This window comes from Anoplopoma fimbria, chromosome 22 (genome assembly GCF_027596085.1).
Source record: "Anoplopoma fimbria isolate UVic2021 breed Golden Eagle Sablefish chromosome 22, Afim_UVic_2022, whole genome shotgun sequence".
NCBI classification, from domain to species: domain Eukaryota; kingdom Metazoa; phylum Chordata; class Actinopteri; order Perciformes; family Anoplopomatidae; genus Anoplopoma; species Anoplopoma fimbria.
Genome location: NC_072470.1, coordinates 13342761 through 13414849, shown reverse-complemented (window position 1 = coordinate 13414849; position 72089 = coordinate 13342761). Strand labels below are relative to the sequence as shown.

General features: G+C 40.6%; 1 protein-coding gene across 1 annotated transcript; it reads left to right on the top strand.

Moving 5' to 3' along the window:
- The first annotated feature begins 23938 nt into the window (after positions 1–23938).
- On the top strand, positions 23939–56313 carry pudp (pseudouridine 5'-phosphatase). Its single transcript, XM_054623926.1, has 4 exons — positions 23939–24040; positions 28074–28292; positions 30520–30749; positions 55336–56313. Exons 1-4 carry the CDS (start codon positions 23971–23973, stop codon positions 55510–55512), a joined length of 696 nt encoding a protein of 231 aa, XP_054479901.1. The 5' UTR covers positions 23939–23970; the 3' UTR covers positions 55513–56313.
- Positions 56314–72089: the final 15776 nt, after the last annotated feature.

The window sequence follows — 72089 nt, the reverse complement described above, 5'->3', positions numbered from 1 at the left end:
ACAGCTGGATGTGCGTCACATTCTTTCCTTTAGGATTATGAAATACCTGCAGCATCACAGCAGCTGAAACAAGACGTTTATCTTTGCATACCTTAGTTTTAAAACCATCTCTGTCTTTTTTTGTGGGTTGGGTGAGAGGCGTGATTGTTCCTCTCATTCAGGTCAGTTTCACTCAGTGCTGATGATGTCAGGTTTTAGCAAAGAGGAATAATTAACGTTTATTTAATGAAAGAAAAAGTGTCCAAAACAAATCTTACATGCAGGAACAAAGCAGGGGCATAGCAAACATGACCGGAACAAGGTATGTTTATATAAGAAAATATTCTGCCTCAATAGGAATTTGTTGCCGTTGTCTTTCTACATCTGCAGTCAAAAACAGCTCTCCCTCCTGCTGCAAGAAACCTTAATATGTAAAAATATGACATTCGGCACATACCTAGTTTCAACTGATTTCATCATTACACTGCAATTCTGAAAAAAAGAATTTTATTCAGGGTATAGATGTAAAATGAACAATTAATACAGAAAACAACCACACTTTGCTCCTTTGTTGCTCGGTGAGTAAATCCTCAGCCTCTCCATGAGTTTTAGAGTTAGGAGAAACTTTAAACACTTTGTGTAAGGCTGATTAAGACAAATTCTTAGGTTTTAGTGCCTTGTTAAAAATTCAGCAAACTTAGGCTACATTAAGTTATTTCAGTTTGTCCCTGCCTGTGACTGTACACTGCTGATAAAACAGTTATTTCTGTGTGTGTTGCACTCTATATTATGTATTTCCATACCGTTAGGTTTTCATTTTCATGGCTTCTTCTGTCTGATAACAGTCGGCATGAATGGGTGACGAGGGGCGTGTCTCCTTCAGCCTTCTCGCTGTTTAATGCACAAAAACAACATCTATATTGATTTTTTTTTACAGATCTCTTCAGCATATTGACCTGGCCTGATCATCACCACATGATCACGATATGAAAGCTATCATTAAAAAGTATAATCTGTGAGGGAGGCACACTCATACACATTTACACATTACATTACATTACATTACATTACAGTCATGTAGCAGACGCTTTTATCCAAAGCGACTTACAGGAAGTGTATTCAACATAGGTATTCAAGAGAACTACTAGTCACCAGAAGTCATAAGTGCATCTCCTTTCTTAAACAAGCATCTCAAAGCATAAGCCAGAGCAAAAGTATAGTGCAGAGGCAAATTACTACGAGAACAATAATTGCAACAGACTAATACGAATATAATAAGTGCTACAAACTACTACGAATAGGATAAGTGCAGTAAACAAATACAAATTCAATAAGTGCAGCGAACTGATACGAATACAGTAAGTGCAACAACTAATACGAATGCAATAAGTGCTACGAGGAAGGCTCAGGGTAGTACTTCCTGAAGAGGTGAGTTTTCAGCCTGCGCCTAAAGATGGGCAGCGACTCTGCTGTCCTGAGGTCAGTGGGGAGTTCATTCCTCCACTGAGGGGCCAGGACAGAAAAAGCTGTGACCGGGTGGATCGGCTGCAGGGACCTCTGAGCGACGGGGCAACCAGTCGCCCCGAGGCAGCAGAGAGGAGTGGTCGGGGGGTGTAGGGCTTGACCAAGGCCTGGAGATAGGAAGGAGCTGTTCCTCTCACTGCCCTGTAGGCTAGCACCAGAGTCTGTAACTGGATACGAGCTCTTACAGGGAGCCAGTGTAGAGAACGGAGGAGCCAATCATCTGTTCTCATCAAATATGATGAGAACAGATGATTTCAGGATGCAGTTAGCCACTTCAGCTTCCATATTTACTTCTCCTGGTGGTGGATAGATTAACCACGGCAACTTATTCACACGTATGGCGACATAGAGGCCGGGAGCTCCTTTCAGCCAAGGTCCTGTCAAGGTCTTATAGTTAGGGCTGGTTCAGGTCTATCTTCTCTACTTCCCTGGTAGACCTCTTTAGACGGGTTCCTCGATGTTCTCGCTGTGAACACTCTGAGCAGCGCTGCCTTGAGGCCTCGTTAGGTCCCTAATTAGGCTCACATTATTTTCTGCTTTGCACAGGGTTCAGTTTACACAAATGATGGTAGTTTATCCAAAACCCTGAGGCTGTGCTGAGTACAAACCAGACTAGTCTGTGGAACGGGACGCTGCCGTATTTATCTTCTGAGCAGTAGAGAAGGCAGTGTTTTTTGTAGCAGCTTGTTCCGCACAGATATGAATATTTTAATGGACCGCTCAGGGGTCACTGCACGTCAGCCATGACAGCCACATAAATCAAGGGCGTATCAAACAGGAAGATGTTCCTGAGGTGCAGGAGACTGTTGATGCAGGGCAACAGTGACCTTTTCTGCTGGTGACACAAACACACAACAGGAATGCAGATAATGGGCCTCATTTATCCAACACAGTTGTGTGTTGTTTTCTGCATAAAACGAATGAACTAAAACACATAACACGTAACACATCTCCATGTGCGAGCCGTGACATGATTCTCGGTTTCAACCATGTGGAGAAGCTGAATTCTTATACAGTACGTGTTCTCTTTGAAAGCAATATTAGTTTTTTCATAAGCTGATTCTTGTTTCACAGTTTGGACCACCATTCCAGGACCGGCCCTGACCAACTTGTTACTGTTTGAAAGATTTTAGATGGTGCCGCTTGCATCGCAGCCAATTCCTCCACCAATCATTGTTTCATGTTTAAATGTTTACTGAAGAGAAAAAAAGAGTTTCTCAAAATAATGTTGTAGTTTCTTCCAATTTATTGAGTTATACATTTTCCTTTTTTCTCTTCCCTCCTTTGGGCGCCCCTATGGATGGATGGCAACCTTGGCGATTCTCTGCCACCACCTATATACGTAGAGCTGGCTCTGCATCATCCTATCAGTCCTGATTTTATTCAGCAGGTTAAGAGGTAGAGCTTTGAGGACAATCTCTAGTTTCAAGTCTTCTTCAATACAGCAGGATGTTCATTTAGTAAATGATGCTCCATTTAGAGTCAAACAGACCATAAAGCAGGGTATGCTTTAGGGCGGGGCTACACACTGATTGACAGGTCGACACCACTACCAGAGTATACGGTGTCTCTACGTCACTCATCAGCAATCTAAATATGGTCATATCCGTTCACTGGTTGCAAACAGTAAAGACTGACTGCCATAACTCTGAACTTTAGGCTTCAAAACGGCAGAAAGCAACCCAATGGCTTATGTGACGGCTTCTTCTATACAGTCTATGGAGTTTAAGGCCTCCCTCGCAGACATTTCTAACCCTTTATGCTTACTTTCTGTAAATCTGCAATTCTGCTGACTTTGGCTGCGTTTTCATAGCTTAGTGACGATAAACACAGGTTTACCTTGGAAGCCCTATAAGCTGTAAAACGACTTTTAAACGGGTAGACAGACATGGAAGAAGCAACTACAGGGAAAAAACAAGTTTACATGTAAGTATAAACTCCTAGCTCACTGGTGATTCATAACCAGAACTATGTGCAGTGTGTTCTATGATGGCAAAATGATGATTTCCATATATGCTTCAATCAGTTATTGTTTTGTTTACAAACAAACCAGACAAACCACAGTAATCAGTGCCTCCTAATATTCATTCTGCAGCAGAATTGCAGTGTAATCATAAATCCTCTGCTCTTGAGTTTCATCGTGTTTGGTGTTGCAGGCGGACTCATAACATGTGAGGATTGTTCCTGGTTTAGAGAGAGATGATGTGCAGATTACGTTTAGGTAATGCTCGCAAAAGAGGCTCGGTAGTGAACAGTTTTATAGTCCACTAGTTCTAGAATCAGATTCCAATGGTTTCTGACTGTTGTGATCCAATCTCTTGTCTAAAAGTCAAAAGTTACTGAATAAATAATAGATAAATGTAATGATTTCCAAAAGTAAAAAAAAAAAAAGTCTATTCCAATCACAGACTTTACTTTCATTGTTTATGCATAATGAATAATGTGGGATTACTTTTCCTTATGTCATGGCCTCCATCCAGCCTCTCAATAACCTTGTCTCAGCAGTTGACTCCTCACTGGATGAGGTCCCAGTACCTCTGCTCAGGGCCATCCACTACAGCCCAAACCTTTAAAATAGAAGGAAGGAAAGGAGGTTGTAGTGTGCCTTCAGGAGGCCACAGGAGAGGAAGAGACAGGAAACCAAGCAGCTGGACAAGTCACATTTTCTTTTTTGTTTGTTTGAATTTTTATGTGGTTAACCCTGTAGATTTGTTTAATGCATTTGCGTTTGAAACAACTACCAGAAATGACCTAGATTAATCTAGGCATCCTCCTCGACAGTCCCATGCACAGCTCTTAAGATGTGTTTGTTGCTTGAGCCCCCCCCCTCTCTATGCAGACTCACTCACTCTTCTACCTCATCAGTTCCTCTCTCTGTATAATAATGGATGAACGCCTGGTGTCTCATAGTTACGGCCTCTTTATCAGACGCCAAGGTTTGATATTTGACAAGCTGGGAGTTCTCCTGAGTCTGATTTGGTCAGACCTGTTGCTGCTCCCTGGCTGACCCTCAGCTGGAAGACTTTTTACATCCATTTCATTCCACCCATTTTATTAATGCTTCCATACAATGGGGTGCCACTTGAACAAAATCTTCCCTATTCGTAAAATGTAACAACTTATAATTGTTTCACTGAAAACCCTCCAAACATTTTGAGGGTGTTGTGGGGAGCAGACAGAAAGACATGCCGGAGTTCATTTAAGATGAACTGTGCAGTAATGTGGAAGCACCTCAAGGGACGCCAGCAAGGATCACTTGATGAGTGTGATGATGATACTTTTGGTTTCTTAGGATATGACAATGTAGCAACCAGCATCTATAACTACGGACACATGACACATACGGACACACACTGCAAATAGTATACACTTGAAATCATTGAAGACGAGGATTTATTGGCATTTTAATCTGGAAAAAAACTGATTGCACAATTGAAAGCATGCATATTGCAGCTTTTAAGCAGGGCATCACCCATAAAAAGACACAGGTCATGTAGAAGGGAGATGAAGTAAGGCAACAGCACGGTTATATTTTTCCTTTTAACTTCTCAACGGTGGAACAACAAACCTGTCAAGGCTCAGCTTCAAAGCGCCCTCAGTAAACACGGCAGCCTTTGTGCATACTGTATGTCTCTAAATGGATCTCTGCTCAAAACTGGGTCTCCTCAGGTTACATCTGCTGAGCACCGGAACAGAATAGCAATGTAACTAAAGCCAACTAAAGAGAACATTTCATAGATAAACACAATTCTATGTACAGGGAGTGTGTACATTTGATAATAATAATAAAATAAGTTAATTTGATAATAAAATAATAAAATAAGTTAATTTCATTTTAAATTAAAAAAGTTCAAATGAAAATAAGATGATGAATGAACCCATAAATACAGCAGTGGGCTATTAATGATTGAGTGAGAACAGCTCTATACCAGGTAATGCAGTGAACGGTATCTTGGAGATGGTTAACTTGTGGAACACAGGAGAACACAAAGTAGATAAAAACTCAACCATCAAGCAGTCAGATGGGTAGAAGGCCCCATTTAGCAGCTAAGAGAGATTGTTGGTAAGAAAATGAAATACCTGAAACTAATCAACATGGTTTCTTTATTGATTAGAGACCTTACTTCTACCCTAACAATTCCTATAAATCTTCAATCCATCAACTCCAAAATCAAAGTAAAAATAAATCACTTTACAAGTGGTGGCTCAGAGGGCCAGGGAAAAGTAGTGATGGAGGGTAGATGGAGGTGGGGATCCCTGCCTACTTTGAAACAGACTTTTATCTAAATCTCCCACCAGGGGTGAGGCAGTCGTTGTATTGGGTTCAATGGGGGGGGGACCTCAATGTGTCATAATATTAAACATACAACATACCATTTGAGGTGATGAATGCCATCATTTCTACATTTTCTTCACCACCATATGTAAATAGTCTTGAGTTCAAAGTGTTTTTCCAACACTAGGCCCTCACCCTAAATGTCTAGTGACACAAAACACACGTTATTAATAAAATATAAAGGATAAAACTGTTCTCTATTTTTCTTATTTCTCCCATGATAGTCCACAGGATGAAACCTGAACAAGGTCAGAAAATAGAACTCTTAAGAGTAATACATCTCAGGACCGCCAACTTTTCCATTTTAACGTTGGGATTTTTCATGGTTATGGTCTGGGAAATCTTCAACAGGATGACATTGTCCATTTTAGAAAACTTCTAAATAATTAGTTTGTGAGTTTAAACATGAGCACATTTGACATGTATGTATTTGTTTTTTTCCCCTTTTAATAAAAAAAAAAAAAAGCTGTTCAGTAAAATAACATCAGGGTTGAGGGTTCTTTCTGAACAGGACTTTCAGCTAACCTTTGAAGGATTTGTCATGATTATGACAGCTTACCTTCACACAGGGACAAAAGGTTTTTATGAAGGGCCTGTGTGGTTACTAAAGCATGCATGGGACTTATGCCTCCCAACAAAGACAATTACTAAAGTCTGACACCCTCGAACACCTTTTTACAAAGATTTTGCAAAGACTTGGCATCTTTCAGGGTTACGATTTGTGAGAAGAAGAAAAGGAACAGCCTCAGCACACTTAGAGTCTGGAGATGAAACACTGGAAATCGTAGAAGAGAATACAGAACTTGCATCCGGCCAAATCAGTTCTTCCTCTGTTCCTTGGATTTGAGACTGGGCGTTCTTTACAACCATCTTGGTGACTGATATACAATTGTTCAGCTTGCAGCACATTTCGTGAGCTGGGCTGTGAGTCCCATAAATAAGTAGTAGCTCTTTAGTTTCTTCTCCTCCTTTGTCTGCTAATGAGCGGTCTCTTTCTCTTCGTCGAGGCTCTTCAGACTCTCCTGCTCGTTGTACAACACTAGACTCATCCGTCTGCGCCTCTTCTTCTATGAGTGCTCCTACATACCGACTCTTGACTTGTTTGTGACATTTTAAATATTTGAAAGACCTGTACACAATCAGGTTGTCTTAAATAAACCATGGATAGAGAACTTCCCTTCAAATGCCAGCTTCCTTAATGCACACAAACAAGAAATAGTCTTTCCTCTTTTCAATGAAATAATGAATGATCAATATCATTCGTAACACTAAATCTCTCAGTAAAGCCCCTTCAGACTTTGTGAAACACCGTTACGTGGTTAGGCTACACACAGACCCTTGTAGTCTTTTCTACTTTTTAAAGCCTTGTGTCACCTTTCAGAACACAAACTTAAGTGTCTGACTGATGGACGTCTTCATGAAAAAACAGATTCTCTTGAGTCCTTTAACACTAAACAGTGGCTCATCTGTGATTCCGTCCTGACGGGCTGTCAGGTACCAGCAGGTCAGGGAACGTTCACGTAGGACCGAGTTGGACTATCACTCCCTCCAGGAAATACACGACACCTTTGTTCTTCTGTTTCTGACGGACTTATTCCTCTTACCAGCCAACACCACCATCATAATACCTAATCAAACTGATTTAACAACCAAAACAGAATAACTCACGGTCCCAATGCAAACATATCTAAATCACAGACCCTAATGTAGCGACTCCAATCTATTAAAGAACTCTCCAATTATACAGTCACATTCATACGACTGACAGCGTGGTGGAAAGCTCACTAGAATCACAACTGACACCCTGAAGATCAGCCCCAACGCATGCCGGGCATAACCCTGACTTCCAGAACGGCAAAGGATTTACGCACCCTCATCACCTACAAGAAAAGAATCAATTTTACCAGAACACACTTGGTTATATATATTGGACTCAAAACTTACATGCAGGTGATAACAAGGGTACTGATGGAAAATCTAACATCAACTGGAACAGACACAACAGAAGAACCAACAACCAGCAGACAAGACAGGACACAAATAAACCTAATCAGACAACCAGACACAGGTGGGCAGACATGAGGGCTGACAGCTGATTGGTGGAGAAACACAACAAGGCTGGTGAGACTTAATAAACCACAGGTGGATCCAATCAGGGGCGGAGCAGACAATTACAAAGGCGGGAAAACATACAAAGGCAGGAAGTGAAGTGAACACAAGACACAAGAGGCAGGGAACTTCAAAATAAAACAGGAAACATACTAAACTACAATTTGTGACAGAAAACTACAATTTATGGATGACTTATGAGTCCTACCATGGTTTTAGATTATCCAGCTATGTCCCACCTCTTTTATGTTTTGGGTGTATCCCCCAGATCCTCAGCGTACTAGGAACAAGGAAGAAGGACACAAGGAAACATAAATTAATAAATCAGCATATTGAAAAAATACGATATATATCTATATATACACTAAATATCCTGCATTAGTATGTACTTTCTTGTCTTTTTATGTAACATTTTGTCAAGCCTAACATATTAAGTCTTGTTTCACAAATTCATTAAATTGTGTGTATATATATATATATATATATATATATATATATATATATATATATATATATATATATATATATATATAATATATATAAGGGATAAGCTGTCATTCTTCTGTGAGGAAGGTGGAATAAGGAGAAAAATATACGACTTAAAACTCATGTGGAAAAGATAAATATAGACTCACAGGTCTCCAAGTTTTAATCTTACCGTGACCCGGCATCATAGCGTTCACTTTACCACGGAGATCTCATACACCGGCCAGTAACAGAATCCAGGTGTAGGTTTTAATGACCAACAGTTGTGATACGATACAGCTTCGATAGATAAGTAACCGTTACCTTAACTGGTTCACTGCAGCAGCTGTGGCAGCCAACAGCAAACTGTCTCTGTCACGCATGAAGGTCCACTAGGGCCATTATTCATAAATGTACTTCCACTGTTCCTGTTCAATACACATGTTTAACCAAACTCATGTCTGTCTGTCTGTCTGTCTGTCTGTCTGTCTGTCTGTGTATATGTGTATGTGTGTATGTGTGTATGTGTATGTGTATGTGTGTGTGTACAGACAGAGAGATGTGTATGTGTGTATGTGTGTGTGTATGTGTGTATGTGTGTATGTGTGTATGTGTATATGTGTGTATGTGTGTATGTGTATGTGTGTGTGTGTGTATATGTGTCCTGGCATATATGTTTCATCAGTGTGTATTGCTGGTCACCCACAACATGATCAAACTTTGAATAACCATGTTGTTTACACTATGACATAAAAGTTTACATATCTCAGTGAAATGTGGCGCAAAAGTGATTTGTGTGCATGCAGGGACTTCTGTCTATATATATATATTTATATATATATATATATATATATATATATATATATATATATATATATATATTATTTACATGCACACACACACCATCATGTTCCCCCTGCATATTCTGAGACTCTGTGGATGTAAGGAAAATATAGCAACAGCAATCAGAATCAGATTTAATATTTAATATATTAAAGTGTACTCATACAAGGAGTTTGACCACGTTTTTTTCCTTTCTTTCTTTTCATGTACATGCACAAACAAATGCTCTTCAAGGTTTAAAAAAAACATTTGACTATTTATATATTCATTAATTATCCGTAACAGCTTATCCTGTTCAGGGTTCTGTGTGGAGTTTGCATGTTCTCCCTGTGTCAGCGTGGGTTCTCTCCGGGTTCTCCGGCTTCCTCCCACAGTCCAAAGACATGCAGCTTAGGTTAATTGAAGACTCTAAATTGCCCGTAGGTGTGGATGTGAGTGTGAATGGTTGTCTGTCTATATATGACAGCCCTGTGACAGACTGGTGACCTGTCCAGGTGAACCCTGTCCAGGTGAACCCTGTCCAGGTGAACCCTGCCTTCAACCATTGACAGCTGGGATCGGCTCCAGCACCCCCGCGATGGAAGATGAATGAATGAATATACATATACATATACACAGATATAGGAGGCTGGATATGACATTATATACAGATACAGCGGTGCTCACATTTGCAGCAATGCTTGTGAGAAATGCTCTCACTGGGTAAAAATGTGACTATTATTAACAGCCAATCAAAGCCAACGTCCAATCAAAGAGAAAATGGACGCTTGTTATTAGGGTTCATGCAGGAATCCTGAAGTTGAATGGAATACCTTTTAAGAACACATCACCACAACATCTCATTGAAAGTGTTTCATGACACAAGGTGTCTGCACATTTCTGAGGACAGATTTAATGACACTGAAAACCTTTTTACTACCAATAAAAAGAAAAAACTGCTGGAAAATAAATGTAGAAACTAGTAGAGTCAGTAGAAGTGAAATACAACTCCTTGGAGGTAGACTCAGTCCAATGGAAACATCTCGTATTCACTCCCTTCATTTATCATCACATAAACATAAAGGGACTGGAGAGACAATTTGAGCATCTAGGACAACCGTTTGACCTATAATCACAAAAATGTGTCCATTGGATAATCTCAACTGGTTCTACCAGTGAAAAGAACCCTTAAAGTCTTTCTGGTTATTTCCTTTTTTCATCCCTCGCTCCATAGACACCAGACTTGTGTATTTCCCTTTCAGAACTTCTGGCAGAAACTATTTATACAGATGTTTGACCCTGTTTGTCCATGGAGACCATGTCTCGCTGCTCAGCAGCCTTCTTAACAATTTCACTATTTTGGGACTAGCTCTGCTCTCTCTCTTTTCTCCTCAGTGTGTTCGATTTGTTCTCGGTGTTTCCATTCTGGTCCCTGAAGTATTCGCTGCTTGTTCTGCAAAGTTGTCTGCATCCTTTTAGAGACTCTCACATACATATTGTATGGATTTCCTCCTCTGCTTTAGCTCCTCCAGGTTTTCTTCAGCATTCTCTCTCTTCAGCTCATCTGTTTCTCTTCTGCCTTTTTTCTCTTCCAGGTAAACTCTGTACTTGGTACGTACCTTTTGATCACTGTGCCATTTACTCTGATGGTCACAGACAAATCTGTGTGTGATAACTGTGTCCTCTGCTTTACCATGTCGCATGTCTCCACGCCGTTGTTGACAGAGAACCCTCTTCAGCTTCTGCTTGACTACGGGACAAGAGCAGCAACTTCTTGCATAAACTCCAGAGCTCCGGGTAAAATGTGCTAATGTGTTGCTACTTATAACCCATGGTCCTATGGACAGAAGGACGGGAAGTTTACAGTCCATAAAACTGTTGGGAAATCACATCACCTGCGATTAGATGCAAAAATAAATAAATGTGTAGATATTCACACAATATCAATAACAAAATAAGACATTAAACATGTATGTTTAAGTCAGGGCAAAGTAAGGGCAATCTCACAATATATCTTCAACTGCAAGACTCCACGCTCTCTTCCACTGCTTCTGAACCCTGACACAAGCTCGTTGGAAAAGCTTCACATAGTCTGCAGTTTAACATAAACTCAGATATGCATATTTAACTACAGCTAAAACATTAGTCACACATCTTCACTTAAAATCATATTGCCAAGACATTCTTCAATGCATTTGAATGCCGAATTGCTCTAATAAGGCCTAAATCTCTTGACAATCAGGGTGTCTCAAGTGTCAATCAAGAGTACTATACAGTCACATCACATTTAATATTGCATCCCCACACACACAGAATGACTGCCGGGTGATTTTGCAGCTCCACTCAATATACAGAACTTCACAAATTCAGCTCCATATTCTTTGAAATTGTTCCTCTTCGACATTGTCCTTTCAATACTCAAGTAACATTTCACCACAGTGATGCTTTCTATCTTTGAAGTGTAGGTGCTTCCTTATTTTTTCCAGTTTTGCATTATGAGCTTCTTGTCCACTGATGATGAATAAAGAATTTGCCATCCAGTTGTTATTTTCCCAACATTTTTAAAGAGACAAATCATTGGTGTTGGTGCTAGTTCTTGAAATCCATCCAAGTCTTCCTGTTCTTTATCAGAATACCAAAAGGTTTGTATCAGGGGTCACTATGTTCCACATTTCAACATTTATCTGTCTCTCTAATATAATATTCTACGTACATTTTCACAATTGGTCATTTATATTTCAGTTGTAAACATTCCTTTCAATGAGAAGGGAGAATGTATGAGCTTGTGCGATTATGTGTGCTGCTGCTGCTTGCGGGCAAGTATAACTGGAAAGATTAAACAGGAGGGAAATAAAAGAGTTTTCTGGAAGAGATGGGACTCGTTGATGTTGAGTAGAAGATGTAATGATGTATGCAGAGTATGCACGCAAGTTGGGGAAAGAGTGTGGGGAATAATTAAAGTAACGTTTTGTATTTGGTTTTGTTTAAGATTTATTGTCAATGAGTGTATTTCCCAATACATTGAAAGAAAAAAAGAAACCTTAAATCTTAAAGTGTTTGTAGCAGCCGAAACAGGAATCCAACAGAGTGAGATTACAACACTAGAAAGATATTGAATAATTACCCTGAATTACCCTTCAGGTCTTACAAGAGGAAGGCCAGTATTTGAGCATCTGTCTGGATTTCTTTTTCAGAAAAGATGGAAGACTCTTAAAATGGCCATGAAGACATGGAATTTAGCCAGAAGATGGAAGGCAAAGAAAACCAGGGAGGTGATGAAGTGGAAGAAGAGACGTTGAGATAAACGAGGGAGGGTTAAGAGAGAGAGCACGAGAAAGTGAAGACTTAGCTGAGACAGAGAACGGGAAACAAGAGACCTCACACATCTAGAGTCCAGCTGGTCCACATGATACCAACGGTGAGGGTTTGACACTTTGAAATGAAGACAGTCAGACGAACCCACAAATGATGATTATATAAAAGAAATGAAATAATAAAAACCAACAAATCAACTAGGCAAATAGCCAGTAGTAATGAAAAAACTAAACTAGCACAGTAAAAACAAATAGACCACAACTCAGTTCAGTTTTATATAGATTTATTTTATCCAAAAGCAGAGCGTTGAGTGTGTGAGGTGCGTTTGAAACCCTCACCAGTCTCTGAGTCCAGCTGGTAGAGAGTCGGCTTTGTTCTCCCAACAACCCCAAACCAGTCAAATCAAGTTCACATCCACAAAAAGATAAACATTGTTACCACATAGTATTTACATCTGTTCAAGACGCAGAAATCAAATGGATATTTACCAAAACGATGCATTTAAGAGAAATGGCTTTGCCTCAATCTCAATAATTTCAATATTTCAATTCATTAAATAATTGTTTTCAACAAATATCTAGTAAATGTCTGTTCCAAAAGTGTATTCTAAGGAGTTAATACAGCTTGTAATCAGCTTATAAAGAAGAAATCAGTCAGGAGGTTTAATAGAGCGCACAGATTCCAGTGATCGTAGATAAAGAACACGTTTCTATTGTTCCACCTACAACATGTGGTTCATGAGAGCTCTCTGGATGTTTGCAGAGGCAGAAAGCCTGAATGCTGCGGCGTTAACTGAAATCATTGGATGTAGCTATTATAATAAGGTTAAGGAACAGGGCCACACTCTCTCTCCAGACTAATGGAATCCCCTGCACCTCGTTAATTATGACACCTGTGCCTCACTAACACAAACACCTGTGCTGACATATTAATGTGTCTCACCCTTTCCTCTCACGTTTGTCTCAGTTCAATCAGGAGCGGCAGGTAAAATGAAAAAAAACCATAATAGTTTATTATAAACAGATGATGTGTGATGATAAAGTCTTGACAGTCTTTGGCGTTGGACTCTACAGGGAGATCTGCTATAGAGAGGCGTCTGCTCTGGACAGCAGCAAGAGGAATCCCAGACACTGGTGGAGGAGGAGGAGGAGGAGGAGGAGGCTGATGAAGATGAAGACTGGCTGGTGATGGAGAGCTGGAGGGGGCATCAACAGCAACAGGAGCATACCAAAGTCAGAGAGACGATCTGAACAGAGACAGTAGTGAGATGATGGTTATGGATGTGATTGTGACGTCGTTCTTTTGGCTGGAGAATCCAGCTGATGTCATGATTGACAGCCCCGAACAATGACAGCAGCCACAGCTGTCCTAGAGCTCAACTCCTCGACCCAAAAGAGTGGTCTGCTAACAGAACAGGGTTTAGTGAGAACTGAAAGAGCTAGTTTATCTGATGTGAGGGAAACTGACCCTGAGTTTCTCCTCCTCTTTGGCCGACGTGGTTTGTCTCTTTCTTGAAGATCCGGTTGATATTGGAGCACAAACACTGATGGATGTTTGATCATTCCCTGATGGTTATCAGTCTGAGCTCTTCAGTTCTTCAGCTAATCGATCCTTTATCCCTCTCAGCCCTCATATTGTTCATACCACTCATCGTGGACACGTCTCGGTTCAGCAGAATTCTTTACTTTGCACTTACGACTGGAGTTTTCTGTATAAAAGCGCTGACACTGACTATATTTCCACGGCCCACAGGACTCACCAAAGAATTCCACAGGATTGCAGGTATCAGTCAAAGCAATAATTAATGTGTGAGGCTGTGAGGCTTGAAGCACTAATCAGTTGATTTTAATTATTTTAGGGTTTCCAGCTGTGATTAGCTGTGCAGATGGCACATAGTCCTGCCACAGCTCCTTCAGTAAAGGAAGGAGATGATGTGAACAGGAAGTGTTTCCAGGGATGTCTAAACAGTAGCTGTTCCAGATGAAAGATATGTCACAGAACAGCTACTGCAGCTAATGATGGTTAATAACTCATTACTGCACATTGGGTTAGGGTGAAGATCACATGTGATGCAGCCCTCATCAGCAGTAACGTGATACGAGGTCATATATACAGTTATATCCAACTAGATGTTCTGTTCCATCCTATTGCACATGACAATGAAAACTGTGTCCTTGTATTAGCATAGAGTTTGATGGTGACTTGTGGATGCTCACAGCCTGGTAGCAGTGCCTTAATGGGCTCAGGGCGAATCCAGAAATCACTGTGACATCACTGTGACATCACTGTGACATCACTGTGACATCACTGTGGCATCACTGTGACATCACTGTGACATGTGTGATGCTCCACAACAATGGTAAGATTTACCAGGTCTGGTTAGCGTTCAGGACCAACAGAGGCAGAGACAGACTCAGGGGTCTTTCTTAAATATTTAATGAGAACAAGTTTAACACAAATGGGCGAAAAAGGGGGAAAAACCAGAAAGCACAGGTGGAGACGGCAGGAAGATAGCTGACACGAGGAATGGAAGGTATCTGGAGAGCAGTGAGGAACCGAGGGACAAAAACAAAAAGGAGGAAAAAAAGGCAGAAATGAGAATATTTTAATAAAAACAAGGAAGTAGAGCAAGAAAGAAAATAATTCACTAGAAAACCACAAACAGACACTACCGAATGAGAAGGAATGATCTCATATTATAACAGGAGAGGAGTCATGACCGGACTCATGTGGAGAAGGTGAGTGAGGATGATTGACAGCAGGTGAGCCTCGTTACCTCTCTGGAGGAAAACAAGCCACGCCTCCTGCTGCACACACACACTGCAGGGAAAGAGGAAACACAAAGAGAGAGAGAGAGAGAGAGAGAGAGAGAGAGAGAGAGAGAGAGAGAGAGAGAGAGAGAGAGAGAGAGAGCAAACACTAACAGGAGGTCTGTCATGGCAGAAGGCTCCAACAGACAGATTACTCCAACATTAACCGGTCGAAGATGAAGATTGTCAGGTGGAACACTTAAGATAAACTTTATTTTTAATAATACTCTTTAGCTGCTCTTTAGCTGGACTATGAGCTTCTTTTCTTAAAAATACACTCATATTCTGCTTAGGCATTAATTCACATTTCTCACTTTAATGGGGAAAAGGAGGAGAATTGAGCCATTTTCTTCTTCTTTTGCATGATCCTTTCTGCATTCCATTGATGATGGCTTTTTATTGTCGACTTACAGTTAATGCTTCTTCTACCCATCTATTTGTTTCATTGTGTGAGGCACTGCAAATAAAGAGTGACATATATATGATTGGTGGATATATATTACATACACACAAACACACTCCTGTGTATCTATATGACAATATGAAATACCCCTCTATGACTATGTCTAAACGGGTCTGATAGCCAACGTCTCTCCTGAATGATGTGACGTCTGTGTGGGTGGAGCCATACCATCAACGACCAGCATAGTGTTCCTAAATGAGGAGCCATTGGTGACTAAAGGGTTAAAGACATAGGATTGCTATGAGGTGTCTTATGAGAAGGGATAATTTAGTGGTTTTAAATTGGCAAAATAAACAAAAAATAAATGAAATGTGCCTTTTTAACAGTGTAGAAAATACAGTTTGTGGTCCTGTACACTTACTTCCTCATAAAGATCAGAAAACTCAACTGCTTCAGATAAACTCACTCTTCCTGTAATCAACCTTCTAATTGAAAATGGAGATGCTTCCAAATAAGCGCCATAATTACCATTATCATTAGTGAGGGAGAGCCACTTCATAAACACTCCAGTCTCAAGTGCTTACAGCCTCCCTCTGAGTAATTTGGTCCAACACAGAAAATAACTTCACGTATCCTCAGCTTTGGAATCTGTTAAAGCAATTTAAAAAAAAAGTCTTTATGAAGCTTCCTGTCTTTGAAGAAAATCGCTTTATGGGTAAAAGAAAGAAGGAGCAGTGCTTTCTCCCACAATCCAAAGGCTAACAGGTTAGGCTAAGTAGTTTGAATGGTTGTCCATCTCTAAGTGTCAGCCCTGTGATTGGCCTGTCCATGGTCTACCCCACCAAGGACTCAAGGATCATTTATTGCACAAAGAAATTCAGTAGTATCCAATTTGGAACACAACAAACACATGAGAAACAAAACAGAACAAAAACAGAAGTCCATTCCTATCATTTGCATAAAGAATGTGAACAGCAGCAACAGAAACAATTCTCTGAGCAGATGATATGGCCGACATCTTCACATTAAAAATTCAACTTTGACTATGTTTGAGCACCAAGCATCATGATGTAAACGCAGAGTCCACCTCCTCTGGTCCCACTGGAGTCCTGCTCTCTGTCCTGCTGTCCTCCTGTAAAGTTCAGCTTGATCCTGGACCACGATGGATCCAGGTCTCTGTGAAGATGTCGTCTCAACAGTCACCCACCTCCCGCTGCTTTCATCCATCTGAATGTTCTGGGACCGGGCATCAGACAGCAGCAGGCTGTGTAGCGGAGTAGCCTTAGGTCATGGCTAGGTTAGCTTAGCTTCTATCTTGGCTCTCCTCCCTCTCCTCTCTGGGCCAGTTCGTTGGCGTTTGGGTAGGGTGCTTGTTCGGCCGTGGGCGGTGATCTGCTCAAAGTCCGCTGCACTTAATCCAATCCCCACGCTTCCTTTCAGATGTTGATGAATGTATTCTGGCATATGCCATTCGTGATAAACATGAAAAAAACAACAAATGCACTGCCGTTGCTACATGTCGGCTGGGATCAGCTCCTGCTCCCCAAATAGCTAAGAAATATGGATGAACCACCATACTTCAAAGGTAAGTAGTTCATTAAATAAAACCTAATGACAGCGATCGCATAGGATATCTAAATAAGGCTACACTGCATTTAAGAAAAATAAAACTTGTCAGTGAGCCTGGCATGTTCAATACCTGGGTCCTGGAACTGGAATGGAATTGAGCCATTGTTTATGTTACATACTTTTCACCTTATGACTGCTGCCCAAAAGGTCAATTTGGAGCACTGGGGGAAAAATAATTACTACTACTATGGCTACTTGCAGCTTAATAAACCGTCACCTACTTCACAAATCAATAATACATATTTGCTTCATACCTGTAGTGCTATGTATCAATCTAGATGGTTTTGATGTGAGTTTCCTAGCTTTGGAGGCATCGGCTGTAGAGATGTCTGCCTTCTCTCCAACATAAAGGAACAATATGGCGGCTGATGCTGCTCAAAGCGCCAAAAGAATACATTGGAAAAACCCGGTTACTCATGATAAGCCACACGCCTAGATAAATATAGGTCAATGGAAAAAAAGTATTTTTTATTTTGGAGTGATGCCGCTTCAAGGTCTCTGGAATACAGTTTTAATTAAACCTGCCATCAGAAAAGCTCTGTTCGTCCAGATGCAATGATTTCTCTCTGTTTGGTAGTGAAATGTCACGTCTTTCCCCGGCGGCTCAAGGACAGCAGTCTGTACCACTCTGCTTGACTTCAGTCCTCTGGGTGAACAGTATTGATCCTAGCTGCTGAATTAGCATTTCATATCACCTTCCCTCATTTAAAATGGTGATTGCTGATATCTCACCCAGGACAAACGGTTGGCTGGGGAATAACAGCTGAGGGTGATGCCAATCAGCCCCGTAGAGTTAACGAGCTTATCATCACAATGTAAATAGTGTGTGTGTGTGTGTGTGTGTGTGTGTGTGTGTGTGTGTGTGTGTGTGTGTGTGTGTGTGTGTGTGTGTGTGTGTGTTGATTGCTTTAGGGCCCGTCCCTCCTGTGGAAGTGTCACGGTTAGTAATCAAAGGATAAACTGGAGGAGAATTACAAATAACTATCGTCTGTGGATGTCACCGCCTCGACTCTAAATGATGATCTTCTTTGGCTGTTTGTCACACTGTGAGAACACTGGATTTATCTGCTAGTGAAGTAATAAGTCAGAATGCAGTTATTGATCCCTGTCCACCAAATCAAAGTGAATTCATTTACCAAGCACATGGGCTGGTCGATGAGTCCATCTACATCCTGACTGAGCACTGATGACAGGAGCTTCATGAATGGATATGACGAGTAACGTTTTACCAATAAAGGCTTTGGAGGGCTGAAGGCTAATATTTATTATCACTGCTATTCCATTCCCTAAATATCCCCTGTTGGGCTGTACAGAACCTTAACAGTACCAAGTCCAAGAGTCTGACTGCATTCAGTGTTTGTGTTTGAAGAGCTCAGCCTGTAGTGTGATATTAAATTACACCAACACATCAAAAAGCACTAATAAAATGCAGTTGTAGCCAATTTTCTACCCAAGAAAAACATGATGAAACAAAACAAAAACAGTGGTGCGTTCAGGAGTGGATTCTTTTTCATTTACATGAGGAGGAACCGCATCAACAAAAGAATTCTCTAATAATATGGGCGACATCTTCACATTAAAAAGTCACCATCAGGGGGACATTTTCCATCAACCTTGACTATGTTTAAACATCAAGCATCCTTGATGTGAACAGAGTCCACCTCCTCTTGGCCGACCAGAGTCCTGCCAGCTTGATCCGGGACGCCACGGTGGAGCCGGTCTCTGTAGAGATCCCTGACCTCCCGTTGGTGGGTTTAATAGAAGTGTTATTCCATCCATCTTATTTTCCTGTTACCAGACATGAGCTAGGAGTTGGGCTGGATGGTCTCAAGATGACTTCAGTAATAATTGTCCCTTTGTCCAATCCCCACGCTTTATTCTCCAATCCAGTACATTACATTACATTCCATTGCAGTCATTTAGCAGAGGCTTTTCTCCAAAGCGACTTACAGTCAGTAGTATGTTACATATCATTCACCCATTCACACACTGATGACAGGCTACCATCAAGGTGCCACCATCAGACTCTAACTAACATTCATCATCCAGTCCACACCGATGGCAAGCCTTCGGGAGCATTTTGGGGTTAAGTATCTTGCCCAATCCAGAATAATCCAGTAATCCAGAGCAGTAATACAGCTAAACACCTATTAGCCTTGTAAAGATTTACTCCCTCTGTGAGTTGTAATACCAGCTGTCCTTGCTTTATCGACGTAGCCGCCAGCTGTTCTTGCTTTTAGTGTTTTTTCATGTTAGTGCATGTCAGCGTGCCCCACTGGCTAGCTCACGGTTTCCACTTTCCACGTGGCTACAGCCGATAACGTCATTGAGGAGCATAGCACCGCCCTCGGGTTCTCTCTCAGGTTAACACTGTTAGCTCTGTCAGCACTTTTGTCCTCGTCTGCACTGCCAGCTCAGCTGTCGCCATGTTGAGAGCCGTTGAGAGGGAATAGAAGGTCTCCCGATCCAGAATAGTGCACCTTTAAGGTGGCTCCTGTTTTAGGTTTTGACCCTGTGGCCCATCTTGAAGACAGGCTTTGTGTTAAAGGATATCACCTTCAGTATTCCAACAAATCTAGCTAGTCGGTAGTATTTTAACATCGAAAAAACCTCTACACCTCGCCGAGTGGGAGGAAGAAAGGGCTGGCAAGGAACCAGTCAATCTTTGTTGCAGAATTTTGTAGAGAATTAATAGTTTGCATCAAAAGCTGCATGGAAATACACAGGAGGAATTTAGGGGTTAAGAGGTTAAAACGAGTTGAACCAATCAGTGTCTGGATCAATTCACCATTAACTGTGATTCATCATATCAAAGCAGACTACACTCACCGTAATGAAAAGAACAATGTTCATACACAGATCCCAGTGTAATAATTAGGTAGCAAACAAAGGCTGTGAATGTCTCTGCAGCTCTCCAGAGGGAGACGTGAAGCGAGCTGTGCTTTTAACACCTCACTATTTATATCTACAGACACACTGTTTCAGGCGCTCCGGGCTAGCTTCATAGCAACATCCCGCTACCTCTTCAAGACTGTCATCTTTTTTGTTGTGCTGATTTGTGGGATTGGAAGAATCATCCGGCTTCCACTCAGTTTTAGTGCAGTTTTCTCTGCACTCATGAACAGAACAAGGTTTCCTCAGTGAAGCACAAGGTTCTTGCTCCTACTCAGAGTTCCACGCTCAGTCTGGACAATTCCCTAAACTACGCAGTTTGGCACGGAGCACACTGATCCGGACTCAAAGCCTCCATTTCATTCTCACCGTCCACCAATTAGACCTGAGATCCATAAAGCCATTCGATTGTCCAGGTTACAGGGTTCTCTCATTCCCCCTGACATTTCACACTAACAAGGAGAACTCTGTTAACATGGAGCTTCCAATTATTCAGGGAAATGTGGCAGAGCTGCTAACAATGCAGAGAACAGCCTTTTGTCAGTCATTTGCAGTGGCCCTTCTCTGTGACGCACTGTGGAGAACGGAGGAGTTAGATGTACTCTGAATCTAATTTAATAAAGACATTTGTTATTTTACATGTAGATGAACCACATTATAGATCTGTGCTGAGAACTTGAATGTCTTATGTAAGAGAGAGCGTTCAAAAGATGTAGATGTGAAGTTACACATAAGTCAGTGTATTAGTCACAGTTAGTGTCTATGAATTTATTATAGAAAGGATGGGCTTTTAATAGTGAAACAGAAATATACAATTGAGTTGCATCATGGGAGATTTGTGATCCAGTGTTGCTACTTCACCCAGACAGGATTAAAAGTCAGGATAGCTATCTATCCATTCATCCATCCATCCATCCATCCATCCATCCATCCATCCATCCATCCATCCATCCATCCATCATATATCCATCCATCCATCCATCCATCCATCCATCCATATATCCATCCATCCATCCATCCATCTATATATCTATATATCCATATATCTATATTCATATGTTTGCATGGTGGTGAAACCTGCATTATAACAGATCTAAATATGTTCTCATCAATATTCTCGTCTCTGCTACTGTCCTTAAAGAAAGTATAACTGAGTTTAAATCTTTCCACATTGATTTGTGTATATATTTGTGTGTTGTATATATTTGTGTGTTGTATATATTTGCGTGTTGTTGTATATATTTGTGTGTTGTATATATTTGTGTGTTGTTGTTTCTAAACATGTAAGTAAAGAAATGTAATTCATTAATACACAGACATATTTTACCCTGGCTGTGTAATAATGTCAAACAATAAACAAGCTCATAAATGCATAATAATAAGAATATATAATAAGAATAAATCATCCATAACATGCATAATAATAAGAATATATAATAAGAATAAAACATCCATAAAATGCATAATAATAAGAATATATAATAAGAATAAAACATCCATAAAATGCATAATAATAAGAATATATAATAAGAATAAAACATCCATAAAATGCATAATAATAAGAATATATAATAAGAATAAAACATCCATAACATGCATAATAATAAGATTATATAATAAGAATAAAACATCCATAAAATGCATGATAATAAGGATATATAATAAGAATAAAACATCCATAAATGCATAATAATAAGAATATATAATAAGAATTAAACATCCATAAAATGCATAATAATAAGAATATATAATAAGAATAAAACATCCATAAAATGCATAATAATAAGAATATATAATAAGAATAAAACATCCATAAAATGCATAATAATAAGAATATATAATAAGAATAAAACATCCATAAAATGCATAATAATAAGAATATATAATAAGAATAAAACATCCATAAAATGCATAATAATAAGAATATATAATAAGAATAAAACATCCATAAAATGCATAATAATAAGAATATATAATAAGAATAAAACATCCATAAAATGCATAATAATAAGAATATATAATAAGAATAAAACATCCATAAAATGCATAAATAAGAATAATAATAAGAATATATAATAAATAATAAGAATATAAAAGAATTAAACATCCATAAAATGCATAATAATAAGAATATATAATAAGAATAAAACATCCATAACATGCATAAATAAGAATATATAATAAGAATAAAACATATAATAAATAATAATAAAACATCCATAAAATGCATAATAATAAGAATATATAATAAGAATAAAACATCCATAAAATGCATAATAATAAGAATATATAATAAGAATAAAACATCCATAACATGCATAATAATAAGAATATATAATAAGAATAAAACATCCATAAAATGCATAATAATAAGAATATATAATAAGAATAAAACATCCATAAAATGCATAATAATAAGAATATATAATAAGAATAAAACATCCATAAAATGCATAATAATAAGAATATATAATAAGAATAAAACATCCATAAAATGCATAATAATAAGAATATATAATAAGAATAAAACATCCATAAAATGCATAATAATAAGAATATATAATAAGAATAAAACATCCATAAAATGCATAATAATAAGATTATATAATAAGAATAAAACATCCATAAAATGCATAATAATAAGGATATATAATAAGAATAAAACATCCATAAAATGCATAATAATAAGATATATAATAAGAATAAAACATCCATAAAATGCATAATAATAAGGATATATAATAAGAATAAAACATCCATAAAATGCATAATAATAAGATTATATAATAAGAATAAAACATCCATAAAATGCATAATAATAAGATATATAATAAGAATAAAACATCCATAAAATGCATAATAATAAGAATATATAATAAGAATAAAACATCCATAAAATGCATAATAATAAGAATATAAATAAGAATAAAACATCCATAAAATGCATAATAATAAGAATATATAATAAGAATAAAACATCCATAAAATGCATAATAATAAGAATATATAATAAGAATAAAACATCCATAAAATGCATAATAATAAGAATATATAATAAGAATAAAACATCCATAAAATGCATAATAATAAGAATATATAATAAGAATAAAACATCCATAAAATGCATAATAATAAGAATATATAATAAGAATAAAACATCCATAACAATGCATATATAATAAGAATAAAACATATAATAATAATAAAACATCCATAACATGCATAATAATAAAAATATATAATAAGAATAAAACATCCATAACATATATAATAAGAATAATAATAAAAATATAAAATATAATAAGATTATATAATAAGCTAAAACAAGGACTTGCATAATAACTGCGCTGAAGAATATATAATAAGAATAAAACATGCCTAATAATAAGGACTTCATTACCCAGAGGCCACTGCGCTGAGGAGAGAACGCTGGCCTGCCTCAGGACTTCATTACCCAGAGGCCTTTGCGCTGAGGAGAGGACTCTGGCCTGCGTCAGGACTTCATTACCCAGAGGCCACTGCGCTGAGGACAGAACGCTGTCCTGCGTCAGGACTTCATTACCCAGAGGCCTTTCCGCTGAGGACAGAACGCTGTCCTGCGTCAGGACTTCATTACCCAGAGGCCTTTGCGCGGAGGAGAGAACGCTTCTTCTTCCGCCCTCAACGCGGAACCAGCTCGAGCCAACATGTCTGCTTCTGACAGCGACCACAGACCCGCGAGCCACGTGGTGTTCGACATGGACGGGCTGCTGCTAGGTGTGAACCTGACTCTAGCCTGACTCTAACTAACCTGACTCTAACTAGCCTGACTCTAACTAACCTGACTTCATACAGTGTCTTAACTATACAGTGTCTATAACTAACCTGACTCTAACTAACCTGACTTTATACAGTGTCTATAACTAACCTGACTCTAACTAGCCTGACTCTAACTAGCCTGACTCTAACTAGCCTGACTCTAACTAACCTGACTCTAACTAACCTGACTCTAACTAACCTGACTCTATACAGTGTCTTTATACAGTGTCTATAACTAACCTGACTCTAACTAACCTGACTCTAACTAGCCTGACTCTATAACTAACCTGACTCTAACTAACCTGACTTTATACAGTGTCTATAACTAACCTGACTCTAACTAACCTGACTCTATACAGTGTCTATAACTAACCTGACTTTATACAGTGTCTAACTAACCTGACTCTATACAGTGTCTATAACTAACCTGACTCTAACTAGCCTGACTCTATACAGTGTCTATAACTAACCTGACTCTAACTAGCCTGACTTTATACAGTGTCTATAACTAACCTGACTCTAACTAACCTGACTTTATACAGTGTCTATAACTAACCTGACTCTAACTAACCTGACTTTATCTAGCCTGACTTCATACAGTGTCTTTATACAGTGTCTATAACTAACCTGACTCTAACTAACCTGACTCTAACTAGCCTGACTTTATACAGTGTCTATAACTAACCTGACTCTAACTAACCTGACTTTATACAGTGTCTATAACTAACCTGACTCTAACTAACCTGACTTTAACTAACCTGACTTTACAGTGTATAACTGACTTATACAGTGTCTTAACTAACCTGACTTTAGTGTCTATAACTAACCTGACTCTAACTAACCTGACTTTAACTAACCTGACTCTAACTAGCCTGACTTTAACTAACCTGACTCTATACAGTGTCTATAACTAACCTGACTCTAACTAGCCTGACTCTAACTAGCCTGACTCTAACTATGACTTTAGTGTCTATAACTAACCTGACTTCTAACTAGTGACTTTAACAGTGTCTATAACTAACCTGACTCTAACTAGCCTGACTCTAACTAGCCTGACTTTAACTAGCCTGACTTCATACAGTGTCTTTATACAGTGTCTATAACTAACCTGACTCTAACTAACCTGACTTTAACTAACCTGACTCTAACTAGCCTGACTCTAACTAGCCTGACTTTAACTAGCCTGACTTCATACAGTGTCTTTAACTAACCTGACTCTAACTAACCTGACTATAACTAACCTGACTCTAACTAACCTGACTTTATACAGTGTCTAAACTAACCTGACTCTAACTAACCTGACTTTATACAGTGTCTATAACTAACCTGACTTTAACTAGCCTGACTTTAACTAACCTGACTTTATACAGTGTCTATAACTAACCTGACTTTATACAGTGTCTATAACTAACCTGACTTTATACAGTGTCTATAACTAACCTGACTTTATACAGTGTCTATAACTAACCTGACTTTATACAGTGTCTTTAACTAACCTGACTTTATACAGTGTCTATAACTAACCTGACTTTATACAGTGTCTTTAACTAACCTGACTTTATACAGTGTCTATAACTAACCTGACTTCATACAGTGTCTATAACTAACCTGACTTTATACAGTGTCTATAACTAACCTGACTTTATACAGTGTCTTTAACTAACCTGACTTTAACTAACCTGACTTCATCCAGTGTCTATAACTAACCTGACTTTATACAGTGTCTTTAACTAACCTGACTTTATACAGTGTCTTTAACTAACCTGACTTTATACAGTGTCTATAACTAACCTGACTTTATACAGTGTCTATAACTAACCTGACTTTATACAGTGTCTATAACTAACCTGACTTTATACAGTGTCTATAACTAACCTGACTTTATACAGTGTCTTTAACTAACCTGACTTTATACAGTGTCTTATAACCTGACATACAGTGTCTTTAACTAACCTGACTTTATACAGTGTCTATAACTAACCTGACTTTATACAGTGTCTATAACTAACCTGACTTTATACAGTGTCTATAACTAACCTGACTTTATACAGTGTCTATAACTAACCTGACTTTATACAGTGTCTATAACTAACCTGACTTTATACAGTGTCTATACTAACCTGACTTTATACAGTGTCTATAACTAACCTGACTTTATACAGTGTCTATAACTAACCTGACTTTATACAGTGTCTATAACTAACCTGACTTTATACAGTGTCTATAACTAACCTGACTTTATACAGTGTCTATAACTAACCTGAATACAGTGTCTTTAACTAACCTGACTTTATACAGTGTCTATAACTAACCTGACTTTATACAGTGTCTATAACTAACCTGACTTTATACAGTGTCTATAACTAACCTGACTTTATACAGTGTCTATAACTAACCTGACTTTATACAGTGTCTATAACTAACCTGACTTTATACAGTGTCTATAACTAACCTGACTTTAACTAGCCTGACTTTAACTAACCTGACTCTATACAGTGTCTATAACTAACCTGACTTTATACAGTGTCTATAACTAACCTGACTTTAACTAACCTGACTCTATACAGTGTCTATAACTAACCTGACTTTATACAGTGTCTATAACTAACCTGACTTTATACAGTGTCTATAACTAACCTGACTTTATACAGTGTCTTTAACTAACCTGACTTTATACAGTGTCTATAACTAACCTGACTTTATACAGTGTCTATAACTAACCTGACTTTATACAGTGTCTATAACTAACCTGACTTTATACAGTGTCTATAACTAACCTGACTTTATACAGTGTCTATAACTAACCTGACTTTATACAGTGTCTATAACTAACCTGACTTTATACAGTGTCTATAACTAACCTGACTTTATACAGTGTCTATAACTAACCTGACTTTAACTAGCCTGACTTTAACTAACCTGACTCTATACAGTGTCTATAACTAACCTGACTTTATACAGTGTCTATAACTAACCTGACTTTATACAGTGTCTATAACTAACCTGACTTTATACAGTGTCTATAACTAACCTGACTTTATACAGTGTCTATAACTAACCTGACTTTAACTAACCTGACTCTATACAGTGTCTATAACTAACCTGACTTTATACAGTGTCTATAACTAACCTGACTTTATACAGTGTCTATAACTAACCTGACTTTATACAGTGTCTTTAACTAACCTGACTTTATACAGTGTCTATAACTAACCTGACTTTATACAGTGTCTATAACTAACCTGACTTTATACAGTGTCTATAACTAACCTGACTTTATACAGTGTCTATAACTAACCTGACTTTAACTAGCCTGACTTTAACTAACCTGACTTTATACAGTGTCTATAACTAACCTGACTTTATACAGTGTCTATAACTAACCTGACTTTATACAGTGTCTTTAACTAACCTGACTTTATACAGTGTCTATAACTAACCTGACTTTATACAGTGTCTATAACTAACCTGACTTTATACAGTGTCTATAACTAACCTGACTTTATACAGTGTCTATAACTAACCTGACTTTATACAGTGTCTATAACTAACCTGACTTTATACAGTGTCTATAACTAACCTGACTTTATACAGTGTCTATAACTAACCTGACTTTATACAGTGTCTATAACTAACCTGACTTTATACAGTGTCTATAACTAACCTGACTTCATACAGTGTCTATAACTAACCTGACTTTATACAGTGTCTATAACTAACCTGACTTTATACAGTGTCTATAACTAACCTGACTTTATACAGTGTCTTTAACTAACCTTACACTGTTAGAAGTCTCTTCAGACAGAACCCTACCCCTTAATACAGCGTCTTTAAAAGCCTACATTTGTTTTTTTAATAGACTAGTTTGATGTTATAGTCTCTGTTCATTTTCAAAAATAGACACAAATGAATTGTGTTATGCTCCATTCATATCTTAGATGTCATGTGACTGAAAGGCATTCATTTTCCTTTTTGTATTTTCTCACTCCAGACACGGAGCGTCTGTACACGGTGTCCTTCCAGGAGATCTGTGAGCGCTTTGGGAAGCAGTACACCTGGGCCCTGAAGGCCACGGTGATGGGGAAAAAGGCTCTGGATGGAGCCCGGATGATCCGGGACGCTCTGGAGCTTCCCATGACAGCCGAGGAACTCCTGGCTGAGAGCAGACTGATACAGGACAGGATCTTCCCCTCAGCCAAACTCATGCCAGGTATTCCTCATGTACCACATGTATCTGGCCCTCACTGATGATACTGACACATAGACAGTGAAAGGCTGGTGCCATATGTTGAAGTAGTACATGATATGGACATGATTGTTTTCAGCGTCTGATGTTCAGCTGTTGAATAAATGTTGGTTATTGTGGACAAACTTTATTAGTTTCTCTTCAGAACTTTCCCTCCTCTGAGTCTACAATCTGAGCTGTAGGTACAGACGAGTAGAAGAGTTCTATCTCAGATAGATATAGAGATAGATACAGATATACATCATCCTGTGACTGATGACATGGTGGAACAACAGAGAGCCCATGTCTTGTCTGCCTTTAGAACTTTGTGTCATACTTAGTCTTGATAAGTGGACTAAATACCGGTCAGAGTTGGGTACAGCTGAGATATGGAACAGAAGTGTTTACTGGTTCATCAGCCTACATGTTCTCTTCACCACACACACGTTTTTATTACATCTTATAGACTGTCGTCCTTAAACTGTACATTCAAATCTCCCAGAACTGCTCTGCTCTCTGCTCAGCATTGGAAGCAAACTTTTCTTTTTCTTTTTTTTTTAACATATTCACTTACTGTTCGGTATTTATAGACCAGCTCATGTCATGGATTTTCTCAGAAAAAAGAAAGATGTGAAAACATATTCATGGGACCAAATCCTAATCCTATAGCTCTACTCCAAATAAGGTTTTATAATGTCATGATTTATTTTTTTGGGGGGGAAGTTTGTGTCAAGCCACTTTAATTATTGGTGTCAATAGTTTTTGCTGAATGTTTAACAGTAATCAAATAAATAATACATATTTAAGAATGTTTAGTGAATATCTTAACTCATTTTCACTTCCTTTCAACAGGATTTAGACTCTGTGTAATATTAATATTTATATCACATCAAGAGATATTTAGTCCTGCAAACACTTTGAGTTCCATAGATCTCATGAATAATGAAATATGTTTTACTATTCTATTTTAATGTTCTTTTAAAAATAGCTATTGTTTCATATTTCTTGCTGCCTGTGGTTTTATTTCAAAGTTTTCTGAAATATGCTTTTACAATTGGTAATGTTGTGGTGTTTCGCTGATGATGTCATCTGGAGCGTTGTGTCTGGACAAAATAATAATCTTGGTTCCTTAACTCAAAACCCATTTCACACAGTTTAGGAATAATTAACGGTGATTTAATCAAAATAAGAGTCCAAACAAAGCGTACATGCAGGCGATGTCAAAAGTAGTGACGGAAAATCCAACAGAGAAAAAGACGTGAAACAGGAACAAGTTATGTCCAACAGGACCACAGCAGACACAACAGAAGAACCAACAACCAGCAGACTGAAGACAGGACTATAAATACACAAGAACCTAATCAGACAACCAGACACAGGTGGGCAGACATGAGGGCTGACAGCTGATTGGTGGAGAAACACAACAAGGCTGGTGAGACTTAATAAACCACAGGTGGATCCAATCAGGGGCGGAGCAGACAATTACAAAGGCGGGAAAACATACAAAGGCAGGAAGTGAAGTGAACACAAGAGGCAGAGAACTTCAAAATAAAACAGGAAACAAACTAAAACCGTTTGTCTATGTTGAAAATCTAAGACATGTTCATTAACAAAACAAATTAAATGACAAATATATATATTTTTATAATATATTTTTTGTGTGTCATAAAAATATCCAGTCAAAATATCTTAAAAAAATTGCAGCTATATTTAAGATAATGTAGTCAGGGCGAAATAACTTGTGAAAGAACAACATTGATACTACACAGTATCTAAAAAAATGACTAGTGGAGATAGTTATTCTTTGTTCCGATAAATGATAAACTTGATAACTGTAAAACATCAGCAACAACTGTTAACCTGAACACATAATGAATGCTAATGATCCTTTGGGGTTCTTGGATGCTCAGTACAAATTTCAACCCAATCCAGTGAAAAATAAGCAATTGATGAGGCTCAGGAAACACAAAGATCCAAAATGTATAACTAAAGTATTCAGAGTGGAGCTATAGGGTTCTGTAAGGTCTCAAATAATACAGATTCGTTTTCAAGTTATATTTTTAATAAACCCAATGAGATGATCTGTGAGCTCGTAGTATGAAACGACCCTGTGGACTTTGAAGTTGGCTCCATATGAACATGGATTTCTAGCCTGTATAGTCATGTACTAATCTAACCTCGAGTCTCATTCTGTAACCTCATGATCCACCAGGTGTGGAGAAGCTGGTGCTCCATCTGAAGAAGCACAGAATCCCCATCGCAGTGGCCACCAGCTCCGCCGGCGCCACCTTCAAGCTGAAGACGAGTCAACACGGAGACTTCTTCGCTCTGTTCGACCACGTCGTTCTGGGCGATGATCCCGAGGTGAAGAACAGCAAACCTGAACCCGACTCCTTCCTGGTCTGTGCCCGCAGGTTCAACCCTCCAGCTTCTCCAGAGAAGGTACGCTCTACAGGTCTACCACATTTTAGGTCCTGTTAGTTCATCTCCATGTGGCCTCTGATTGGTTGATCCACTGCTCCAGTGTTTTTGAAGCGTAGTGATATCTCAATGCAGTTAAATGCAGCTTAGTGTATATGAGTGTTCGCCTCAGGCTCCTTCCAACAGTGTCACAAATACACATGTTTGAATAACTATTGAAAACTTTAAAAACATGTTCAATTGTGTTATAAAATGTAAACAACACCAACATGCAGTAAAGACGGATGGTCTGATGTGACAGATGAAGCTCTAATGCAGATCACCTTGTCGAATGCGGGACTGTGATGCACAAATCCGCCTTAAAACAAATGTTGTAACGTTAGTCAGCTGGAGAAACGGGCATACGAGTAAACTAATGTCACATAACACACCATTTAATAACATGCAACGTTTCACATCACACAATATTCCTTATAACACAGGATTTCACCACACAAAACATTTCAAATACCAAAACATTAAATACGATACTGCAGCATTAAGGAACACAAACACAGAAAGCACATTTAGCAAAACTGAGAAGATGTGGACAACCATTTTGGTTCCTGATTGGACAGAATTGTGTTTTCTATCCTGTCAGTGCTTTCTTACTTGTTACTTTTTGGGGTTTTGTCCAGTGTTGTTGTCTATACACTCTAATGCCATCTCATATAGCAGCTCTAGCTCATATTCTACCTTCTAATGGCCAGTCTAATATGTGTTAATTCATGTCTCTTTATTATCGTCACCGTTAGTGTTGTTGTAGTACTGCACTGCAATTGAAATATCTTTCTCATATTTTTAAACTGTCATGCTTTTAAATGGGATGGCCAAATCAATATAAACACCTCTAATGCGTCCTATTCAACAGGTAGAGTGTTAATGAACAGAGTTTATGAGCCCAGCTGCTCTACTCGATCAGGTTTCATTCTCTACCTGATAAAGTGGCCACTCACTATCTGTATTTAATTCACTTACGTCATTTATGTATTTCCTCTGGCTCTAGTCCCGAGGGTATTTCTCAGACTGGATAAATAACATGGATAGATGACTGGAACCAGCAGCAGATGTAGATGAGACGTAGAACTATACGTCAACAGTATGTCAACAGTATGTCAACAGTATGTCAACAGTATGTCAACGGTATGTCAACAGTATGTCAACGGTATGTCAACAGTATGTCAACGGTATGTCAACAGTATGTCAGACAGTATGTCAGCGGTCTGTCAACAGTATGTCTGACGGTATGTCAACAGTATGTCTGCGGTATGTCAACAGTATGTCAACAGTATGTCAGACAGTATGTCAGCGGTCTGTCAACAGTATGTCAACGGTATGTCAACAGTATGTCAGACAGTATGTCTGCGGTATGTCAACAGTATGTCAGACAGTATGTCAACAGTATGTCAACAGTATGTCAGACAGTATGTCAACAGTATGTCAGACGGTATGTCAACAGTATGTCAGACGGTATGTCTGCGGTATGTCTACGGTATGTCAACAGTATGTCTGACGGTATGTCAACAGTATGTCAACGGTATGTCAACAGTATGTCAGACAGTATGTCAGACGGTATGTCTGCGGTATGTCTGCGGTATGTCAACAGTATGTCAGACGGTATGTCAACAGTATGTCTGACGGTATGTCAACGGTATGTCAACAGTATGTCAGACGGTATGCCAACAGTATGTCAACAGTATGTCAGACGGTATGTCACGGTATGTCAGACGGTATGTCAACGTATGTCAACAGTATGTCAGACAGTATGTCTGCGGTATGTCAACAGTATGTCAGACAGTATGTCAACAGTATGTCAACAGTATGTCAGACGGTATGTCTGCGGTATGTCTACGGTATGTCAACAGTATGTCACATGTATGTCAGTCATATGTCATCAGTGTATGTCATCAACAATATGTCAGACGGTATGTCATATGTCAACAGTATGTCAGACAGTATGTCTCAACAATACAGTATGTCAGCGTATGTCAACAGTATGTCAACAGTATGTCAACAGTATGTCAACAGTATGTCAGACAGTATGTCAGACGGTATGTCAACAGTATGTCAGATGACGTCAGTGTGATCCCTGGTATGTCAACAGTATGTCAACAGTATGTCAACAGTATGTCAACACAGTATGTCAACAGTATGTCAGACGGTATGTCAACAGTATGTCAACAGTATGTCAACTCTACAGTATGTCAGACGGTATGTCAACGGTATGTCAACAGTATGTCACAATGTCGCTCTGTATGTCAACAGTATGTCTGACAGTATGTCAACAACATGTCAGACAGTATGTCAGAACATATGTCTGCGGTATGTCAACAGTATGTCTGACGGTATGTCAACGGTATGTCAACAGTCAACAGTATGTCAACAGTATGTTGTATGTCAACATCAAATCCAGTGGTGTCCTCCGGGTCCTAGGCGTAAAGGAGAGTAAGGTAGTTCTCAATCAGTATGTCGGTGGTTCGATATTCTGCAGTATGTGTCCTTGGGCAAGACACTATGTCAAAGTTGCTCCTGAAGGCTATCGGTATGTCAACAGTACTGGATGTCAACAGAATGTTATGTCAGAGTATGTCACCTTGATGGTAGCCTGTCATCAGTATGTCAACAGTGTGTGAATGTCAGGTGAATGATATGTATGTCATACAGTATGTCAGTCAGACGGTATGTCAAAATGCCTATGTCAGACGGTAAATGACTGTAATGTAATGTAATGTCTGACGGTATGTCAACAGTATGTCAGACGGTATGTCAGACAGTATGTCAGACGGTATGTCAGACAGTATGTCAGACAGTATGTCAGACAGTATGTCTGACAGTATGTCAACAGTATGTCTGACGGTATGTCAACAGTATGTCGACGGTATGTCAGTATGTCAGACGGTACAGGTATGTCAGACAGTATGTCAACAGTATGTCAGTATGTCAGACGGTATGTCAGGCGTATGTCAACAGTATGTCAACGGTATGTCAACAGTATGTCATGTCAGGCGGTATGTCGATGTATGTCAGGGCAGTATGTCAACAGTATGTCAGAAGTATGTCAACAGTATGTCAACAGTATGTCAGACGTATGTCATATGTCAGACCTATGTCATGGTATGTCAACAGTATGTCAGACGGTATGTCAACAGTATGTCACGTATGTCAACAGTATGTCAGAAAGCCTCTATGTCAGACAGTATGTCAACAGTATGTCAGACGGTATGTCAGACGGTATGTCAACAGTATGTCAGACGGTATGTCAGACGGTATGTTCTATATCTAGTTGTACTCGGCTGTCTGTTTGTCAGCCCAGGCCTTTCTATTTGCACTAATGTGTTCCATCTGCACTAATGCAGCAGGCCTGATGTCAGCGCTCTCTGCACTGACACTCAGACGAGAGCAGCTTTCAGGGTTCAGGCTGTTGAAGATTTCAGACTCTCTGGAAGCGATCGCTGGGTTGAGTCTGAAATAGCTGCCAAATATCTCTCTAAAAGACACCAAATAACAGTGGGAGGCCTGACCTATTTCCATGAAAAATAAAAAAAAGAAGTATTATGCTAATTCAAACAAATGTGCCGTTGCTCATTGCTCAGTATACAACTTGCTAATGAATATGTAATTGAATGATACGCTCGGCTTTGTTAGTATAATTTCATTGTGTTAGAAAGTCTTAACTGTGTGATGTCCTAGTGTCTCTCTAGGAACATGCTTCATGTGCTGCACGCTGTCTCCTAGATGTTAGAATCTCAGCATCTGCTCCTGATTTATGGATTTTCTTAAGATGAATTGTGAAAGCTGAAGTGAAACTGGAGCATCCAAATCTATTCCAGGAGATAGAAAACCTGTTGACAAAGCTGTTGTCACTACAGCTGAAACGCTGAACAAGGACTTTAGAGCTCGGAGGAATATCTGGGATAAGAAAGAAACGGTTACCATGACGTAGTTAACCGTGCTGCTGGGTTCGCCAATTCATGGGAGCTGTAGTTTTTGGAAGCTAGGAAATGATATGAATACTCAGTTGTCTTGGAACATCCACAAAAACATCCACAAGATACTCATTTGATTGGTAGGCTGGTAAAGGACCAGTCATCAGTGTCTTCTGTCTGTTCACATCCACACAGTGATGGGGGACAGGGTGGGATGTGTTTGCAGTTTGAAGTGCGGCCCGAGAGGCTACTTGTCCTCATACTCAGAAACCGTCAATCACCATGGTAACTGATGAATGCCTTTCTCCTTCAGCTTTTATATAACATGCTCTCTCCATGTAAATGTCCCCCGTTAGTAAGTGCTGTAACATAGACTGTTCTCCTAGACTAACGCCACTTCCTCCATGTTTATATATTTTCTTAAATTCACCTTTTTTACCTTTTGATACCCGTGTTTCATATTGAAATGTGCAGAACAATCTCAGCTCTCTCAATATGAGACTCTTTTGTGTTTATCCTTATCCGATGGGAGGGTCCAAGGACAGAGGATGTTGTATGCTGAAAAAAAAAGGCACATTTGTGATTTTGGGCTGTACAAATAAATTGAATTAAATTGTAAAGAGATAATTTGGGCCAAAAGCTGAAGTGCAATTTTTAAACATCTTCAAATTTCTTGTGAAAATGTACCTTTACCTCTGTGGGCAATTTGTTTTGGTCCTTGAAACGGGTTAACCAAAGTCTTAGGTTCACGAAAGTAGTGCAATATGAACAAAATAGATAAATGTTTTATGAATGTCTCAATCATTTTTGTGTTGTCTTTCACTACTTTCCCCATAAGGGGCGGATATGAAATGGTCATATGGATCTTCATGTGACGTGTTGGGCTGTAAGACATGAACGGTTACATGGTGTCTTCATCCTTACTGTTAGGGTTAATCACTGATTGGACACAAGGGTAGCTTTGGACTAATGATGGTTCGAGGGTCTTGGATTGGGCCGGAGAGGCCGGAGAGGCTCAGGAGTTAGAGCCGGTCGTCCTCTAATCGATAGATCGGTGGATCGATCCCCGGCTCCTGAAGGTCGCGTTGCGAAGCAGAATAGTAAAGAGGAGAAGAATTCCTTTGGCTACAATCTGAACCTCAAATTACTATATGAGTTTATGGTCTCAAGTCTTCTTCAATACAGCATGATGTTCATTTAGTAAATGATGCTCTATTTAGAGTCAAACAGGCCATAGAGCAGGGTATGCTTTAGAGGCGGGGCTACTGTGATTGACAGATCACTCCTGCTACCAGAGACGATTACGCTGTCTCAACGTCACTAATTCGCATTCCAAATATGGTAACTTCTATTCCTTGGTTGCAAAAAACAACCACATGGTGACGGGCAGAAATCCAAGGTTCTCGAGGCTTCAAAACATCGGTCCACCGACCAATGGATGACATCACGATGACTGCATCCACTTCTTATATACCGTCTGTGGTTTAAGCACACACATCACTGACCACTCCCCCAACTACACAACACAACAACTAGGACCTGCAACAGAATCCACACAACGCACTGTCTCTCTAACTGGACACACAAAAGCAGATTCTTAAACCCAACACACAGACTTAGGCTCGGCTTCTTCTCACAGCCGTCCTGCTACTGAAGAACAGCAGAGACAGTGTTCTGCTTTAATCCTGGCTCTCATGAAAGGCACTGGATCAAATGTGTCCCAAGGGGGTCTACGAGGTCCACAAACAGACGTGAAGACAGGCTCACTTCTTCCAACCTGTTGTGTCTCTGCCTGGCTGTGTCATTTGTTTTACAGTTTGAATGATGAAATCTGCTGGGCAGTAAGCTTTAAAAGACAATCTAGTGACGAATAATTGTTTTATGATTTTAGAGACTGGTGAAATGTTGGTTTTGAGGCTTACCGGGGTCTGAAGAGTCTCAGACCCCCAGAGCCCAAGTGTTTGGCACGCTGCATGTAGTGTAAAGTGCTTTCAGTGTAGGAAGACTAGAAAGGCGCTGCATTAATGCAGTCCAGTTACCATTTATTCATTTTCTGGGGCAGTAATCATAACAAATGGGCCTGCCAATAACTTCCGCATATTGGAGCTTATGAGGATATTTAGGGCTCACGAACAGTAGACTCAACAACAATAAACAGCACGGCTACGACCACGAGTTGTCACTACTACTCAAAGACACACAGTCACTCTCTCAAGAGGCCACAGCTGCTCCCAGTGACAGTAAACGCACCGCTGTCTCTCCAGAGACACAGGGAGTCCAACGGTAGCTCTGACTGCCAGCACCTCCAAATGAACAAGCTATCCATGCTACACATTCAGTGTCACAGTGTCACATGTTCCTCCATGTTCAGAGGAGATATTAGACTAAACTATGACACCACCACAAATCCTCACACAATCTTTACTTTTATACGATAGTTATCGTGCTGTACCTGAGAACAACCAGTATTATTCAGGCTGCATAAGAGATCCATTTGTATGAATATGAAGACATTTTCTCAGATTATAAATGGGCTATTCAGTTTATTCTGAGGATTCAGAACAAGTCTTTTCTTTTAAACAGGCACATTCAGAGTTTCTTCAGTCAGTCAGAGGGCTGGGAAACCAGACCATGGACTTTTCTTGTCCTTTTCTAAGCATTTGCTTCAACTAGCACGTCCTCTGTGTTCACTTTTGTTCAGGACAGCCGTGCTAAAGGGTTGAATTAGCAACATGCCCTTGGAAAATGAATCCAAAAAGAAAGGAGAGAAATATTTAATATAATTCTTTTTCTTAAATCAAAGTATGTTCTCTCCTATAAAGTGATTCTTATTAACAGCGGCCCACTCGCATTACTCATTGCATTGAACATTAGTTTCAAGTTCTTTAATGTCATATGCACAACAAGTACAGAAAAACAGTCATAGTTGATGAAGTTTGGGATCTCAGGCTCCCTTCAACAATGCTCATTAAATATGTATCAAAGGAAATCATGCAGGCAAAAATATGGTGTCTGTTTGTGGTGAGTCCTGGGTCCAGTCCCAGTGTCCCCCTTAAAGCCCTAAACCCTGAACCCTCAGGGACTAAACTGACGTGTCACAATTCAAAGGCACAGAAACCCGCACCACTCAGGAGGCCGTTGGAAATGATAGTCTTTACTGAAGACAAAGTACAAGGATTTACAAACCCTCAGGGTCAAAACGTAGTAGTAGGATTTACTTATTAGTAAAACACGTTCTCAAAGCCTTTTTTAAGGGGCATGACGTCTTTGTGGGAAGTCGTCAGGACGGGCAGGGACTTTGATTGGACTGAATGGACGCAATCATGGAGTCCAGTATCAAGTTCTCTTAATACACACACGTGGTTCCACTCATTTGTAAATATTACTCAGACAGAGTTACATTACTTCTTTCAAAAAGTATATTTTGGGTCATTTTCCGTCTTAATGAGTTAGGGGACATTGCAGATGGAACAGGAAGTGAGGTCAGAAAAATAAGAAACTTGCTTAATCTCTGATAAATCCCTGATGAATAACAAACAATTAGCTAAGTGATTATCTTTGATTATCCTGTTGTTGTGATCAGACTCAGTTAGCTGCAGTGGACGAGGATGGATCCACTGATCTCCAATCAGTAGAAAACTGATGGATTTCTGCAGACTGATGTTCTGCTTGTTGTCCAGATGTTGTGAGAAGCTGCTGCTGTTTCCTCCTTAAAGCTAGGGTGGGTATTAATTAATTAATTTCTTTACTGTAATATTTGGCAAAACTGTCCTAATAGCCAGTCAGCTATATGTAGGTGAAGTGCTCTGAGAATATCTGCTCATAACTTTGCTCTCCCCTGCCTCTGTGGGCCGCACCCAAAAATTGCCACCGCTCATGTACACTTTGACCAATCAGAGCGAGGCTCCGATTCTCCGTTCTTATTGGCTGTGGGACTGTTCGTCTTCCTATCAATGTAACTGAATTCACATGAACGCGCATAACTGACGTTCGGTGGGAGGAGCTGTCAGCAGGTAGCGTGGAGAGGCCAGAGAGCACGCGACGGAATCTCAACGGCTGTTTCCTCCTTAACTTGTCAGGGTGTTATTGAGTTTGAAACAGGAGTTCTCAGCTTCTGCTGGAGGACAATGTAGTTGTAAAGCACAAGTCTTCACCTCGTCCACTGACAGACAAAGAGAGGAGGTCTGAGAGGCTGCTGAGGTCTCACTCTGTAACTTCGAAAGTATCCGTAGCAGAACTGTTAACTCCGGGCCAATACTCTGGTTTTTACTCCTTTACAACCGGTTTCCGTTTTGAACAGGTTTCGGGGGCTTCCCCACCTATTACTATTGGGCTTACACAATGTTTTACTTTGCAGACTACACGTTTTTCTGAGCTGAGGTTCTGAACTGTGTCAGTGTTTATCAATGTTTGACCACAAAGAACATGAATATAAGAAATAGTGTGACATTAATAGAATTATTACTGAGGCATTATCTGATCAAAGCATTAATGTGATGTTCTAAGTTTCTGTACCAGCCTTAAGAACAGTAGGAGCAGAGTTATATGTGGTTCTTAATCGGTCTTTTTTTCCAAATACGATAATTCAGATGTTCATCACTCGGCAGGTGTAAAAAGTGATATCAACCTTATATCACATTTTAACTATAAATGACTGCCTTTACAAGTGGCTTCTGGATGATGGAAAAACAAGGTGCGTTCAAAGAGAAATCATTCAAAAAGTGAGCCATCGTGGCATTTTCCTCACACTGCGTTTTGATATTTACAGCCTAATTGAACAGGGACATTTGAGGCTTCCACGTGATATATTCTCGCTAACTCCTCTTCTCTTATTTGAAAGGCGTCTTGCTGCAAAGAGGTCTGCCTGTGGCACGGCACACCTGATTTTTTAATCTGGAGCCAGCCACGGTTAGGGCTGGCATTTTTCTTGATGAGATATGAAACGGAGGCTCAGAGGGGGAATCGACAGAGTGTTCAGTGGAATAACGAATGATGATGCGTCACTACCTGACTCCGGCTCCATGACAGAGGAGGGGAGGAGGATGGAGAGGCGAGGCTAGAGGGAGGAGGTAAACAGCAGGAGCAGCCGGATGGTAATAACACACATCCAATTGTCAGCTCTTCCTGTCCTAATCTCAACTCTGATGGAAAAAACACCGGCTTGTTTTTCGTCTCTGAGAGACAAGAGAAAGCGGCAGAAATGAGTGTAGCACATCCAAGTCAACACAGAGACAACCAGACGAGTTAGGAAAGGATTTCTGTCAAATCCGGACGTGTCACAATCTCACTGTTTCCTTTTTATAGAAAATGCACAAAGACAAAAAACGCAACTAAAACATGATGTTTTCAATATGTATGCAAAAATAATTATCATTAATATGCATTTTGAATAAAAAAACCAAAACAGGTCACATATGTGGGATATATTCCATACAGATTTGCACTGTCAGTACCAGATGCTTCAATTACTTTATGAGAAAAGTGTGCACACTAATTCATCTCTTTCTGCTGTTGCTGTTAATCTACATACATCTGTTAGCTAGAGTTAACTATCTGGTGGGTACAAACTAACCACGTCAAATCAGCCCAGTGTTTGGTCGACTCCCGTCTGTTTCATTTCTTACTGCCAGATAAAACCTCTTTAACAAACCAAGAGCTCGGATCAGTGTACGGACTCTTTTTTCAGTCTGCCCCTCTTGAACTTAGTTATAGTTGTTATAGTTTGTGACCTGATAGCCAGAGGCAGCGAGACTTGTGTTTAGCGGAGACAAGTAGAGCGACAACTTCTGTCATCGCAGCAGGTGCACATTCAGTATAACCACACATTGCATCACCTTTTCACTAAAAGTGACCTAAATGTAGATATTTTACAGGAAAACAACATTTTGACTTTGATATATCACCAAGCCCTCATTTTACTAGTTTACACCAGGCGACAACGTCTGCTTCTGATAAGTGAAGCGGATAGGACCTAATATGGTCACTATCGTTTATTGGTTTCTAAAATGGCAACGGCCAAAATTCCAATCTCGAGGCTTCAAAAACACAGTCCATAAAGCAAGCTCTTATATATAGTCTATGGTTTATACCGGGTGCTAGAGGGGCTAGTAAGGATGGAGTGTTTAATTGAGGAAATAGAGAATTGCTCCTTGTCACACTCAAGATAAGATCAAGACAGCAAATGATAATCATATAAGTGAAGGTTCAGGTTTTAAATAGAAAACTAATCTAGAGCCCCGAATAGTGACACAAATAAACATGGATGAATAATTGTTGAAGTGATGAAACAAAGGACGAGTTACAAAACTGGTGTGTCCCATCCAGAAATATATTTTGAAGAAGTCCCCTGCAGCAAAGCAAATATATAGTAGCGTCTGTGATTTAATGTGATGTTCAGAATGCCGTGGGCAGTGCCTCGCTGTGAACACGGCAGTTCAGAGGCCTCACAGTGAGTAATATGGTGTCCATGCTGCTGTCTGAACTGACCAAAAGTGAAAGAAAAAGCACTGCTCTCTTTTCCATGGAGAGAAAAGGACATTTCTCACAACTCCAAAGTAACACTGCTGATGAGACAGGAGATTTTTACCAAAGGTGTGCTCAACAGCCTGAATAAGATTAATGAAACATGAAAGTGAGCGAGTTCATGCCCACACTGATAGGGAGGGAGAGAGGCAGAGATAACTAGTTCTTCCTCTGCCATTAATCATACCAGGCATTACACCTGGGGCAGGCTTTATATCCAGATATTCAAATCAGGTACAATTAGGACATGAACTTTTCTATCTGAACATTAAATTGGCCCATTACTGCACTGTCAAAGCTCACCATATTCACCCCTTACCTTCATCAAATACACATCAGCCCATAGATTCTCAGATGCATATCTCTGAATTGAGTTATTTCATGTGAAAATGTTAAATGGAAGTAAACGTTAATGGCTGAAGTCACTTTAAATGCTAAGTGCTCATTGATCGTTCCTGCACTGCACTTCACAGAGATCACACTGGTTCCATACCTTAGCTGCCAATGCTGGTTGTTTTGCTGAGTCTATACAGCCGTGATGTCCCTGCTTTCTGAGAGTCTTCTCACTTTGGTGGCACAGTTCTGGTAGACAGCTGGATTGTTGAAGATAGAAGCATTTCAGTTGGTCAGATGTGTGAGAGACAGACGACTGAAGAACTCTGGCTGGAGAGCCCCTTGTGAGAAGCAAAGTCTCCATGTCTGTACCTGCATTCTAGCAGGTTTTGGTGGCACTGGTGTGGAAGGTGCCTTTCAACATCCGTGGTCCTGGCTAGACACAGTGGAGCTTTGGCAGTTTTCCTACCTATCTCTTTTACCCAGAGTTCCACTGGCTGCCAATGCATCCTCCATGTTTGTCCCTCCAAGGCAATTACCAGTGGATACAAGTGGTTCCATCCTGGTGCTCACAAGAAGCACAGTGCACATATGTGCCCACTTTACGCAGTGATTGGTCAACAAATGGTAAATGGACGGGTACTAGTCTACCGACCACTAGCAGCACTTTAACAATACATGTTCTTCATACACCGCAGGCACAGCCTACGGGAGCAATTTGGGGTTAAGTGTCTTACCCAAGGACACATGGCCGTGGACTAGAGGAGTCGGGTATCGACCCGCTGATCCTCAGGACTGAAGAACGAGCCCCTCTAACACTGAGCCACAGTAGTGTATCCTCACAATGGTTCACACACTATCCTAAGAAAAGTGAGTCCACATTTTGTGTGTTTTCTTATGAAAGTCAGCAACACGTCAACCTCCGCTCAGCAAACACAGTTAGGTTTAGGCAAAACAATACTAGTTGGTTGGAAGGATCGTTGCTTGGTAGAGACAAAACATGACTCTGGTTTCTCATGGGGGATGGACAGCGTCTCCTGGCTCAAAGACTGTTTGTTGGACCGATCCACGTCCCCTCATGTGTGTGCTTTATTTCCTCCTTCATGATTTTGTGGATAACATACAAAATAATTACGGCGCAGTATTTTTAATAGCTTTTGCTACAGATGCTGGAGGAGACCAGTCTGATGTATGAAGGTTGTTGCCTTGTGAAGGTTGGCTGACTACATCTAGTGTAAAGTGCTCTGAGTGGTCGTAAGAGTGAAAAAGAGCTACACAAATGTAAGCCCATCCATTCACCATTTACCATGTTGGCAGAAGTAGTTTTTATTAGCATATCACGTTTTAACAGAGAGTCCCTATGTGACTCTCTGTTTTCTACCTTAGAAATATTTGATGTCTGTTTTCTTTTACTTCAGTCCTTCATTCCGTTGTCTCATCCCAGATGAACTAATGTCGCACGCCTAAATAAATCAGCAGCTGCATAAAGACTTGTGTAAAGCCACAGAGCTCAGTTCTCCCCTGTCTTTGCATCACCTGATATGCTCCTTTGTTCTTTATTCACTTCTCCTTTCAACTAACTAGATCTTCTGCTGTTCATATCAAGCAAAAGAAAAACTTCAAACACATCCCTCTCTGTGTACGAGAGGGTTTTTCCAGGGAATCACCTGGAATGTATTCTAGGTCTAGAGGATCGGGCTCAGACCTGCAAAGACCTTCTCTGCCTCAGCTAGGAGGCCTGAAGCAACTGAACAAAGAGTTCTGTTAGCTGAAATATCTCCCATTGCCAAGTCGTATCTTTAGATTCGTCACATTTTCTACAGTGGTGAACAATGTTTCCAATGCAGAAGAACTTCATAGGATGATAATGATTGTTCCAGGTATAGGAGTAAAGCACGTGGCGTCACGGAGTGAACAAAGAGTATACAGTATAGACCCACACATACAATTATTAAAGGCTCTGACTTATTAGTAAGTTAGATGTATTATTTATTTATCACCTGTTATGAAATGGCTTGAGCAAATAAGTGTTATCTGGTCTCTTTCAGTCAACACTCCCAAAGGACTTAAAGTTACGTTAGCCACTTTTTCTTTGCAAATTCCTCAACTTGTAAAACATAAAACTGTAGACTTGGATTTTTGGTCTTTTTATTAGTACAAACAGTCACTCAGCAACTCTTTGTATGTCGAGTAGGTGAAAAGGAGAAACAGTCAGGTAGCAACCAGCAACACTGGAAACATGGAGCCCAAAGTCAACACAGCTCTGCAGATAGGCAAAAGTTAGCTAGCATTAGCTTCAGGTAAGCTGGTTGTTGTGACCATTGCTGCCCTGGTGGACTACCAGAGGACCATCAGCAGGTCTACGTTCTAATGTAACGTTACGGCAGAAGAGAGCGTTCCCTCATGCCCTGTTCACGTCCAACAATTAAGAGCCGTTAACTTTGAGTTATAGTTGCTAAATGACATTTCCTTACAGTGTGGGTTGATCATTTGTTGTCTCTTTGTGGAGCTGGATGGGTACATTTAGCTCTATAAGGCTATCTCAGGCAGACCTTCTTCTTACTTAAGCCAGAGTCTTTGAAGGTGTGCAGCCTGTTCCTCGGTCCTGGAACAGCTGCAGGCCAAGCTTAAACTTTCAACCCTTATTACTGTAGATGGTTAGAAACATAGAAGAAAGGAAGTGGTCAGTGCCAACTGTAGTGCTTCAATTAACTAAATGGCACATGACCAAAATGCTATATATATATATATATATGTATATGTTTTGTTACTGGCCTGTCTCATTATCGTAACATTTTTATTACAAAGCATTTTACAAGCACAGTTTGGTGGTAAGGAGGTGAATCGGGGAAAGCTTTCACTGAGAGATGAGAGCAAGTAACAAAAGGCTCTCACAAAGGGGGGATGGAGTCTGTGAACTCCCTTTTGACCACGGGAGCTTTGGATGTGCAGATAATGATGCTGCAACAACACGGCAACCATGATTCACCCCCCCCTACTTTATTGGGTTTCATACCTCAGAAACTATCAGGGGTTTACAAGGATTCATAAAATAAAGAGTCAACGCTCTGATCCAATATGAGGGGAGAAAACTCTATTTCCAAGCTGCAGTTTGTGGACCTCCAGCCATTCATTCATCACTATTGGTTATTTCATTTTCCTCCCCTGTGACGCTTGATTGTGGCACATGGCCAGGGTCACTTATAGAACAGATGAATGTGTTGTGATAGTGAAGCTGTGAGAGAACGCTCCAAACAGCTTTTTTATCTCTGACTAAACCTTATGGGTCAGTGAATGGTTTAAAACCCTCTGATTCCTCCGTCCTAGTTTAGCATAGCACGTCCTTAGCTTGCATGTAGATACACAGCTCTGTGTTTGTGCTTCCTAGCTGGATACTTCATCATCACAGCCTTCTAAATGTGTGGGCTAAGCCTGCTGCAGGCTCCTCCTCAGATCACAAGCAAAGGGAGGCAGGCTGGCGTCCAGATTTGCAGACACTCGTTTTTGGCTTGATGGTGATTTTTTTGATTAAGTTCTTGGGCTCTCCACAGGCTTTGCTTTGAGCCAATAGCAATCTCTTGACACTCAGCACAGCAGTAACTTATCTCCTAATGAAAAGGCGCTCAGTAATAGTGAATGCATGGTGTCAGCCAGTAAACATGTCAGGCTGCGTTTCTTTCTCACCGTTTCACAAAGAGCCTTTTAGAGTGAATGTCGTATCATTCCACTCCAGACAACTGTTTTAGATTGAAGTTTCTGCGATTGATTCGTTCTGAATGCAGCAAAGAAATGTTCGTCTTAAGAAACATTTCTATTCTCCTGCACTAATATAATTAGAAGTAACAGTTGAAGATATGACAGCCTCGTCCATAATGGGAAAATGCCAAATATTTATAGGATATCTTTCCTATATATAAGTTTTTCTTGAATTGTGATCTCCATTGTGATGATCGGAACAAAGGTCATGGTGTGTTTATCAGAGCTCGTTGTCATGAGGCTTTATGGTTCAGGGGAACGCTAGAAGCAGTGACTAACTGGGTTTGATTACAGTTGACGTGTATTTTAATCCTCACAGAGGCCAGTGGCTACGTGATCTGTCAAGTTATCAGAGTGTTAATAATGTGGTCAGTATTCATAAGAGGCATGATAGCATCTCCCTACACGTACCCTACGTCTGTGTCGCTAACCCGACCAGTCACAGCCCGGCCTTTGGCAGGGAAAGGCCTCAGAACATTTAGACTATATGTGTGACCTTTGACCTATTATACTAACACACACACACACATAACAGGCACACTTATTAGGGGTGCAACGGATCATAAAACTCACGTTTTGGATTGTATGACAGGTTGGAGTCACGGATCACGTTTTGGATCAGCACAAAACAAAAAAGGAGCAAATATAACTTTCAGAAACCGATTAGACTTTTCCAACCTCTCTGAATCAGTGGGAACCATCAAAAGTTATCGTCATCTGGAGTGTTGTTGTTCTCCATAATGACACAAAAATGTAATGATTAGTGAATAAAATCTGTTTAAGTATTTAATGTATTATAAGCTGTTTAGAGCTCGTGTTAGGAAGTTAAACATGTCACGATTTATCTTTAATATTCATTTTACATTAATGTGAAAAGGTCTCCTTCAAAGAACTAGATGTTACATGTTGCGTCTGAACACGTCATGATAATGGTTTCTCTGTGGGGATCACGTATGGTCTCCGGTCAGTAGAGCCACTAAGACTTCGTCTATCATCTACACCAGCTTCATGCCTGCTCTCCTCTGCTGGAGAGGAGGAAACCTTCCACATGCCTCCCCAGCCCGGAGCACCAGCATCATTTAGGAGATGCAGTGTGCACTTCGTCACTGTCACTTATTCGCTGGCCGATGCCCACCGGACACAAACACATGATGCTCATGCACGTTGGATTCCCTTTCATCTCGTATGTCACATGTGTGTAGCACGTCAGCTTGTTAACATGAAGCATCAGCAGCTCAGCTGTCATAACAGCCATGTTTAATCTCCACTGTTGCCCTCTGTCTTCCTGTCATGGCTCTGCTGGAAACAACAGCCCAGAGTAAAGCTCATGATCATTTCACACACACAGAGTCAGAAGAGACGCTGAAGGTGAAGTATTCTGTGAAGCTCGTTTCATTGGGCATGTGATATCCCTCTTTATTGTGGAGATTATAGACACGTGTGTCTCACACAAACGTGTTGTATGGCAGTAACAGCACATTACGTTGAAAAGGTTTTTCCTCCAGCAGCATGCAGCTGAATCAGTGCTCCTCAGCTCAAGGACAGCACACTCCCTCAGGGGTAAAAACTGACTGCAGCCCACTGATTGGAGCATCCAGGAGGCCAAACAGACTGATGCTCCTACCACTGTGTCTTCATCAGAAAACAGTTGTCATTTGGTAATGGGTTTAACAGAATTTCAGATCTGTTGGATATAAGGTCCAGTGGTGGAAGTCGCTATATGTTACAGTTACAAAGTACCAACAATACAAATACTTCACTCATCATTTGTAACCAATCAGTGTCAATGTAAGACAACTGAACATAGTTAACACTACTCTGAGTTAGGAGGACATCTGGGTAGTTGGGGTCACTGTTCAGTGACTATATCTTTAAAGAATGAAATTCAGCACTAAAATATTCAATACTTTGCCCAAATGTTATCTGCAAGCTGCAACTCCAAAGTCATCTCCGCTGGGCGTTTCTGTGAAGATGTCAGAGAGAAGCATCAAACAGTCCACCACCTCTTGAACTGAATCCCAGTCCACATAAACTGGTGAACAGACTTGGAGCCAGGATCCAGATATGAAACTAAAAACTGTCTGACAGAGGAAAACACACCGACCGCGGCCAGAAGCCACAATGCACAACAAAGGAATCCATTTCTTTCCACACATCATTGGCATGGTGTCCGAGTGACACTGAGCGTCAGAAAATGAGACATCGATGATGTTTACTGTACAGAAAAGATCTATGAATGGTTTCTCTGCTGAACATTCTCATCCTGACAGATTCATTCCTCCGCCATGTTAATGTGGTGAGCAGACGGACTGTCAGACATGAAGTTGACACATTGCCTTCACCTCGGTGTCACGTGCTGGAAAAGTCTCTCAGAAGTCAACCAGGGCAGTTTGTTCAGTTCCAAGCACAGGGACATATTTAAGTGTAAAGCCCTTTGGTTTGTATTTCTTTAGGGAGATGGAGTGATTTCAACATTCATTTCTGTCAACTCGTTACTCCCCCTTGTTATTTAAATCCGTATCCGAGCCATGTCCTTGTATTATAAAGTAATAAGTTAATACGTCTCTGAGATATTTCTGTGTGGGAAGAGCTGCTCTCCTTCTACTTTATATATATCTTTTTCTTTTTTACAGTCAAAAATGGATTAAGTCAAAAATGTTTCTGCACACTGACACCAACGTATGGATGAATCCCAATTAGGGAACAGATATGATGACAGAAAAAATAAAGCCACAGGTGGGCTAGACCTGGTTAAAGCTCAACAACTGGGCTATTATAATGAATTCTTATAATGATCAGGTAATAGGTAGGTACTGGTCTTCTGTTCTGAGCCCATTCATTACTCTCTATGGGACTTCTTCTCAAACTGGCAGCGTTTAAAGACCAAAGGAGCAGTCAGCCTGTTTGTTTTCAGTGTACCTGTGGATGTACAGACAGCTCGTCCTGGTTACTATGACGATGAAGAAAACTGTAAAAAAAGCTTCTGGAGAGCGTCATTTATAAGCAGATTTGTGGACGTTTATTTACGTATAGAAATATGGATACCCCTCACACTGAATGACTCAATACGTTCTTCATGTGTGTTCACTCTTGAATGAGTTATGACTTATTAATGCTATAAATGCTAGTGAAAGCTCTTCAGGAGAAGGATGTGAGATTCCACCTATAAGCTGTGATTGTCTCCTTCCATTACAACATCAGACACCATGTGACCCCACAGGGGGGGTTTCTGATATAAGCCTGTGAACTCTGCTGCTGTGTGGCAGCACAACGCTCAGTGTTGAGGCGTTCATAGTGTTCATAATTCTGTCCACATGCATGTGAGTGTGTATGTTTATGCACACCATACATCCACAGCTTACAGCTCAGGCTTTACCCCCACACCCCCTCTGTCCTGTACACAGTGAACCCAGCTTCAGAGGGCTCTGATGAATCTTGCATGTGTTTGGGTGGAGGCCTGGGGACGGGTTGTAAATCTTCCATGGCACCTTTAGAAGAGGGGAGGGGTGTCTCCTCAGCGTTCCACCCAGAGGGCCGGGGAGAGTCAGGAGACCAGCTTCTTCTGGTGACACTGACATACTGTACAGCTCTCTGCAGGAGTCGTTCCTCCTTCATTTCAAACAAGGCTCTGCACTCTTTATATCCCAGCAGAGCAGTGTTTCATTAGAGAGGGGATTTAAAGCTCAGCTGAAATGAAGTGGGGGTGTTGAGGGGGATGCAGCACTGCAGCTTTTTTTCTCTGTGGGCCTATTGTTAAACTTCCATGGAAATTAAAAACACACAGGCTCTATTATTAGAATATTATGTCTCGTATGAACCTCCACGGGGGATTGGCAGTTAAACCCCCATCCTCTGTACAGGTGGGGGAATAAAAAGAGATTCTTGAACGACTATGACTCGATGTAGAAATTCAATAATCGGACGTTATGATCGCCTGTAACAGACGTAAAACACGAGCGTCTTCTTTCCGTTCTAAAGTAAACACTAGCAGAGTTTAGTGAGAGTGGCTGCTTTATGTTCTGACAGGGTCATTGGGAAATGATGGATTGGTTCTGCAGAGTCCAGCTGATACAGAAGAGTCTTAAAGCTGCATTCTCTCTGCTGTCCAGCAGGGGGCGACTCCTCTGGTTGTATAGAAGTCTATGAGAAAATGACTCTACTTCTCTCTTGATTTATTCCCTCAGTAAACATTGTAAACATGAGTTTATGGTCTCAGTCTCTAGTTTCAAGTCTTCTTCAATACAGCATGATGGTAACAATGAAATTGCTGAACTCGAGGCTTCATAACGGCCACAAACCAATGGGTGACATCACCATGACTACATCCACTTCTTAACTACAGTCTATGAATGAGACACGGGGGGGGATGTGATCAGGTGACCAGGATGAGTGGCACCTGGTGTACAGGTAGAGGAATGGGAGTAAAGGTTAAACCAGCAGCATGTCAGTGTGAATAGTGAAAATAATGGAAAACACATCGTGCTATCACAATATCCTTCTGTTTGTCATTTGTCTGGCCAGGTATAACCAGCAGGATAAACGGCTTCATTTTTAATGAATGACGTTAACAATTAATCAAATACTTGAACTGATGATTTATCACTGTGGAAGTCGCTTATATGGATCTAAAAGTTAAGAACAGATCATTTCCATACCACTGATGTTTAATGAAGTTGTTCCTAGTAACCAAGTAGTCAGTTCATTTTGTGCCAGCCCCCAAATGTTTCTCATTTTTGTAACTTGTGTGTAATCCACTCAAACCATCACTCCACTGAGCTGAAACGCATCTGTGTATGTTTTCATCTCTTTCAATACAGCACAGACTAAAGGGTCATTTCACCAGCTCACTGGCTAATTAGCAGTTTTAATGGCTCCCAATCAAGGGGAATTAGGAAAGGCTCTCTGTTGTGCACTCTGTGTTTCCGCCATCATTGTTCCACATCCTCCAGTTTAGGCTTAGTGACATCATAGAAGTCAATTAGTGTTGAAAGAGACTCATGAAGGCGTCTTTGTTCTACCTGAGTTTGAGGGTTGAGGTGAACAAAGGTCCTGAAGGCTTTCTCTGAGGCTTAGCTCTCTGTGGCTTTAGCCTCATTGTATGGCTGTTTCCTTTATTCACACTGAAGTGTCCTTTTCAACCACAAAGTTAAAGCTGTGTGTTAATCCCCATAATGAATTCACTATCCACAGTTAGAAAACAGGAAACAAAGAGGCAATTCAAATTCAGGGTAAAGGCCAATGTGTGGCATGTATTAATGTATTATTGCTAATCTGAAATAAAAGCTCAATATTTCATTTGACTAATTGAATACAGGCATCTCAGGATGAATGACATACAGGCTGTGTCAACACGCTTTGATGTCCTGATGTATTACACCATGGAGCAACAGGAAGTGTTTTTTACTAACTAAAGTTATGGCCTCACTATAAACGTGTTTGTGTAGAGTGCTTGTCTTTGTACAGCTACTGTAGAGTCACTGCACAGATTCTTAAATGAGACCTTTGACTTGTAGCTCCTGCTAACTCCTTTTGCAGCTGTGCATGTTTCCAATTAATTCAGCAATGAATGTCATTTATTTCATTTTGGCTGTGTGTCTGCTCCTAGCTAACACTACTGGACCCATCACCTATCATATCGTATGTGATTAAGACTCAAGGACCGCTCATGGCTGCAGTGATTCACAGTTTTGAATACAGATTGTATATCTCTTCTTAAGTGTTTACGAGCATCATTGACCGCTGACTCCTTCCTCCTCTTACCTCCTCTTACCTAGTCTTACCTAGTCTTTTGCAGGCCACATTTTGGCCTTGTAATGGCTCAAAAGCTGACATTTAAGGAAAAGATTGGTCCTCATTTTGAACCGGTGCATCTGCAGATTAATTCCATAGCACAACATAAGGTGTATAAATCCCTCCTGACTGTAAGGGAGCTGGGAGGGACAATTGATGAGATTCAATTCTTCTTTGTTTGGGAGGTGAGATGGAGGCACACCTGGCCAACATCTGCACATCTTTATTTCTTATCCTTTATGGAAAAATAAAACATATTTTGAAACTACGGTTTTAAAACATTTCATTTAGCTTTTTACTCCTTCCTATTACACACATGCCCTCTATTGTCAGCTGGTGGTCTTGTTCTTTCTTGACTACCACTGTCCAGTGAAGTGTTGTTTTCATGGCCGTTCTCCTCCCTCACACATGCCTCCTAGTGGTCATTGGTGCAAACAACAACTGAAAAGTGGACGGCCTTAAGTCCCGTCCTGCTGGTACTGCTGTGAGGAGGTCATATGACCTCTAAGCTTTGTTCATACTCACACCGGCTTCACTACGGTTAGTGTAAACTAAACTTACTGTTTCCCATCGATGGAAGCTATACGCAATATATTTCCTATGTATATATTTGCCTGTAAAACTGCACATCATTTGTGGATAACGTGATAGATGTCAAGGAAAGAGAAATCATCCTGTAGAGCCTACTTTATGTCTTCCTCTTTCTGAAACCATAAAACAACAAATGTTAATCATAATGGGGGCTGTTCTAATGTAAATCAAGGATCCCACAGAATGCCAGCTACATGTAGTCTTTAATATCATTTATAAGGGCAGCAGCAGAACATTTACTCAGTTATATTAGACAACCCCACGAGATTTCTCCAGTAACAGAACTTTTGCTCCATTCACTTTCCAGCCAGAGCGACTGGATCTAAAAGCTAAAGGATTTGGGACTGGAGCCCCAGAAGCAGAGCGGCCAAAGAAAATGAGAAACTACTGCATATTGATTTATAGCTGTTGCACCTTCAACCCTAAAAGCAGTGTTACAATGTGAAGCAGAAGCAGAGTCATTTCACAGGGTCTGGAGTAAAAGATTGGTTTTAGTTCCTCCAGCTCAGGGTCTGGAGTAGAGGAAGAGTTGGTTTTAAGGTTTCCTCCTGATCCCCAGAGTCCTAACCCTCCAGCTCAGGGTCTGGAGTAGAGGAAGAGTTGGTTTTAAGGTTTCCTCCTGACCCTCAGAGTCCTAACCCTCCAGCTCAGGGTCTGGAGTAGAGGAAGAGTTGGTTTTAAGGTTTCCTCCTGATCCTCAGAGTCCTAACCCTCCAGCTCAGGGTCTGGAGTAGAGGAAGAGTTGGTTTTAAGGTTTCCTCCTGACCCTCAGAGTCCTAACCCTCCAGCTCAGGGTCTGGAGAAGAGGAAGAGTTGGTTTTAAGGTTTCCTCCTGACCCTCAGAGTCCTAACCCTCCAGCTCAGGGTCTGGAGAAGAGGAAGAGTTGGTTTTAAGGTTTCCTCCTGACCCTCAGAGTCCTAACCCTCCAGCTCAGGGTCTGGAGTAGAGGAAGAGTTGGTTTTAAGGTTTCCTCCTGACCCTCAGAGTCCTAACCCTCCAGCTCAGGGTCTGGAGAAGAGGAAGAGTTGGTTTTAAGGTTTCCTCCTGACCCTCAGAGTCCTAACCCTCCAGCTCAGGGTCTGGAGAAGAGGAAGAGTTGGTTTTAAGGTTTCCTCCTCAGACCCTCCAGCTCAGGGTCTGGAGAAGAGGAAGAGTTGGTTTTAAGGTTTCCTCCTGACCCTCAGAGTCCTAACCCTCCAGCTCAGGGTCTGGAGAAGAGGAAGAGTTGGTTTTAAGGTTTCCTCCTGACCCTCAGAGTCCTAACCCTCCAGCTCAGGGTCTGGAGAAGAGGAAGAGTTGGTTTTAAGGTTTCCTCCTGACCCTCAGAGTCCTAACCCTCCAGCTCAGGGTCTGGAGAAGAGGAAGAGTTGGTTTTAAGGTTTCCTCCTGACCTGTCAGAGTCCTAACCCTCCAGCTCAGGGTCTGGAGAAGAGGAAGAGTTGGTTTTAAGGTTTCCTCCTGACCCTCAGAGTCCTAACCCTCCAGCTCAGGGTCTGGAGTAGAGGAAGAGTTGGTTTTAAGGCCCTCCTCCTGTCTGCACACTCTGGGGTGACTGGACACTGAAGAATGATTAACCTCCTGGTTCAGCCAGTCGACAGGTCCTTGTTGAACGTGTGCACAGACAACTGTTCAAAGTTCAATTCGTCGCCATGTTTTCATATTTTCCCTTGGCGTGTCGCAGTGACAAACGACATCCTTTTCCAAAGTCTACCAGACGGGACTCACTGCAGCAGCCACTGGTTTAAAAGAGGCTTCACACACAGAGACAGTTCTCTGTGACTTCTGAGAGGATCAATGTAACCTCCCTGTGGAGAAATCCACAAGTTCTCACCATCATCCCCTGTTTTTTGGTATTTCTGGCTTTAATCCTCATTGGTTGAAAATGACATGCATTCATCCAACTGCTAGAACTTTGAGAACATGGAGGCAGTTTTCTGGAAAAGGATTTCTTTTGCATATTCTTGCCCTGCTGTGAGTTAATAGGCTGTGTACTTAGATTGTATGGACCCAGTAGTAGAGGTGGACGGCTGACCACGATTGTTATGGAGCATATTTTCACATGAATTGATTTGACAGCAGTATGTACTATGTACTGTACAAGCTGAAGATGTGTTGATGTGTTTCACTGCATGATCTCCAGTGAGTCATGGTGCTAGCAGCATGTGTTAGCCGTCTACTGAGGCGAGCTAATGAACGTTACTCACAGCACTATGTCTCTTTCTGTCTTATGGGTCATAAACCAAAGAGAAATGATAGTGTGATGATGTGTGTTGGAACTGTAAATGGAGTCATGCTGGTGTATTTAACGTTATGTATTCTCCCCAGTGTTGAGTCCAATACTCCCAGCTGTCATATTAGACCAGAGGATTGTTCTGAACTGGAACTGTTCAGAGACCAGCGTACTTCTGTACAGGACAATTTCTTTCATTTATTATTTTTGGTATTACATATTGTCGACAATAATCCCTTATGTTTAACAAAATAAATCTTTCACTCCTGGACACAACTGTGAATCTTCTGGTGGACATATATTCATTTAGTATACTGCACAGTAGATTGTCTAGTGATGACTTCACTGGTAAGATTGGGAGATTCTGCTTGTTGGGTAGTATATTTATGTTTACTAGAAGATCATTTTACAAAGATTTGGTTGTAATTTCCAAGAAATTTCAATGAGGTTACATGCTAATTATCATCTATTTGGGACTAAAGCTTTTGTAATCATGCCTATCAATGAACTTCTAATAACCTTCGGGAATATGTTTTTAAGAAATGATATTTAATATTGGGGTAATTTTAACATTTTAAAGAGTCAGGATTAATATTTATATTGAGTAGGACATTTCACAGTGCGTCTGTAATGGTGTCACAGTTTGTAATTAAACTTTAAACACATTTCTGGCATTTCTGTGATGATATTTATTCCAGCTCGTCGGCCAGTATTGATGCTGATATGTGGGATAAGCCAGGACCAGTTCAGGACGGTCTCATTCTCTGTGTGGGAGACGGTTCTCAGTGGTTTCCATAGAGAACATCGGGGGAACGTGTGCTCTGTTCTTTATCAAATGTTGGGAAGTTAACCAGACCAACATCTACCTGATTGTTTGGAAATGTATGGACACCGTCTGGCACTGTTGGTGGTCAGGGAACAGAGATGTTTGTGTCCTAGCAGAAAGGAAATGATAATGATAGACTAACACTGATTTAGAAATGTAATGGAAATGTCTGAATTTAAATTGAGTAAATGAAACTAAAATAAAATCCTTATCTTTCCACAATAGACACAAACCATAATAGTTCAGTGAGAACAGATAATGTTTTGTAATGACTTAAAATCATCTCTGACAGTATTATCATAACTGAGCATGATTGAACACTAAGCTGGATTCTATCCCTCTTGATATGCACATGACTCAGAGGTGATCATCAGATCCTCTTCATGCAGAGATGAAAACATAATCAGAGCTAATGTCCGGAGCTACAGGGAGCACTACTGTTCCAGCTGTAGATTCAAAAGGAGTTCCACCTGCAGAGGAACATCAGAGTAGAACCCTGCTCCATCTGCAGGTTTGTTTCTGCTCTGCTCTCTGCAGCTCCTGCAGGGTTGATAGGCTTACAGGATGACATCATTCTCTTCTCCTCTCCTCAGTGCTTGGTGTTTGAAGACGCTCCCAACGGCGTGAAGGCGGCCCTGGCTGCAGGGATGCAGGTAGTGATGATTCCTGACGACAACCTGGACCCCGGCCTCACCCGGGAAGCCTCGCTGCGACTCGGGAGCATGGAGAAGTTTGAGCCTCAGCTCTTTGGTCTGCCGGCGTACGACTGAGCCTGAAGACCAAACCCTCAACCTTAACCGTCACCGGGGACAACGGAGACGGTGGGGATAGAGTGAATGCACCCTGCAGACCTCGTGTTGTGTGTGGACATTGAGGATGGGTTGCTTTCTGTCCCACGAGACGTCACAGCGATGGACAAACCCCATCAGCTGTCTCCTTTCTCCCTTTTGAAAGCTCACTCCTTTTCTCATTACTCACCCCTCCTGTCTGGACATCGCTTTTTACATAATCACCTCCTTAATGTCTGCTGGACAGAAATTCCTTTCTGCTGCTAAATACGTTCAAGTATATTTCCCAGACCTGTTCTATACTTCTATATATATATATATGTGTCATGTGCTTGATGTTGAACACACTGTGGATCATTCAGACACTGTCCTTGTTATCCATAGTGTTTGAGAGGTCTCTCTCCTCAGTGTAATCCTGTCCTCACCCTTTCATATCCACTCCCATTCCTCTTCCCTCCATGGCTTCCTGGCCTTTCATCCTCAAGGAGGGGGTCGTCTCCTCAGCTCCTCAAATCACTGTGTAGTTTCCGTTTTCCTCAGTCCTGGCCTAAAACATGGTTTCTTTCTTTCTTTGTGTGTGCGTTTGCTTTAAAGTGTTAAAATGGATGACTGTTTTCATTTAGATTCAAATCACAGGCTGCCTGAAATAACGCTGGGTTGGATTCCAAAAGGACTTCATCCACACGGCGTAACAACATTCTTTCAGATGTGCAATCGTGTTAAGTTTTCATAATCAAATAAAGGAATCCATAACACAAACCAAGAGTGTAATATTTCTGCATTTTTAATTCATTTTCATCTTGACTTTGATTTCAAATTGTAGGCTGTGGGTTATTTTCAGATTTATTATATCATAAATATGAATTCCTTCATGTTTTCAGAGAATCTAACTCATGCATGTAGAGCTGGGTGTGCTGTCACATTCAGTTCACTGTCTGTAGGTCAGATGTAAGTGGACACTATGGCTCCATGTCAAAGACCCGGACTTTACAGAAAAGGGTGAGAGGAAAGAAAGATCACCTGATCTGTGGAGCAGTAGTGTCAAGAAGGATTGTGCTAAATAAAGGTTGAGATGAAAGCTGAACCATCCACAGCTGTTTACATGTTCATGTTCGGCTGCTGTCTCATCTGAAGTGTGCAATGTGCATCAAATGAAGCTCATCATGGACCTCAATGTCCAGACAAAGCTGGTACGAGGCTTCAGCAGTCTTCCAGTGTTACCGTCACATCTGTGTATCGTGACAACATTTAGACTCCGGTTTATGTCTAAAGTCTATGATGAGGCTAGAGGGCCAACATTCTCCCTGGCGGGGCAAATTGAGGCGTTGTGCCAGTTGGAGATGTTTTAAGGGAACAACTGTCACTTCTGATCGTTACAAAATACATCACCAATAAAGGTTAACTTTGTTCTACGTTTATTGAGGCAACAGAACTACTTGGTTAGGTTTAGGTGTAATACGTACATGGTTAGAGTTAGGAAAAGATTGTGGTTGAGTTAAAATAACTGTCCTTTACATTAAATAACTAGGATATGTTTGGTACATAACTGAGTACGGAAGTTAAGTAGCAAAACTACAGTCAAATAAGTCAACATTGACTTGGTTACAAAAAGGACAGAACCAGATAAAGAACCAGAGAAACAACCAGATAAAGAACCAGAGAAACAACCAGATAAAGAACCAGAGAAACAACCAGATAAAGAACCAGAGAAACAACCAGATAAAGAACCAGAGAAACAACCAGATAAAGAACCAGAGAAACAACCAGAGAAACAACCAGATAAAGAACCAGAGAAACAACCAGATAAAGAACCAGAGAAACAACCAGATAAAGAACCAGAGAAACAACCAGAGAAACAACCAGAGAAACAACCAGATAAAGAACCAGAGAAACAACCAGAGAAACAAGAAACCAGAAACAACCAGAAAGAAACAACCAGATAAACAACCAGATAAAGAACCTGATAAAGAACCGGAGCTCCTGGTGACCTGTGAGATCCATCACAGGCTGAGCTCCACAGAAACACACAGATGGTTAGCGTTTACATCTGCACACTGGTTACGTTACATCATTCTGATGAACCCTGTTGATTATTACCTCAGTAACCACAGGCCTCTCTATGCATTACTGTTTTCTCATGTAGCAGGAGAGTCAAAATGCTGCTGCTGCTCAGGGTGAAAGATAACCGAACATAAGAGATCAGCACCTTTAACCATGTTGCTATAACCTAAGAATGCAGGCCTTCAGACGCTGTGAAAGCCTCGGTGATGTGAATGCACGCTGCAGGCTCACTTGTTTCCAGCCAACACCTTTTCTAGGATCTGAATGTACTTCTGTTGATTGAGAGCACGTGGAAGTGCACGCCATCTACAACACTAATGTCTTTCTGCATGGAGTTTTCTTTGAAATTGAAATCCAGCTTGAGAAGGGTGCCGTGGAGCTTGGCATATTTCCTCTCATTTGTGCATGCTCTGACCCATTTGGAGATAATGGTTTCCAGCTGGAGGCTCAAATCATTTTTCAGCCTGTTTTTTTTGTCATACTTAAAAGGGCTATCTCTGGGCTTTAGAGTGGGTCGGCCATTCAAATGGCCTAACGTCGCTCTGAACATACCTGTTATAAAATCCATTAGCTTCCCTCCTGCTGCCCTTCTTCCAAACTGCTTTATTGTTTTCCATGCGTGCCTCTTATCATCACAGCAAACCTTTTTAACTTTACTTCTGCCGCTGACAGAAGGGGGCGGGGCAGGGATAGCTTCCTGTCATGTTTCCCAGGCTTCATCCTCGTCTGTGCTCACCACTGATAGGAGAGCGTGGCTGTGGGACACATTCATCTTCAACGTCAGGTTTTAACATCCCTCTTTTATCAGTACTCAGACAAGCAGCTCTCTAGAGGCAAAGTCGAAAAACACTGGACGCCACAGAAAGACACTGTATGGACGACCTCATTTTCAACATTAAAGCTTTTATTTCGTTCTGGTCTTAAGGGGCTGCAGAATGTGGAGAGAGCCGGATGGGGAAGCTCATCAGATAAAGCAGGCAGGCCTCTTTCTGCACATTTCCCTCAATCCAGACGAGCAGTCTCAAAAGATACTGACTGGATGTCATATCTCTGAGGAGGCGAGGAAGCAGCTTTTCTATTTTTCTTCTGGGGATTGGAAAGGAAAAGTCATCACCTTACTGAAGGAAATGAGCGATTAAATATGCAGGAGCCTCTGTATTATAGTCAGGAACTCCACTGAAGCAACTGTAATGTAAGTATTTTAATTGATTTGTTTGACACAAACAGTCATAATCCAATAGTTTGCATCTAAATACTCAGCAGTAGTGCATGCCAAGGTCTCTGAGTTTGAAGTCTTCTCTTCTGCTTTTCTTCTAAATACTTGGCCAAAACAAATAACTCTTCCATGTGCAAGGTGGCAGAACTTTAAATAGATTTCTCTATTCTTGACACCATGAAACAGCAGTATCTTAAGTCTGCACATCTCCAAAGCACAGGCAATGGCTGAATATCCAAGAAGGGCAGAGCACGGGAGAATGCCAAGATCCGAAGGAGGTCGTTCCGCTGGATTGCCAACGCGTGCAACCTCAACGAGAACCAAAAGGGATTTCGTGGAGATGAAGATATCGAAGGCCTCTGACCGCAAGAAGCACTCGGTCTGTTGTGGGATAGGATGCAGACACTTTCTCCACTTGCTATGAGACTCCATGCTTCCTCAGTGATGCAAATAGACCTCATGTTTTATTCAGCTTGGAGTGATGAGAGAATAAATGTGATTACAGGAGCAGGTGATGGAGAGGACGAGCAGATTTGTGAACGCAGAGAGGAGTTTAATGCACAATTAAGGCCACACAATATCAGATTAACATGTTTGGCAATAATGCTTTGTGGAATTAAACCCTAACTTCTTTGTTGTCTTTTGGTATCTTGGGAGTTTGATATCATGGAATAATGAGGATTGATGAAGGTTTCTTTTGTTTTACATTTAGATTTTAGGTGAAGTGAAACAGATGAATGGGACTTGAAGCAGGGACGTGTAGTTATGACCATTGGCCACTGGGTATCTGATGCACCAGAAAGCCCATTCTACTGCAGGGCAGAGCCTCACTGGGAGGATGCTCTGCACCCAACCTGAAGACAAACACGACCTCATTTTAAATCACTGGAAGAGGCTTCCATCAGGAGGTTGTGAAGGGGACCAGAGATGCCCACATCTGGAACGGGTGGTCTGAAAGTCCAACTGAAATAAAAAATGAAGTCAGTGTTTCTTTTAAATTAGTAGATTATAGTTTTAATTCATAAAAAAAGAGATTTCAGAAATGTATAGTCTGTGTAATGACATGAATAATGTATGAGCTGTGTTGCCATCAAGTCATTCCAACTAGTGAAATTGTAAGAATACGATTTAAACTGGCAAAACTTTAAAAGCCCAGCTTGTAAGATCTAGCGCCATCTGGTGGTGGCTCTGCTCACCCCTCCCGGTCCCAGCGTGTTGGAACTACGGTGGCCTAAAGTTAGGCACAGTTATCTTTTGGATATTAGTACAACTGAAAGCTACGCGTATCAATACTCTGCTTTTCTGCATAACTAAATAGAAAATGCTTCTGCCCGAGGGTTGTTGCTGTGCTTCTGTACACAGCGGCGGTGGATGAGAGACTGCAGACAGAGCCGCATGAAATAGGTTTCACTTTCGTTTGCATGTTCACAGATGGAGTGATGAAGTATTGCCTTTTTACTCTCAAATATTTTATTCCGCCTACAGTAAAGAGTATCTGTCGTCAAAAAGAGTTTCCTTCACTTCACCTGGTTCACTCCAACAGAGCGGATTTCTGCTCACGCTTCGAGTGTGTGTGTGTGTGTGTGTGTGTCTATGAGTGTGTGTGTCTATGAGTGTGTGTGTGTGTGTGTGTGTGTGTGTGTGTGTCTATGAGTGTGTGTGTGTGTGTGTGTGTGTGTGTGTGTGTGTCTATGAGTGTGTGTGTGTCTATGAGTGTGTGTGTGTGTGTGTGTGTGTGTGTGTCTATGAGTGTGTGTGTCTATGATGTGTGTGTGTGTGTCTATGTGTGTGTGTGTGTGTGTGTGTGTGTGTGTGTCTATGAGTGAGTGTGTGTCTATGAGTGTGTGTGTGTGTGTGTCTATGAGTGTGTGTGTGTGTGTGTGTGTGAGTGTGTGTGTGTGTGTGTGTGTCTATGAGTGTGTGTGTGTCTATGAGTGTGTGTGTCTATGAGTGTGTGTCTATGAGTGTGTGTGTAGTTGGAGGAGCTCAGCCTGACAGAGAGCAGAGCCAATGCGCTCTACAGCGTGATAACAAAACGTCCTCCGTTATTGAGCACCAGGCCCGTTTGATAGCGATACAAGCTTTACACGTTACGGAATATCCAGGAATTATTTGCCATTATTTCCCGCTTCAACTCTTTTCCGACAACAGCAAAAACCACTTCAAGCGAGCAATTGAGTTAGTTTTATGGAATTTTTACATTTCATTCCATCTTGCTCTCCATCCATCAAAGTTTAGTATTGTCCATCTATTCATCCAACCATTTTTCCCTAACCCTTTTTAGAAATCCCTCTCCCCAGCAAGGTTTTTAGAACTGCCTAGAGTGAACCCAAAGGCAATCCCAAGCCAGATGAGATATAAAATCTCTCCAAGGTGTTCTGGTTCTACCCTTGAAAAACCCAAAGGAAGCAACCAAATACATTTTTGGCTCATTTCAAAAGAAAGGATCAGCTGCTCTCCTTGGAGCCCCGTCCACAGAACCATGAACAAGATTCATTTTGGTCGCTTGTATCCGCAATCGTGTTCTTTCTTTAGCAATGTTGTATGCGTTTAATTTGCACCTGCACTGCTCTGATGAATTAGTTATGGTAGGAATTGATTCCTGACCTCATTTTTAATCACATCTACATCCATTCCACCTTGTTTTCCACTTGTATGTTTGAAAGGGAATCGTCATTTTGGTATTCCACTGCAGACGTTCTGCCTCTGCTGCGACATCATACTGGCACATCATCGCTGTTCAGAGAGTCAATAGTGATCTAATGCAGAAAGGAAAATGTAAAGTAAAAGGGAGCCCATGAATACTTTACAGAGGCTTTCCTGTGAAGGAGAACAGTGACAAATGAGCTAACAGAGCATCAGCATCTCATTTCCACGGTCTGCACATTCTCGCAGAGCCTTCTTTCTGAATCCTTTTATCTCTCATTGTTAATCTTCTCCTCTTTTGAGGCGCACACTCTGTGGCTTAAAGCTTCCATTGAAGCCACAGAAATGTGTGTGAACAAGTCATCCACAAAACGTCTCTTCCATCCCCGTACACCTGCAGAGCCCCGTGAGGACGGCCGCCGTGGCCTTCCACTTCACAGAGACGCCTCCCTGTTACGGCCGCAATAAAAGGAAAGGAATAGAATGTGTACAGTTGAGGAAACACAGACATTTAAAGGGAAATGATGCAGCAAAGGACTGTCTGGGTTCGATAAAAAGGGCCTTTGGCTTCACTGCGAACACGCCAGGAGAGACGGTCCTCCTTGATTTCCTGAATTATGGATGTGAGCATCAGTCTGACTCGGAGCAACATTTCCATCTTGCAGTAGAATCCGCAACCATCCAAAATACACAAAATGTCCCAGAGTACCTCAGCCCAGTGGTGCATTGTGGGTGTGCAATACAAACACTATTTGCATGTGTTGATTTCACACAGTAGGTAATTGTTCTTGGCTTTGTAGAATGGCATAAACTTCAAGGACATTTTCTACTATTATTCCCGTTTTAACTGCCATTACTACTCTCATAATACCTATCATTTCTCACATATGGATTAATTATGTTCTAATTGTATTATGTTGTTCATTCTGTATAAATGACATCTATGCTCTTATGTCCATCCTGGGAGAAGGGTAGTTTCTCTCCCTGAGGTTTTGTCCTTTTTGTCCCTTTTTTGGGGGTAGTTTTTCCTTATCGTGTGTAAAGGTTGAGGAAGGTTGAAGTTGAGAATTTTGTATGTTGTACAGAATTGTTTTCGTATGTTATCCAATTAATCTTGAAAGAGGAAGTAGAAAGAACACTAAAACACATACTTGGTGGGGGGGAGGGAGCTAGATGGACCCCACAAACAGCAACCTTGAGCCAGGAACATTGCCCCCCCCCCATGCTAATGGATTAAAACGCCCTCATATTTACAGAAGGATTCAAACCATTCATTTGACACATGAGCAGTTCTCCTCCTACACTACCTAACCAGCAGGAGAGCCTGCCTTCACAGGCCCCTGTTGTAGAGTATTGACCCACGCTCCGAGGCCCCCACGGGATTGTAATGGACAGTGAGGGATGCCCCTTACATCTAAATGGTCCAATCAGCGCTCTGCTGAGTGGCCAGGAAAGTCCCCTCTGAGCGGTGTCAGCGGTGCTCAGAGCCGGCCCGGTCAGGCACCAGGCAGCACGTTGTCGCTCGGGGGGCCGGCCGGTCGATGGAAGTGTTTCTCTTCCAGGCCGTCACCTGCCAAGATGTCAATAGCACTCAAACGGTGACAACACGCCGCATTAAACTACTCCAGCTGTTTGTCCTGTGAGCTCCTGGTGTAATGGCTTTAAAGTAGTGGTGGCAGTTTCATTTGATCCATATCTCTGATGGACTGTTATTGGACAGTTGGGCGGAAGGAGCGAGGCGAGCAGAGATGACAACAGTAGAGTTAGAGTTGTGTCTCCAGTGGAGGCCAGCCCTTCAATTTACAGCGGCCTCCAGCTGTCTCCGTACTGTACAGCACACCGAGGAACTGTTAAAGTGTTGGCTGCAGGACGGAGAGAAATAACTCTGCTTCTCTGGGAATCGCTTTTTAAATAAAACTCTGTATAACATTACAAATGTTCCGGCACCAAAATGATAAAGTATGGTTGAATGAATTTGTTGTTTTCTGCATTTCAACGACATACTTACGATCAAGAAAAAAAATGGACGGCAGAGTCAGGATTGAAAATTCATTCTTGGCTTTTAAAAACATCACAACTCATCAAATCCACAAGTCAAACCTTGTGTCAATCATATTTTTGTCAGTAAATGATTGGTGACCACATGAAGTTTATACTGTATGAAGTTATAGTAAGAACATGATCTTGTTTGAATGCACCAACGAACCAGCTAAAGCTCTGACCAGATCATCTCAACTCACATGTTGATGCTCTTTGTTTTGGGAGGACGGGTTCTTAGTGGAGATTATTGTGTCACTCATGAAGATCCAATGAACTTCATTGGTAGGGTTGACCGGAGACAAACCTCAACAAACTCAATGACTTGTTTGACATTTTCATGCCACATTAAAATCAAATCCAGCAGTGCAGGATATACCTGCTAGTGATAAATGTAAAGCCCTGTATTCAATTAGTTTTCATGAGTAGATGCACGCTTTTGCTTTTTTGAGATGACTCATTGTCCGTGTCACATGAAAATCACTGCTGGAGGAGCTCGGTGTGGATGACACAACCTGATGGAAGACGAGCGTTCACATTAAAAGAGTTTCTGTCTGCAGAGACACTTCTATTGACTGTACATTACCAACATTTGTGACTGTCTTTGCTTTAAAAGGCATAGATTGTGACGCAGGAAGCTGAACAGAGTTTGATTTGGAGTCTGCAGAAGATGACAACCTTAAGAATTACCAACCGAGCCACATCAAAACTTACAATTGGTACATATATTAATATATAGCTATGGATAATTTATTAGAGATAGATTTCTTTCACTCAGGAGACTGCTGTTCTTGTCCCGTGTGAAATCAAAAGTTATCTATTACTAAACAGAACCAAGTAGTTTGACCACTATAATGTTGATATACACGTTTGTAGAAATGTTGATATGAAACATATTTTTGGTTCAGAAACATATCCATGACTTACGTTAACGTACATTGTTAACGTTTAATTCTGGCGGTTGGGGTGAGATGCACCTGCTGCTGATTAGAGTATGTAAACAGTAAGTATGTCAGCAGGTGCAGAACATCTCAGTGTCCGTGTGAGAGCCACAGACAGCAGGAGGCTGTGGCCTAAAAACACTGCTCATTTATAGACGGCTGGATGATCCCAGAGGAGGAGGGAGATTCAGCACTGGTGGCTCACACTGTGACTCACACAAGGTTTGCTTTGCTTTGTGGCAAATAAAACAAAGACCGGAATGGAATCAAATCTCCAGAGTCTCCTCTGGAATAAAAGCCTGAATAATGTTCAGACTTTATGTTGATGGCCAAACTTTCAGATCGCCATTTTCCAGCTGGCTGGAAAATACTGGGTGGCACAAAAGAACAAAAATCTTTTCTTCTCTTACGCTTGCAGCAATCGCTCTACTATTCAGTTTGAGACTGTACTTTAGTCCATGGGGAAGTCCATGATATGCAAATAAGCGATCTAAACATGAAGTAAATGCTTGTTTAAGCCACTGCAGGATGTGGAGAAGTGGAACATTTGTGGCTTTGGTGCAATCACAAGCAACAGACAGACATGCACGCCATCATTTCAGTTGTTAGGCGGATTGTCTAAGCTTTCTAAATATATCCAATATAAAATAACATCACATCATTAAGTTTTCATTCAGTGTCATCAAAAAGTTGCCTCTCTGATCAGTAACTGAGTTTACATACAAACTAATATTCCATTATTACACAGAATATGACAATATTCTGAATGTGATACGGGTCACGTAAACAGCATATTCCCTTTAGATACTCTGAATAAGGCCTTCTTAAGGAGCATGCTCTGGACATGCATACTGCACAATATGAATACGAGTCTCTTCTCTGGGGTTCTTACTGCAGTTTGTGACACGTGGCCTCTTGGGTGTTTGTTCTTGTGTGTTGTGCACAAAGCAACTAGCCACCAGTTAGAAAGGCTCGGAGAGAGACGCCCGAAAGAAAAGCCCACATTCATTGTTGGAAGGAGAAAACACAGACTTTGAAACATTATGAAAGACTTGGATGTTTTTAAGGTGATTGGAGGAATGGAAGATGGAGGCTGTGAACTGTCAAACGTCTGCTGCCGGTTACATTGATCATATGCATGGATGCATGTTGAGGTGGATAATAGTGCAATATTCATTTTCATTAGCCATGTCAAGTGCTTGTATTGTCTTTTTCATAATAAGCAAAAAACATAATATTTTGTGCATGTAAACTTTGTCACTGTTGGTGTTTGGAATGATTGCAGTGATGAGACATCTGACTCCTAAATGAATGGGATACCACTCGTATCTATAGACAGTGATGGGCAGAGATTCTTACTCTATGCTGCTTTACTGCTTTACTTCTGTTTGTGCTGAAAAAAAAGATCTGAAGGTTCGGAGCATTGAGCACAAAGACCGTGACATCTAGTGGTTTAACCTCAAGACTAGAGTGATTTAATATTTTCAAACCCATACGTGCATAATAACTAATATAATACAAGGAAACTATATATTGTTATTTAAATCTATACTATTCACATTCAGTTATAAATACTGCCGTAAATGCATATGTTTTATATTGTTCAACATGCTGAAATGAATACATTTATAAGTGTTTTCTTCTTCATGTAATGTATAAATGTACCTGAGGTCTAGTAACACCTCCATGTCTAAAGCCAATAGATCCCTCTCTGAGGCTCATTTTAAGATGTCGTAATTCAGTTAAACTTTCTGTAATAAAAAAGAAAAACACTTGATAGGGATGAAAACATCATTCCCATAACAGGAAAAAAGGTTGCAAGGTCAAATGGATGAACTCCAGATGTCAACACACTGATGATCAAAGAGAAAGTCATGCACATTAAGTTACAATAGCTGCAGTGGTGGTATTTTCCCCTTCTGCTTAATCAATACACAGATATATATATATAGATATATTATTTGGTGTCACAGCAGCACAGTTTGAGGAAATCAGTGTGTGCTTCACAGAAGTAAGCGGCGTGATAAACAGGTGATGGGAGGACGTGTTCATGGGACATCACACTGGTAACACTGGTAACAATCTAAAGGATGGAGGGCCATCGGTCCGCTTCTGTGAAATTCTAAAAGCTGTCCTCTCACTGTCGACCCTGGTGTAGAGGACCACACATACCTGAGTGGTGTGAACAGTGTGTGTTTACAGACAGAGAAGTCATGACTCAGCACAAAACACTCATGACAAATTCACTGGATGCTGAGGACAGAGAAGACAGTGTGTGGGTGTTGTGAGAGCTGTTTGCATCAGTGCTGCAGCACCACCTGAATTATGAATCACACAATGATGAATTACTCATGTCCCATGGTGCTTTGGAGGTAACGTGTTGATTATAGGCTGGGGAACGGAGGCGGAAACTGAGACAGGTGATGTCACATTAAGGCATTCATTTAGAGATCTAAGGACTACAACTACTGGGACTGACTCTTTGGACCTCCTTCTACTGTTTACTATTACTAGTAATGTCTGTATATATATATATATAATAAATAAAATATTTAACGGTAAATTAAGGGGTTACATTAATGGGTTATTTTAAGATGTTTTTAAGGATTCCCTGCACACTTAATGGGCTGCAAAGGTTAAAAATGCTTAAATTGACTTAATACCATGCAAGCCTTTACAATGATACTATGAAATGTTCTTCATTTTTCCCCATTGAGGTGACTTTCATGGTTGGCTTGATGCTATTTGGCCCGTGTAAAGAGTTTTTGACCCTTATGAAGAAACGCAGATATCCTTTCAAAACTCATGCTGTATTCCAATCCATTAAGGAGGCACATGTGTCGGTGTTGTGTCTGTCGGCAAAAAGCTCGGTCATAAATACAGACAGTTCTTTCATTTACTTATTGCAAAATACATACAGATTTCAATTATCTTTCAATTCATATTAACCGGTTGTAGTGCATCCCCCTGCCCACCAACCAATCTCCACTCTGCAACCCAGCAACTCCAGAGAATGAAGAAGCATCTCACAGTGAGAGCTGAGAGTCATAGAAGACCGGAGAGATTCCTCAGTCATAAGGTACGGCACCAGATTTAAAAGCAAGGTTTCTGTGGAGGGTCACTAAGTAGCACCTTACAGGCGGTGCAGAGCTCTCTTTACTGGGTCCAGAATTACCCACAAACATCTCGAGCATGACCATGGTCACAAATACCGGCATGAATTTGTTTCAGACCGAGTCTCCAAAACAAGCAGGAAACACCAGATACTATTGTCCCCTTCAATAAAGTGAAGAGCATCAAACACTTTAAGCTGAAGACTAACAGCATGCCACTGAGGTCTGACACCAACAAGTGGTGCTGCAAGAACTCCTCCACAGAAACCAGAACTGAGGAACAAAGCTCCACGGCCCGAACACACAACACTCAAACTGACCCGTACAGAATTAAACTATTACACTAACATCCATAGCTAGAGCAGCCCATACACAGCAGCCCATACACAGCAGCCCATACACAGCCACCATCACAGCAGCCCATACACAGCAGCCCATACACAGCCACCATCACAGCAGCTCTGTCCCTCTGACTGCCTCAGCAGACACTAACTGCTGAGTCTTTATGTCTGGAACTCAACGGTGCTCAGGTGTGTCTGATCAGCAGCAATCAACCACCTGAAGGACAAAGAACCAGCAGACAGGAGGGGGGGGGGGGTCAGCACACATCAACCTGGATTTTAAGGTTTTTAAGGGAAATAAGCTGAGCAAATGTTTGCAAAGGCGAATGGTTTTAAAGAAGAAATAGTTTTATTCAATGGTTTAATTGTTTTTTTCCATCAGTTTCGTTTGTTTTAAAGTGGATCAAAACAGTTCAATGAACTCGTGAGTGAGTGAATCTGCTTACCTAAAGAGGCGGACCTAGAGCACAAGAAGTAAAATCTCAAAACCTCTCTGACAGTTCAGCGTCGGTATGAACCTCGTGAGGAACCAACAGTGAGTGAATCACAGTGCTTACCTAAAGAGGCGGACTACAGAGCACAAGAAGTAAAATCTCCAAAACCTCTGTGTAAACTTTAATAAAACTATTTTCCACCCAGAACGGCCGTTGATGTCTGAACAGTTATTCGACTTGCCTCCCACTTGTTTACTTGATCCTGTTCCTTTAAGTTTATTAAGGTCCTTTTTTCCCAATCTTCAGCCCATCACTAGTACAGCCAATAAACAACTCTCTGATTAGTGGAATTGTGCTCGCATCTTTTAAAACAGGGGTTATCCAGCCACTCCTAAAAATATATAAGTCTCTCATTCCTTTTTAAAACTCCTCAAGAAAAGCAGTTGCTCACAAACTCATAAATCACCTCTCATCCAATCGCCTTTAGGAGCCTAATCAATCGGCACAGAACCTGCTCTAACAAATGTGGTCAAAGATTTACTACATACTTCAGACTCAGGTTCTGTATCGGTTCTTCTAGACCCCAGTACAAGTGATCATCACATTCTATTCTATTCTATATCACCTAATGATCCCACTTTGTTAAACGCAGATGAGTTCATCAGAAGGTCCGTTATGGTGTGCCTAAAGGATCTTTATTTCTCTATTTACATGGTGCCCATTGATCCATTAATCAATAGCTACAAACTAGGTTCCCATTTCTATGTAGATGATGCACAACTTTACATCTCCATTAATAAAACTGGAAGAATGTCATCAGAAATCAAACAATGGACATCAGCAAACTTCTTTCTGTAAAGTGCTGGAAAATAATGAAAAGCTTATTTTTGTCCGCAGCAGATCAGAAATACATTTTGTGATCTCACTCGTAACTAAGCTGGATCCACAATTTCACAAAGCCTTTCTATCAGAAATTGGTACATTTTTTTTTATCCCTATCTCTCTTTTGAAGAACATATCAACAGTAATACTAAGTTAATACTATATTACCTCTTAGAAACATTACCAAGACGCGTTCCATTCTTTTCAAGGCAGATGCTGAAACACTTGTTCATGCATTTGTCTCCTCTAGGCTTAACTACTATAAGACACTGTTCACTGGCCTAACTCAATGAGAAACCTAGAACCTGTACAAACCACTGCTGCGAGTATATTTACCCTGTTCCTGTTTCAAACCATTGGGTTCTTATACATGCTAGTTCAGACTTCTAGATCCTACTCTAAACTTAATATATGAAATATTACATGGACTGGCATGACCTACCTATGCCCAATAGTCACTCCTCATAGACCTCGCTACTACAAACAGACATCAAACATCAGTAGACGGTAAGGCCTTCTCTTACATAAGCTCCCTACTTTGGAATGATCTTCATTCTCACATTTGAGAATTTACCTTTTTTTCTCATTGAAAAATAAAATCTAAACACATCAGCCTCCAACCTCAACTAGTCTGCCTTTAATACTAAATTATTGTTATCCAATTTTTTGTACATTTTGGATATATGTTGCTAATGCTGCCATTGATTTAGTATATGTATTGTGTGTGTTTTATTTTTCCATTTGTAATGTTTTGTATGTAATCTATCTCACTTTTATACAGTTTTCTTTATTTTGCACATGTATTTATTATATCTACACCTCTTTGAGGCATGCTTTATTGGGTTAAAAATAATGACTTGATGCATTAATCTATCCCAAATATTGGGTGACCTTTGAGGTTCAAATTAAGGTCTACATGAATAGTACATTCCAGGTACAACTTAATGTTGTTTGGGGAATCTATACTGGAAGTTATCTAATCATTTGTTAAAATATTTGGCCCAAATCTGGAATAAATTCAAAGATTTTGTCCGAATGCTGAATATTGAAAGTTACTAAAAATGTTATAATGCAATGTTTGAAAAAGCTTGTCATATGAAGAGTCAAGCTTGTTAGTATTCTGTGCCGATTCGCAATTTAGAAAAAGAGTTAAGGGATCTTTGGCTTCCCTAATCTAATTTGACGAATATTGAAAGAATTGGTGATAAAATGTCACATTAATATTGCAATCAACTAACCCACATCCACATACCCTAAGGACTATGATTGAAGTAATATCTAATAGAATAAATCAAGTTATCATTGCAATTGCAATAATGAATTAAATAAGATCTATTCATTATCTTTCTGGGTTATTAACCAGATAAGGAACCTCAGCAGTTGATATTATGGGTTATAATGAGTGTAACCACTGTCATAAAACATATTCCTTGAAAACATATATTAATGAAAATCACAGCTGGCAAGCTTAAAACTTTGGCTACATGTCTTTCATGTTATTATTAACTTATTCAGGTCTGCCCCGGTGATGGTTATTGAATTAAATCCACAGCGGGAATAGAAACCAACCTAAGGCTGTTACGCTATCATGCAAGGATTTATTCAGAATGTTCTGGCATTCGTGGTTAAATGGAGTGGATTTGGGTAGTAGTGGAACGACAGCCAATTACAAATCCCCTGTGCGTGCCCTGAGGAGGTACACTACGTGGTAGCTTACAGAATGGAATTGTTACAGGATCAAATTGAAGTCAAGGCCCCAACAGGCTGACATTTCTTTGGGTTTTTTTCCGTTTGATGGTTCCTGCAGGGATCCACTGGTCTACCCAGAGACCCTCTTACCACGTCACAAAATGAAATCCACTGTTCAGTTGAAACAGAATGAAGAACGTACGCATGTCCCTCCCTTGAGACTAAGCAGGGGAAGATATAGGACGAGGGACTCCCAGACTGGACATGAAGGAGGCAGCAGAAGGATTAAGGGTGGTAAAAATCTCTGTAGTCCTTATTAATTAGACAAAATCTGTGCTCATCAAAGGGACCCTTCAGTTAAGCCTCTCGGTGGGGAGTGTTGGCCGGAGAAGAGAGGAGCTGGTTCCAGGGCGTTCTGGCCTCTGGACATCAGGGACCCATGAGTGAAATGGGTTGGTCCCAGTGCTCATTCTGGGGCCATAGGAATGGTGCAGCCAGGTTTAATGGGACCAAATTAGCAGCTAAAGAGCCAGACATCTTTCTCTGCTGATGGAGACCAAACCAGAGCTAAACAGAGTAGACAGACTCAAACATGACTCCTAATGTTAGACTGTGTGCAATGTGAAGGGGGGTTCTCTGCCAACTAACTAGGTACTGTGAAAAAGATTGATAGTGATGATAACATGTCTGTCAGCCTGTGTGGCCAGCTTGCTTTTCTGTCCTCAAATAGCCAAATCAATGTGCTTTAAGGACATTTAATGTCTGTTTACCAAAATAACAAAACACAATCTCAATTATTGCTTGTTTCATTTCCCTTCAGGAGTAATACTGCGCCAAACAAATGGTGACACACCGTCAGCTTTGTTGTGAATATTGATTCACTGGGGGGGCAAAGAGATGGAGAGGACAGAGGACAGAGGACAGAGACAAAAGAGAGAAAAAAGAGGAACAGAAGACCTGGAAAAGTTGAGAATCAAAAGCGGGACTCTTAAACAGATGTGTTCCTTCAGCAGTTCTCAGACCTGGTGTGGCCAGAATGAGCTATTGATTTTTAAATAATCATCAAAATGAAGCTTAACCAGGCCCCTCTCAGTTTTATGCCGGTCTGGGGGCCCACAGCTCTTTTTGGCTGCTGGTGAGTTCTGATGTCCGGTATTTGAATAAATGACCCCTGAAGTGGTTTTTCTGAGGCCAACTTT

Coding starts and splice junctions, on each gene's coding strand:
- pudp (XM_054623926.1), top strand. CDS start 23,971: ATGTCTGCTTCTGACAGCGACCACAGACCCGCGAGCCACGTGGTGTTC. Junction 28,293..30,519: donor CTCAGCCAAACTCATGCCAG/GTATTCCTCATG, acceptor ATGATCCACCAG/GTGTGGAGAAGCTGGTGCTC. Junction 30,750..55,335: donor CTCCAGCTTCTCCAGAGAAG/GTACGCTCTACA, acceptor TCCTCTCCTCAG/TGCTTGGTGTTTGAAGACGC.